At 37.7% G+C, this 72,089-nt stretch overlaps 4 protein-coding genes across 7 annotated transcripts; 3 read left to right on the top strand and 1 right to left on the bottom strand.

Annotated features, from left to right (window-relative positions):
• Positions 1 to 28,942: 28,942 nt before the first annotated feature.
• On the top strand, positions 28,943 to 35,386 carry LOC107807691 (DEAD-box ATP-dependent RNA helicase 20). Of its 3 annotated transcripts, none has more exons than XR_012708632.1 (10): positions 28,943 to 29,261; positions 29,437 to 30,083; positions 30,164 to 30,340; positions 30,440 to 30,601; positions 30,689 to 30,843; positions 31,909 to 32,001; positions 32,159 to 32,244; positions 32,332 to 34,557; positions 34,698 to 34,931; positions 35,045 to 35,386. XR_012708632.1 is itself a non-coding variant. In XM_016632126.2 (10 exons), exons 1-10 carry the CDS (start codon positions 29,200 to 29,202, stop codon positions 35,137 to 35,139), a joined length of 1,938 nt encoding a protein of 645 aa, XP_016487612.1. In that variant the 5' UTR covers positions 28,943 to 29,199; the 3' UTR covers positions 35,140 to 35,386. The 3 variants fall into 3 exon arrangements, 1 of the variants encoding a protein (XP_016487612.1); XR_012708633.1 differs by having other exon boundaries at positions 32,332 to 34,571; XM_016632126.2 differs by having other exon boundaries at positions 32,332 to 32,558.
• Positions 35,387 to 41,182: 5,796 nt separating this feature from the next.
• Positions 41,183 to 41,912, top strand: LOC107807693 (large ribosomal subunit protein uL15x-like). Its single transcript, XM_016632128.2, has one exon. It carries the CDS (start codon positions 41,263 to 41,265, stop codon positions 41,707 to 41,709), a length of 447 nt encoding a protein of 148 aa, XP_016487614.1. The 5' UTR covers positions 41,183 to 41,262; the 3' UTR covers positions 41,710 to 41,912.
• A 16,481-nt stretch (positions 41,913 to 58,393) lies between these two features.
• LOC107807692 (uncharacterized) lies at positions 58,394 to 63,304 on the top strand. 2 transcript variants are annotated; one of them, XM_075251721.1, is made up of 2 exons: positions 58,394 to 60,570; positions 62,591 to 63,304. In XM_075251721.1, the coding sequence occupies exon 1, from the start codon at positions 58,708 to 58,710 to the stop codon at positions 60,511 to 60,513; it is 1,806 nt and encodes a 601-aa protein (XP_075107822.1). In that variant the 5' UTR covers positions 58,394 to 58,707; the 3' UTR covers positions 60,514 to 60,570; positions 62,591 to 63,304. The 2 variants fall into 2 exon arrangements, with proteins under 2 accessions (XP_075107822.1, XP_075107823.1); XM_075251722.1 differs by lacking the exon at positions 62,591 to 63,304 and adding an exon at positions 61,369 to 62,421.
• A 733-nt stretch (positions 63,305 to 64,037) lies between these two features.
• On the bottom strand, positions 64,038 to 65,934 carry LOC107807690 (transcription factor MYB102). Its single transcript, XM_075251720.1, has 4 exons — positions 65,757 to 65,934; positions 65,445 to 65,645; positions 65,032 to 65,161; positions 64,038 to 64,960 (listed from the first exon to the last, which is right to left on the bottom strand). The coding sequence occupies exons 2-4, from the start codon at positions 65,575 to 65,577 to the stop codon at positions 64,135 to 64,137; spliced, it is 1,089 nt and encodes a 362-aa protein (XP_075107821.1). The 5' UTR covers positions 65,578 to 65,645; positions 65,757 to 65,934; the 3' UTR covers positions 64,038 to 64,134.
• Between the last annotated feature and the right edge of the window lie 6,155 nt (positions 65,935 to 72,089).

Here is a 72,089-nt window from a genome sequence, read left to right as displayed (position 1 = left end):
TTAGTGTTGTTTGATGCAGTTTGAGGGCTCGACTACATTCGTATAGTTTTTTAGGATTGGTTGGTATGTTTGGTCGAGGTCCCGAGGGCCTCGGGTGAGTTTCGGGTGGTTAACGAATTGAGTCTGGGACTTATGCAATTGCTGGAGCAGTTGCACCTGGTGTAATTGCACCTGCGCACTTTAGGTCGTAGGTGCGGCACCGAAGAAGCCCCCATGGAGCCACAGAAGCGGTTTTGACCCTGTCCAGCTAGAACCACAGGTGCGGCCATAGATCCGCAGAAGCGGACGCGCAGAAGCGGAAGAGAAGCGCGGATACGGGCTTGCCATCCAGTTTGTGAGATTGGATATTTCTGAGCCAAGTCGAGTATTGGCTTGTGTGGTCTCTCGTTCTTCTCTTTATGATCGTATCAGGGAGCGTCAGTATGATGACCCCCACCTGCTTGTCCCTAAGGACACGGTCCAGCACGGTAATGCTAAGGAGGTCATTATTGGAGATTATGGTGCATTGAGGATGCAGGGCAGGCTATGTGTGCCCAATGTAGATGGTTTGCGTGAGTTGATTCTCCATAAGGAACACAGTTCGCGGTACTCTATTCATCCAGGTGCCGCAAAGATGTATCGGGACTTGAAACAACATTATTGATGGAGGATAATGAAGAAGAACATAGTAGAGTATATGGCTCGATGTTTGAATTGCCAGCAAGTAAAATATGAGCACCAGCGACCAGGTGGATTGCTTCAGAAGTTAGAGATTCCGGAGTGGAAATGGGAGCGGATTATTATGGATTTCATTGTTGGACTCCCACGGACTCAGCGAAGGTTTGATGCAGTTTGGGTGATTGTGGATAGGCTGACCAAATCGGCTCATTTCATTTCTATGATGACTACCTATTCTTCCGAGCAGCTAGCTCGAATCTACATCCGTGAGATCGTCAGGATTCATGGCGTACAGGTATCTATTATCTTTAACTGGGTTCGTAGTTTACATCACGGTTCTGGAGAGCCGTACAGCATGAGTTGGGTACTCGGGTTGAGTTGAGCACAGCTTTTCACCCTCAGATGGACGGGCAGTCCGAGCGCACTATTCAGATATTAGAGGATATGCTATGTGCGTATGTGATAGATTTTGGGGGTACTTGGGACCAGTTCTTGTCACTTGCGGAGTTTGCTTACAACAACAGTTATCAGTCCAGCATTCAGATGGCACTGTATGAGGCTTTGTACGGTAGGCAGTGTCGGTCCCCAATGGGTTGGTTCAAGCCCAGCGAGGCCAGATTATTGGGTACGGACTTGGTTCACGATGCCTTGGAAAAGGTGAAGGTGATTCAGGATAGGCTTCGCACAGCCAAGTCCAGACAGAAGAGTTATGCGGATCGGAAGGTTTGCGATGTAGCATTCATGATTTTAGAGCGAGTCTTTCTCCGGGTTTTGCCTATGAAGGGCGTTATGAGGTTTGGAAAGAAGGGCAAGCTGAGCCCAAGGTTCATTGGTCCATTTGAGGTATTGCGGCGAGTTGGGGAGGTTACTTATGAGCTTGCCCTGCCTCCAAGTCTAGCAGGATTTCATCCGGTATTCGATGTTTCTATGCTCTGAAAGTATCATGGCGATCCGTCTCATGTGTTGGATTTCAGCTCAATCCAGTTGGACAAGGATCTATCTTATGTTGAGGAGCCAGTGGCTATTTTAGAGAGGCAGGTCAGAAAGCTAAGGTCAAAGAACATTTCTTCTGTGAAGGTACAATGGAGGGGACATCCGGTCGAGGAGGCGACTTGGGAGACCAAGCATGTTATGCGCAGCCGTTACCCCTACCTTTTCACCACTCAGGTATGTCTTTATGCTCGTTCGAGGACGAACCATTATTTTTAGAGGGTAAGGAGGTAACAACTCGGTCGGTCATTTTGAGAGTAATAGCCCCGATCCCCTATTTACTGCTTCTCCCATATCTTTTTCTGCTATTGTGACTTGTCGGGAGGTTTCATTTTGGTTTTTGGAGTAATTTGGGACACTTAGTCCCTAGACGAAAGCTTAAGTCTTAGGATTTTGACCGTAGTCGGAATTGTGTAAAGACGACTCCGTAATGGGATTTTGTCGGTTCTGTTAGCTCCGTTGGGTGATTTTGAACTTAGGAGCGTGTCTGGATTGTGCTTTGGAGGTCCGTAGCTTATTTAGGCTTGAAATGGCGAAAGTCGAATTATTGGAGATTTAGACTGGTAGTGAAAATTTAGATATCGGAGTCGGATTCAGATTCCGGAAGTTGGAGTAGGTCCGTAATGTCGAATAAGACTTGTGTGCAAAATTTGGGGTCAATCGGACGTGGTTTGATTGGTTTCGGCATCGGTTATCGAATTTGGAAGTTTCAAATTCTTTAAGTTTGAATCGGAGGATGATTCATGATTTTAGCGTTGTTTGATGCAGTTTGAGGGCTCGACTACATTCGTATAGTTTTTTAGGATTGGTTGGTATGTTTGGTCGAGGTCCCGAGGGCCTCGGGTGAGTTTCGGGTGGTTAACGAATTGAGTTTGGGACTTATGCAATTGCTGGAGCAGTTGCACCTGGTGTAATTGCACCTGCGCACTTTAGGTCGTAGGTGCGGCACCGAAGAAGCGCCCATGGAGCCACAGAAGCGGTTTTGACCCTGTCCAGCTAGAACCAAAGGTGCGGCCATAGATCCGCAGAAGCAGACGCGCAGAAGCGGAAGAGAAGTGTAGATACGGGCTAGCCATCCAGTTTGTGAGATTGGATATTTCTGAGCCAAGTCGAGTATTGGCTTGTGTGGTCTCTCGTTCTTCTCTTTATGATCGTATCAGGGAGCGTCAGAATGATGACCCCCACCTGCTTGTCCCTAAGGACACGGTCCAGCACGATGATGCTAAGGAGGTCACTATTGGAGATGATGGTGCATTGAGGATGCAGGGCAGGCTATGTGTGCCCAATGTAGATGGTTTGCGTGAGTTGATTCTACATAAGGCACACAGTTCGCGGAACTCTATTCATCCAGGTGCTGCAAAGATGTATCGCTACTTGAAACAGCATTACTGGTGGAGGATAATGAAGAAGAACATAGTAGAGTATGTGGCTCGATGTTTGAATTGCCAGCAAGTAAAATATGAGCACTAGCGACCAGGTGGATTGCTTCAGAAGTTAGAGATTCCGGAGTGGAAATGGGAGTGAATTATTATGGATTTCGTTGTTGGACTCCCACGGACTCAGCGGAGGTTTGATGCAGTTTGGGTGATTGTGGATAGGCTGACAAAGTCGGCTCATTTCATTTCTATGATGACTACCTATTCTTCCGAGCAGCTAGCTCGAATCTACATCCGTGAGATCGTCAGGCTTCATGGCGTACAGGTATCTATTATCTTTAACTGGGTTCGTAGTTTACATCACGGTTCTGGAGAGCCGCACAGCATGAGTTGGGTACTTAGGTTGAGTTGAGCAAAGCTTTTCACCCTCAGATGGACGGGCAGTCCGAGTGCACTATTCAGATATTAGAGGATATGCTCTGTGCGTGTGTGATAGATTTTGGGGGTGCTTGGGACCAGTTCTTGTCACTTAGGGAGTTTGCTTACAACAATAGTTATCAGTCCAGCATTCAGATGGCACTGTATGAGGCTTTGTACGGTAGGCAGTGTCGGTCCCCAATGGGTTGGTTCAAGCCCAGCGAGGCCAGATTATTGGGTACGGACTTGGTTCAGGATTGGAAAAGGTGAAGGTGATTCAGGATAGGCTTCGCACAGCCCAGTCCAGACAGAAGAGTTATGCGGATCGGAAGGTTCGCGATGTTGCATTCATGATTGTAGAGCGAGTCTTTCTCCAAGTTTTGCCTATGAAGGGCGTTATGAGGTTTGGAAAGAAGGGCAAGCTGAGCCCAAGGTTCATTGGTCCATTTGAGGTATCGCGGCGAGTTGGGGAGGTTACTTATGAGCTTGCCCTGCCTCCAAGTCTAGCAGGATTTCATCCGGTATTCGATGTTTCTATGCTTCGAAAGTATCATGGCGATCCGTCTCAAGTGTTGGATTTCAGCTCAATCCAGTTGGACAAGGATCTATCTTATGTTGAGGAGCCAGTGGCTATTTTAGGGAGGCAGGTCAGAAAGCTAAGGTCAAAGAACATTTCTTCTATGAAGGTTCAATGGAGGGAACAGCCGGTCGAGGAGGCGACTTGGGAGACCGAGCATGTTATGCGCAGCCGTTACCCCTACCTTTTCACCACTCAGGTATGTCTTTATGCTCGTTCGAGGATGAACCATTGTTTTTAGAGGGGAAGGAGGTAACAACTCAGTCAGTCATTTTGAGAGTAATAGCCCCGATCCCCTATTTACTTCTTCTCCCATATCTTTTTCTGCTATTGTGACTTGCCGGGAGGTTTCATTTTGGTGTTTGAAGTAATTTGGGACACTTAGTCCCTAAACGAAAGCTTAAGTCTTAGGATTTTGACCGTAGTCGGAACTGTGTAAAGACGACTCTGGAATGGAATTTTTTCGGTTCTATTAGCTCCGTTGGGTGATTTTGAACTTAGGAGCGTGTTTGGATTGTGTTTTGGAGGTCCGTAGCTTATTTAGGCTTGAAATGGCAAAAGTCGAATTGTTGGAGATTTAGACTGGTAGTGAAAATTTAGATATCGGGGTCGGATTCAGATTTCGGAAGTTGGAGTAGGTCTGTAATGTCGAATAAGACTTGTGTGCAAATTTTGGGATCAATCGGACGTGGTTTGATTGGTTTCAGCATCGGTTATCGAATTTGGAGGTTTCAAATTCTTTAAGTTTGAATCGGAGGATGATTCATGATTTTAGCGTTGTTTGATGCAGTTTGAGGGCTCGACTACATTCGTATAGTTTTTTAGGATTGGTTGGTATGTTTGGTCGAGGTCCCGAGGGCCTCGGGTGAGTTTCGGGTGCTTAACGGATTGAGTTTGGGACTTATGCAATTGCTGGAGCAGTTGCACCTGGTGTAATTGCACTTGCGCACTTTAGGTCGTAGGTGCGGCACCGAAGAATCGCCTATGGAACCACAGAAGCGGTTTTGACCCTGTCCAACTAGAACCACAGATGCGGCCATAGATTCGCAGAAGCGGACGTGCAGAAGCGGAAGAGAAGCGCAGATACGGGCTAGCCATCCAGTTTGTGAGATTGGATATTTCTAAGCCAAGTCAAGTATTGGCTTGTGTGGAATTTCGTTCTTCTCTTTATGATCGTATCAGGGAGCGTCAGTATGATGACCCCCACCTGCTTGTCCCTAAGGACACGGTCCAGCACGGTGATGCTAAGGAGGTCACTATTGGAGATGATGGTGCATTGAGGATGCAGGGCGGGCTATGTGTGCCAAATGTAGATAGTTTGTGTGAGTTGATTCTCCAGGAGGCTCACAGTTTGTGGTACTCTATTCATCTGGGTGCCGCAAAGATGTATCGGGACTTGAAACAGCATTACTGGTGGAGGAGAATGAAGAAGAACATAGTAGAGTATGTGGCTTGATGTTTGAATTGCCAGCAGGTAAAATATGAGCATCAGTGACTAGGTGGATTGCTTCAGAAGTTAGATATTCCGGAGTGGAAATGGGAGCGGATCACTATGGATTTTGTTGTTGGACTCCCACGGACTCAACGGAGGTTTGATGCAGTTTGGGTGATTGTGGATAGGCTTCGCACAGCCCAGTCCATACATAAGAGTTGTGCGGATCGTAAGATTCGCGATGTAGCATTCATGATTGAAGAGCGAGTCTTTCTCCGGGTTTTGCCTATGAAGGACATTATGAGGTTTGGAAGAAAGGGCAAGCTGAGAACAAGGTTCATTGGTCCATTTGAGGTGTTGCGGCGAGTTGGGGAGGTTGCTTATGAGCTTACCCTGCCTCCAAGTCTAGCAGGAGTTCATCCGGTATTCGATGTTTCTATGCTCCGAAAGTATCACGCCGATCCGTCTCATGTGTTGGATTTCAGCTCAGTCAAGTTGGACAAGGATCTATCTTATGTTGAGGAGCCAGTGGCTATTTTAGACAGGAAGGTCAGTAACCTAAGGTCAAAGAACATTTATTCTGTGAAGGTTCAATGGAGGGGATAACCGGTCGAGGAGGCGACTTGGGAGACCAAGAATGTTATGCACAACCGTTACCCCCACCTTTTCACCACTTTAGGTATGTCTTTATGCTCATTCGAGGACGAACGATTGTTTTTAGAGGGGAAGGATGTAACAACTCGGCCGGTCATTTTGAGAGTAATACACTCGATCCCCTATTTACTGCTTCTCCCATATCTTTTTCTGCTATTGTGACTTGCCGGGAGGTTTCATTTTGGTTTTTGGAGTGATTTGGGACACTTAGTCCCTAAATGAAAGCTTAAGTCTTAGGATTTTGACCGTAGTTGGAACTGTGTAAAGACGACTCTGGAATGGAATTTCGTCGGTTCCATTAGCTCCGTTGGGTTATTTTGGACTTAGGAGCGTGTCTGGATTGTGCTTTGGAGGTCCGTAGCTCATTTAGGCTTGAAATGGCGAAAGTCGAATTGTTGGAGATTTAGACCAGTAGTGAAAATTTTGATATCGGGGTCGGATTCAGATTTTGAAAGTTGGAGTAGGTCTGTAATGTCGAATAAGACTTGTGTGCAATATTTGTGGTCAATCGGACTTGGTTTGATTAGTTTCGGCATCGGTTGTCGAATTTGGAGGTTTCAAATTCTGTAAGTTTGAATCGGACGATGATTCATGATTTTAGCGTTGTTTGATGCAGTTTGAGGGCTCGACTACATTCGTATAGTGTTTTAGGATTGGTTGGTATGTTTGGTCGAGGTCCCGGGGGCCTCAGGTGAGTTTCGAGTACTTAACGGATTGAGTTTGGGACTTATGCAATTGCAGGAGCAGCTGCACCTGGTGTAATCGCACCTGCGCACTTTGGGCCGCATGTGCGGCACCGAAGAAGCGGCCATGGAGCCGCAGAAGCGGTTTTGGCCCTGTCCAGCTGGGACCGCAGGTGCGGCCATAGATCCGCAGAAGCGGACGTGCAGATGCGGACTCAGTCCCCCTTAAGTGATTTTCGCACCAGCGATGGAATTTCCGCAGGTGCGAGATGTCTGGACAGAACACTTAAATGTAAGTGTTCACGATTTTTGATTATTTTCAACATTTTGAGCTCGGGTTTGGCGATTTCTTGAGAGCATTTTTGAGGGGTCTCTCTTGAGGTAAGTCCCTTGTACTTATTTTTTATCAATAATCTTGCTTCCCCATGTATTTTCCCACCTAGTTAGTGTGTATTTAAGGTGGAAATTTGGAATTTGAGACTAGGGCTTTGGAAGTTTGATTTGTGGATTTGGAGGACCATTTGTTGTCGAATTTTAGTAAATTTGATATGGTTAGACTCGTGAGTGAACGGGTTTTCGTATTTTATGACTTTTACCCAATTCCGAGAAGTGGGTCCCACGGGCGATTTTTGAGTTAATTTTGGAATTTTCGTTAAAGTGTTGATTTCGTTAATTAGATAAGACTATTATTGTTGTATTTATGATATGTAATTATGTTTGGCTAGATTTGGGCTATTCGAAGTCGGATAATCGAGGAAAGGTCATTCTTACGGATTGATTGAGCTTGACTCAAGGTAAATGGCTTGCTTAACTTTGTGTGGGGGAAATCCCCTTAAGATTTGGAACTATTGTGATATGCGAGCGCCGTGTACGTGAGGTGACGAGTACGTACACGTGCTAGTTGTGGAAAACCCCGATTTTCTTACCGAGCAGCAATCATGTTTTCCTTTTATTTTGAGTTATACCATTTTATGAGTATTAATCTATTTTCATTCTTAATTGAGTTATTCCCATTTGCGTAGCTATCCTGTTTAGTCTAATACAGCATGTCCACATGTCTTAATTGCCTATGTGAACTCTGTGCAGCATACTTAGTGAATTTCCTGCTTCTTCCTTGACTAGTACTTAGTCTAAATCGTAAGATTTCGTGATGTAGTTGCATTTCTATTGTTTGCGCAGCATATTTACTTTGGGACTACGGAACGGTATTCTGAGAGATCTCATTGTCTTGCATATTTACTTTGGGACTACGAAATGGTATTCCGGGAGATCCCTCTTCACATTTACTTTGGGACTACGAAACGGTATTCCAGGAGATCCCCCTGCACATTTACATTTGGGACTACGAGACGGTATCTCGGGAGATCCCCTGTTGTGTTCTGTGTACTGAGTTGTTACCTTCTATGATTTTATTGTTGTTAAATTTCAGCCTTTATTTTATTGCGGTATTACACTCTATATTGTTTTATTATATATTTACCAGTAGGACCCTGACCTTACCTCATCACTACTCGACCGAGGTTAGACTTGGCACTTACTGGGTACCGATTGTGGTGTACTCATGTTACTCTTTGCACATATTGTTTGTGTGCAGATCCAGGTGCACCTTATCAGCCGCACTATCAGTGAGTCGGGGCAGCTTTGGAGACTTCAAGATATATCTGCCGTGTCCGTAGACCTCGGAGTCCCCTTCTACTCTTTCTCATGTCCATTATCTTCTGTATTTTTCCTTCTGTAGTTTGTGATTCACGATGTTCCGAGTTTTGGGATTTGTTGTGTATTTTTGAATAGTTGGTTAAATTTATAATTTTATTTCATTATTTCGAAAAATGTTAGGCTTACCTAGTTGTAGAGACTAGGTGCCGTCACGACGTCACACGGAGGGGAAATTGGGTTGTGACATCAACTTTAAACACTTAGCAATTTTATTGTATCAACTAAAACTTAAACTGTTAGCTCCCCGGCAACGGCGCCAAAATTGATGACGTCCAAAACACATCTCGATAAGAGATATGTTACGGTCGTATGCAATATAATTTACCCAACTATGAATCGGGGTCGAATCCCACAGAGAGCTATGAAACGTTCTAGTTGACTCAATTACTAAATAATCTAAGTTGAACAAAGAGGGGCAAATATACTTGGAATTTTATGGCTATTAACTAATGAATTAGATTCGACTAACTAACAACAAACTAAACTAGAAGTCGAGAATAACTTAAGAAAGTTGTAGGTGATAAAAAGGCCTAAGGTAGAGAATCCCCCAATTGTCGGGCTAGCTCTGAGTGAAATCCTGAAACTTAGTTTGACATTATTTTATCAACCTTGGACCTAAAGTTGTTCGCTAGAGTTTTCCAATTATTAACGACACCATTCTTGAACTATTTTTCCCAAAATAGTCAAGATAATAAACTCGTCCAATTATGGGTCATAGTCTCTAATGTACACTGCTCCTGGCTACTATCCATACTATTAACTTATTGAGCACTAAAAGCTTCAACTATTTGACTCACTTGAGCCTCCAAGTTTCGAATAGTTGCCTCTTACCTTTGTATCTGCAGTTGTGTCTCATTATTATTTCCCACAAGGTACCTTAGCATGTCCTTGATCTCCTTCAAGTCATCATCCCTAGGTCTTTTGTTCCTATTCACTTCACAAAACAAAGTAGAACTATCATAGTAAGAGGTTGGGGGAGGATAATAAATAGAAGCACAACCATGAAAGTGACCATTTTGACCACCACACACATTCCACAAATAAGATTGAGTTGGTGCACGTAACTCGCTCTCAAGAACATTTTGAAAATTTTGCCACGGGTGGTTTCCTTCACAATATGTATACGGATCAAAAGTAAAATTACCAACACCTAAACTTCCATAATTCCAAGACGTCATGTTTCTCAGATCAACAAGTAAAATAAAATAAAATTAAAAAACATAAAACAAAAAAAAAAGTTCAAACGTGAAACCTTGTAATATGTACATGTACAACTACACCGTTAGTTCCCCAGCAACGACGCCAAAATTTGCTCCGGGTAAGTATAGGTAAGTATTCCAGCCTGTTACGCGACCCGGGTTCGATCCTTGGCAACGGCGCCAAATTTTGATCACGCCCAACTCTAGTCCTAAAAAGGATAAGCGGTTGCTGCAAATAAAATCCGGTCCAAAAGTCTGGAGTTGCACAGAGATCTAAGGTTTCACCATAACTGTTCAATATCACTAAAAAGAAAAGTTCAAACAATTTCAAAGTTATAAATATTAAGATTCTTATGTCTAACTAATTAACTAACAAATTAAAGTAGTAAATTAATAAATATGGATACTAAGGGTTAGAGACAAAATTGGAAAAGCCTAGAGTTATGATTTTCCCAATTATCGGAATTCTTCCCGCTACGTCTCCTACAATTTCGCCTAAGTTTTCTCTACTGATCATGAGCACTCGACTTATCGTAATTCTCTCTCGAGCAACTACAATAATTTACTAGTCATATTCTCTCGAATTACGCTAGCTCGCACTTTTTTACTGCCTAGTATGATCACGTCAAAGCTTCGTTATCTCTAATCCCGCTTTTAAACCCACCGGAGAGACGTTGTTCGACAATAACCTAAATATGCACGCTTTATCAAGCAATACATAATAAATAGGCACAGTCAATTGATGGTCATTCAATCAATAGCAATAAACACGTAGTTGAACAAGTAGGGATATTCAAAGGCAAAATTATATTAAAACGTAACAAGAATTCATCGTTCAATAGGTTCCATCAAACCCTAGATGAGAAAGTTTAGCTACTCACAACCATACTAACAATCATGATATTAATTAAAAGCATTAAAATACAGATTAAGGAAGAACAGAAGAGAAAACTCTGTGATTCGTTGCTTCCAAGTGTTCCGTAGCCTTTTGCCTCTCCAATAGTGTCATCCCCCCCTAAAAACTAAGTTTAGGATGTATTTATAAGGTAGGGTTGAGGTCTACACGTCCAAAAATTGTGAGGAAATAAAAGTGGCTCGGATAGCATCGTCGGCGCGAGACACTGTCTGGGGCACCAATATTTCTGCGCGAGGCACTGTCTATGGCGCCAATGTTTTTGCATGAGGCAATGTCTATGGCGCCAATATTTCTGCGCAAGGCACTATCTGGGGCGCCAATGACAGTGCCCTGGACAATGCCTTGCACTGTCTATGGCCATGACTTTTCATTGCCTTGCACGTCTTCTTTTATTGCTCCATTTTGTAGCTCTGAGGTACCATTTCGTGCAACTTTTCTCCAATTCATGTCCAAGCATTCCTACACGTGAAATAAGCTCTATTAAGCGCAATTGTCGCACAAATTAACATCTAAACAACAAGCAAGTAGGGTAAATAACGTCAAAATATATGGAATTATAGCACTACATCAACACTCCCACACTTAAATGTTGCTCGCCCTCGAGTCAACCAACAAAACACTTCCTCTTCAAGGACCCAACAAGCCACACATTTACAACACACTACACCTATGACCATGGTTGATAGCAACAATTAAGCTTTAGCATATGCTGTCAAAATACACTTCCCGTACTTATGCCCAATTTTAAAACATCTAACACAGGAACAACATGATTATAACAATCCTAGCCTCGAAAACTAACTCAATGTCACAATGCACCCGAGGCTGGAATACTTAATCTAACAGAGAGGTCTAATAATGCTACCTATCCTTTGTGAAACCATGTGCCATCACAACAAAATAAAGAGTAAGCAGTCCACACATCCAAATCACATGATTGAATATATTTTAAGGACTCACACATATGAAGAAAATCACTCACTCTCTCAAAGAAGTCACATGCACGCAAAAGGTACCATAGGCTTGCCCATTATGTAAACATCTACTAATGTAGGCCCGCTCAATCCGAAATCAACTAGGACTTTATTACGGTTGTAATGTGGGATAAGGAACGGGTAGGATATATTTAGGATATAGTGGCTAACCCTCCTAAGCACTTTAACACATCACGTATTCAACTTTAAGCGCAAAATTCCTTCAATCCACTTCAATCATCACAAGATAGCTCACCCCATAATATTTTTTCTTCTTCTTTACGCACTGCTTCAGATCACATCCACTAGCAAAAATAAGAAACCTTTATTTATGTCACGACCCAAAAAACCTCCCACCACAGGCGTCGTGATGGCACTTAGTCTCTAAGACTAGGTAAGCCGATTAAAATTATATTTCGAGCCATTTTTTATTAACTTATAATTATAACACAAGTGTCAAAACCAAAAGCGGAAACAAATATAACAACCTCCCAAGATTGGTAATATTGAGTCATGAACTCTAACAGAATATATGGTATGATCTCAAGGATCGAATATACAATATTGTTCGAATAAGAGTTGACAATACAATATAACGGAAAGACTCCAAGGGACTACGACGACCAATTAACTCTACCTTGAATCCTTTCGATCAACACACTAACTCTGCCCGAGTATGATATCTCTAATACCTAGCTCTGCACAAAAATGTGCAGAAGTGTAGTATGAGTACACCACAATCGGTACCCAGTAAGTATCAAGACTAACCTCGGTGGAGTAATGACGAGGTACAGTCAAGACACTCACTAGTCAAATAACCTGTGTAATATAGCATTAAAAAATAATAGAACAACGAATAGCAGTGTTGGCAACAATTATCAACTTTTGACATAAAAAACAAGGTAACAGGAACACCATAAATATTGCTCAAACGAATAATAAACACAAGTACAGCCAATTAATCAAGTCTTTCAAATATAAATCATTCACATATAATTATTTAGAATAAATACCCTCCAAATATATTTCTTCAAATAAATATCCTTCGAATATAAAACTCTTTCACATAAATATCTTATATCATAATCATAAATACGGGTCCCAGCCCCCTTTCATATTCTCATGGCACCTCGTGCCCATGTCTATATCACATCTGCACGGACAACTCACGTGCCCAAAATATCAATATATAAAAAATCGTACGATCAATTTATTTTCAATAAAGTAAGGTTAAAATCTTTAGATCAAGTAAGAAATCAACAAAGAAATAAGTTTATTTTAGAAATCGTTTGAGTGAAGAAAAATGACATCTCAATTAAAATAAAGCATCAGATAAGCTACTGATTTGGATGTAAAACTTATTAAATTAATACATAATAGTAATTTTCTTTTATTTAAAACAACTCAATCATTGAAAATAAGTACAACCCAGAAATACAAATCCTCAGAGTCTCGTACGAAAAAGCCAAAGCCAACACAATACAACAAGAAATCCAAAACGCTTAATATTAAGTCAAATAATACATCACGGAGAACACAAAAATTTACAAATTGCGGGAAAATAAAATAACCAAAGGCAAGTGCAGCCATAGAGAAATATCAACAAAGGGCACTCCCGATGTACCGCCTCGTAGTCCCAAATTATAAATAAATTCACAATCTTTCCTTATATCACCGCGGGAGCCTTCAAATTTAGTTATAAAAATTATTTTTCCCGAAGTAGCATCCCGCGTTTTAGCCACCCTTATCACACCACATAGCTTCTAGTAGTTTCCCCTACTAGCCACGCATATCAAGTCCCCCTTATCTCGCCACATGAGTTTCAACACCCAGACCTTATACCACCGCATGCGTATCAATATCACAATATATCACAATTCGCACCTCAAGTTCCCGATTATCACAGCCTAACACAACTTGCACCTCAAGTGCTCAAATATCACAACATATTATAAAATTGTACATCAAGTGCTCAAATATCAAAACATATCAGAAATTATACATCAAGTGCTCAAATATTACAACATATCACAAATCGCACATTAAGTGCTCAAATATTACAACATATCACAAATTGCACATCAAGTGCTCAAATATTACAACATATCAAAAATTGCACATCAAGTGCTCAAATATTACAGCTTGCCACAGAAATCAATAATACATTATTTTCCACAATAAGGATCCCATGGCTCGACCATAATGTGCACAAAATCTTAACAAAATATTCGGGAGTGAACAACTCAACAAAATAATATTTCACAATTTAACACTTTGCCTCGGTATGATTTACGGCTTTTATAACTCAATACCAATTTCAACAACATGAACTGAAAAGTAATTCATCAAGGAACAATGCCTTCTTTAATACAATTTTTTGGCAAATAGATTAATGCCTCATTTTAAAATTTATTTAATAAATTATTTGCAAATGAATAATCCATAATGAAATTATCTCCAGAAAATATCAACTCGACAAAAACACGGGATTCATACAAAATCAAGGTGACAATCACACCAAATCATCATATAAAAACAAATTCAACAAACAAGGATTTAGGCATGACAAATAGAGGATTTAATAAGTGCCAATAATTTCCAATTTAGTACATAAGGGCGTCTAAGAATTTTACCGATATAATTTGCACATATAAACCAAGTACGTACTCGTCACCTCGCGTACATGGTTTTCAATTACACAGTTTTTCACATAAGACTCAATTCCTAAGGGGTAATTTCCCCCAGGGGGGAAAGGCAAGATACTTACCTTTTTGAAGTTAAGCTAATATTCCAAAATCGCCTTCTTGCTTGAATTGACATCTGGACAGCCCAAATCTAACCAAATTAATTGTATAACTTCATTAAAATTCATCGGAAACAAATTCCGGCTAATAAAACATCAACTTAAAATTTTACATTAACAAATCTACCAAAAGTCAACGCTGGGCCTGCATCTTGGAACTCGATAGATTTTTCACGAAATCCGAACACCCATTCAGATACTAGTCCAACCATACCAATTTTATCAAATTCCGATAACGAATCGTCCTCCAAATCTATATTTTTCGTTTTTGAAAGGTTTTACAATTTTATCCAATTTCCAACTCAATTCACGAATTAAATGATGAAGATAACAATGGATTCGTGTAATATAGCCAAACCCGAGTTAGAATCACTTACCCCAATGAATTCTTTGAAAATCCCCTAAAACATCGCCACAAACCGAGCTCCCAAAGTCCAAAAATAAAAAATAAGATGAAACCCTCGTTCATATAGTACAAAATCTGACCCCCATTGTGCTGACCGCACATTTATTTGTGCGGTCGTACATCCCAGGTTCTGCACTACCAGGCTTCAGTAAATTGACCATAACTTTATCTACAAATGTCTAAATGATGATTGGTTTACCTTACTGGAAACTAGATTCAAAGGTTACAACTTTTGTTTTTGAATCATCTCCAAATTCCTTGTAGATTAAAAGATATAAGCCTCCGAAGTCGGACCAGCGAACCAGCGAAATTACCTTTCTGCAGCCACGAGAAGAATTCTGTCGAACCGCATAATTTCAACTGCGGTCCGCACATCTTCAAATGCAGTCTGCACAATTCCTACTGATACAGCACTTTGGGAGAGCACTTCTGCACTCTAAAATAGGGTTGTTAAAAATCGAACCGAAACCATTAACCGAACCGATGGCTTATTGGCTTATTGGTATCGGATTATCGGGGTAATGGATGGAGAACATATTGAGATTTTATAATTAACGGATTAACGGTTTGGGGGCGGATTACTCAATTTTCTTATTGGGTAAACCGTAAACCCGTTAAGAATTTTTATATTTACACTTTTACCCCTATGTATATAAAGTACCATTATTTATCTCTCTTTCGTTCCCATTGTTATTTGTATATTACTATTCTTTTTCCAACTTCTTGATTCAATTACAGGTGGCTGCCCAGTTTTATATGAATATTGATTTTCCCCACACGTTGTACCTTTATCTATTTGCATATTACATAATCGAATTACAACTTCTAGCTAAGTTAAGCGTCAGAGCTTTGAGGGCGAAGGTTGAAGATTTTTCCCTTTGATTGATTATGAACGAATGTCCTTTTGAACGTTTGACTGATTACTTAACGAATGTGCTTTTCTGGTTTTACAAATTTGGTCAATATGTGTAATGACAGTATGTGTAGTCTTGGTATTGATTGAATGATTGTTCAAAAAATAATTATTTGGTTTAGCTAATAAGCCGCCCGATAACCGCCCAATAATTTTTAATCCGATATCAATACGCCCATTGTCTTATTGGATGGCTAGCGGATTACTACATTTATAATCTGATAACCGTTAAGCCGAACTGTTAAGTGTAATTATCCGTCTGATCCGCCCGATAAGCACCCCTACTCTAAAATGTGCCCTTCGCACTTCAACTGTCCCATAACATCTTCAGAGTGCCGAAATGCCCGGACTCGCTCAAAACTCACCCCGGAACTCATTCGAGCCACTCGGGACCCTGTACGAATGTACCAACAAGTCCTAAAACATGATAGGAACTTAGTCGAGCCCTCAAATCACATCAAAAACACAAATCGCACTCCAATTCAAGCCTAATGAAAAACTAACAATTTCCAACTTCTACCTTCAATATCGAAACCTATCAAATCAAGTCCGATTGACCTCAAATTTTGCACACGTGTCATAAATGACATAATGGAGGTATTCAAATTTTCAGAATCGGATTCCGGCCCCAATATCAAAAAGTCAACTCCCCGGTCAAACTTCCAAACTTAAATTTCTATTTTAGCCATTTCAAGCTTAATTTAGCTACGGGCTTCCAAATAATTTTCCGGACACGCTCCTAATTCCAAAATCACCATACAGAGCTATTGGAATCATCAAAACTCTATTTCAGGATCGTTTGCTCAAAAGTCAACTTTCCGATTAACTCTTTTCTTTTAAGCTTCTCAAATAAGAATTGTTCTTCCAATTTGATCCTTAATCATCCGAAAATCAAGCTCGACCACACACGCAAGTAATAATACGTATTACGAAGTTGCTCGAGACCTTAAGTCGATGAATGGGGCGTTAATTCTTAAAATGACAAGTCAGATCGTTATAATTTATTTATTTAATCTTTTTTTCTCTCTTTTTCTTTCTTTTCTTTTTGTATTTTTGCCTTGCCGCTAGTGGAGTTTTATTAAAATACAAGTGCACATTTCTTCCTTCTATTGGTTCCACTCAAAAGCTACTCCAAGTTTCCTCATTACTTCTTTTAGCGCTCTCTTTACAATTCAAGTGCTTTAAGAGGTATTAAGGATCAAAATAATTCAATTAAGAACAAAAGGGAATAGGCATGTAATGCGGGTGCCAAAAGAAAGACTTATAGGCTCAAAAGGGTAACTAAGGATGATTTTATTTGTGATAAGCAACAAAATTCAAAAAGATCAAAGAAAGCCTAACATCACTTTTCAAACCGAGCAACACCTAGGATTTCGTTTCAATTTACATTCCGGGCAAGTTCTAGACTCAAATGCACTAACATGGACTATACAATGAACTCACTTCACATATGGCACATGACTCACTAAGGACGGTCCCATTTGGACTCTCAATCAAATAAGTATTCACACAGCCAAGAGATATATTAAGCATGAAGCACAAATTGAACACAAGTCAAGCAACCGAGACATATGAGTCATACCACATGCTATTCATTTTTTTCAATGCATCACCCTATATTTAAAATCAAGGGAAGGTGAAACACATGCCAAAACCTAAATATGCAACCATAAAACAAGTCAAAAGGTGCGAATCACATCATTTATTCTCCTTTATTTCCTACATACTACTCTAAAAGAAACTACTATCCGGCTCAAGTTACATCCCATGGAAAATAAACGAGGCACGAAAAAAAACCACGGGGGATTATTTTTCTATTTTCTGTTTTTTTTTTGTATTTTTTGTTTAGACTTAAATCCCTCAAGAAAACTATCTAGGAGATCCATTGTTGAGAAAAGTCCAAAAAAGCAAGTTCTAAAAATAATTATCAATTAAACTAATACAACTAAAATAGCATAGAAAGTCACCCAGACAATCTGCTCACCCCGCACTTAAAATTGTGCATTGTCCCCAATGCACAACATAAACAATAAGAGGGTAAAAGAAACTCCCTGGTAGGCCAAAGGCCAAAGCACTAGAAGCTCATGGGGTACTCAGACTTCTCCTAGGTATTTTTCTTTGTGTGGGCACCCCACACTTAGTTCTAACCATCTGGCTTATTGTTGCATCATTCCAATAGCTATGCTTCCCATGCTCCTAAAAAATCAAAAATGACACTACAAAAATAATACAATAAGAAAATAATTATAAAAAACTAAAAATAAAAGAAAGCAATAAAGTTTGGTTGCCATCCAACAAGCGCCTGATTTAACGTCACGGCATGACGTGAAACCCTTTCTGCCTCCACCTCGAGCTTATGAATTGGACCCCAAGTTTTGATTAGAACTTATGATTATGCTCCTGGGGAGGTTCAAATTCTTGTGAGCCAAAAATTAAGTAAACTCCCATGCACCTTTTTGGCTCAGCCGAGGAGTGTCACCTTGCTTAGATGGCCTTGAAAATATCAAAATATAAGGCTCACCTACCTCTTCCCCTGACTCTTTATTATGATCATAAAGATCCATTCTCATTTCACCATTCGAACATAATGTAGAGAAGTATTTGGAATAAGGTCCGACACGCTCAAATACCTGAACTTCATGATTTTCAGTCTCCTCGACACAAATTATACTAGAGTCAACTAAATTTGTATCCTCAATATCCTTACTTGACTCTACTATCATTTCTTAACCATTGACATCATCAAATTCTAGCTGGTTAGAGTGTTGGTATTCTACTCTGGACCCCTCCATTGGCACCTCAATTTTTGTCTCTAATGTACACTGCTCCTGGCTACTATCCATACTATTAACTTGTTGAGCATTAAAAGCTTCAACTATTTTACTCACTTGAGCTTCCAAGTTGCGAATAGTTGCCTCTTGCCTTTGTATCTGCAGTTGTGTCTCATTATTATTTCCCACAAGGTACCTTAGAATGTCATTGATCTCCTTCAGGTCATCATCCCTAGGTCCTTTGTTCATATTCACTTCACAAGAAAAAGTAAAACTATCATAGTAAGGAATTGGGGGAGGATAAGAAATATAAGCACAACCATGAAAGTGAGCATTTTGACCACCACACACATTCTACAAATAAGATTGAGTTGGTGCACATAACTCGCTCTCAAGAATATTTTGAAAATTTTGCTACGGGTGGTTTCCTTCACAATATGTATACGGATCAAAAGTAAAATTACCAACACCTAAACTTCCATAATTCCAAGATGTCATGTTTCTCAAATCAACAAGTAAAATAAAATAAAATTTAAAAACATAAAACAAAACAAAACAAAAGTTCAAACTTGAAACCTAGTAATATGTACAGCTGCAACTACACCGTTAGTTCCCCAGCAACGGCGCCAAAATTTGATCCGGGTAAGTATAGTGGTAAGTATTCCCGCCTGTCACGCTGGTGACCCGGGTTCGATCCCCTGCAATGGTGCCAAAAATTGATAACGCCCAACTCTAGTCCTAAAAAGGATAAGCGGTCGCTGCAAATATAATCCGGTCCAAAAGTCTGGAGTCGAACAGAGAACTAAGGTTTCACTATAAGTATTCAATATCACTAAAAAGACAAGTTCGAACAATTTCAAGGTTATAAATATTAAGATTCTTATGTCTAACTAATTAACTAACAAATTAAAGTAGTAAATTATTAAATATAGATACTAAAGGTTGGAGACAAAATTGGAAAAGCCTAGAGTTATGATTTTTCCAATTATCGGAATCATTCCCCCTACGTCTCCTACAATTTCGCCTAAGTTTTCTCTACTGAACATGAGAATTCGACTTATCGTAATTCTCTCTCGAGCAACTACAATAATTTACTAGTCATATTCTCTCGAATTACGCTAGCTGACACTTTTTTATTGCCCACTATGATCACGTCAAAGCTTCATTATCTCTGTCACGGCCCAAAATCTAACTCGTCGTGATGGCGCCTATCATGGTACTAGGCAAGCCGACACATTACCAAAACAATTCGATATTTCATTTTAAGATATAATTTCAAAGTTATTCATTATTAAACCTTCACAAAGGAGTTCAACTCAAAATAAAAATGCGGAAAAGAAAGTCCGACATCGGGGTGTCACTAAGTCATGAGCATTTAAACCAGACTAACATCAAGGTTTTCAACGTTCCACTAATACCAAAATAGAAAGAAAAGATAATAATTGAGGAGAAATCAAGGGTTGCGGATACCGGAAGCTACCTCGTAAGTCTCCAGACAACCCAAAGCACACAGTCTTAATAATCTCTGCGAACATGCTCACCTGAATCTGCACACAAGGTGCAGGGAGTAATGTGAGCGCTTCCAACTCAGTAAGTAATAGAAATAAATAAGGAACTGAGAAGCAGTGACGAGCTATACAATATAGTTCATTTCGAAAGTTTTCAGTAAAGAGTGAATCTTCCATGTAAAACAGATATGAATCTTCCACAAATTTCACAACAACAGATAACAACTAAGTGCAATAATAAATAAAAGCAAGTACAGCCTCTCAAGGCAGCAGTCACTCAACCCATCTCAATAGCTCACAGTCTCGGCTCTCAGCCCTCAATACACACTCTCAATAGGTACCTGCGCTCACTAGGGGTGTTCAGACTCATGAGGGGCTCCTACAGTCCAGGCGCTATAATCTGCACGGACAACTCACGTGATGCACGGACAACTCACGTGCCATAGTATAAATATCTGAATCCGCACAGACAACTCATGTGCTGCACGGACAACTCACGTGCTATAGTATAATATAAGGATCTGCATGGACAACTCACATGTTGCACGGACAACTCACGTGCTATAGTATAATATAAGGATCTGCTCGGACAACTCATGTGTTGCACAGACAACTCACGTGCTATAGTATAATATCTCACAAATACGCCCTCGGCCATACTCAGTCATGAACCTCTCTAGTCTCATAGCTCTCAATAAATAAAGGGAAAACAACCCAAATCAAAGTGTTACAGTATATCATAGGGGAAAAAATAACACAGATTGAGGTAAACATGTACAAGAATCACTATGACTGAATATAACTACCATGAGCAGGAATATAGCCTAAGCATGATTTCTAACATGAAAGGCAGTCAATATCTAGTAGACACGAATGTATATAAACACAAATAAAGGCTATTAGACTTCACAGTCTCCCGGGACGGACCAAGTCTCAATCCCTCACGGCGTACACCCACACGCCCGTCACCTAGAATGGGTGCCACCTCCAAACAATCACATTATATCAAACTCCGGGTTTTATACCCTAAGACCAGATTTAAAACTGTTACTTACCTCAACAGTGTAGAACTCCTACTCCGGAATGCTCTTTCCTCTCGAACCGGCCTCCAAATGACCTGAATCTAGCAACGAGCAATAAAATACGATCAATATGAGGTAAAGGAATGAATCCCACAAGGAAAATACTAATTTATAGGCCAAATCCCGAAATTTACTCAAACCTGGCCCCCGGGCCCACGTCTCGAAATCCGACAAAAGTTACAAAACCTGAAAGCACATTCACTCCCGAGTCTGTCCATACTAAATTCATCAAAATCCGACCTCATTTGGTCCCTCAAATTCCTAAACTACTCTCTCTAAAATCCCAAGCCCTAGCCCCTTATTTCACTCCAAAAATCCTACTAATTAGGTGAGAAATCAACGAGAAAGCACCATAGCTAAGGATAATTATGGAACTTACCTCAGTGAAAACCCTTGAATCTCCCTTCAAAATCACTCCAAAAGCTCCAAAAACCGACTTGAAAATGGTGAAAATGAACCAAAATTCGCGAAGTGTTCTATTTATAGTTTCTGCCCAGGTCTTTCACACCTGCGGCTAAATATGCACACCTACGGTGCCGCATCTGCACAAGAACATCCGCACCTGCGAAAAATCATTAAAAAACCCCAAATTCGCACCTGCGCTCCATATCCGCATCTGCAACCACGCAGGTGCGGAAAAGACCTCGCACCTGCGGCTGCTGCCTGACCTCCTCACTTCCGCTTCTGTGGGTACCTATCTGCATCTGCAGACTTGCAGATGCAACCTCTCCTACGCACTTGCGGACCCAGCCTACCTCAACATTGTCTGCACCTGTGAACTCACACATGCGCATGCGACCTCGCACCTGCGTCCCCCTTCTGCAGGTGCGGAAAACACCAGCAGCTTCAGAAACCAGCATACCAGCTATCTCCCAACACCAATAATTGATCTGTTAACCACCCGAAACAAATCCGAGGCCCTCGGGACCTCAATCAACCATACCAACAAGTCATATATCAACATACTAACTTAGTCGAACCTTCGAAACACTTAAAACAACATCAAAACACCAAATTACCCTCGGATTCAAGCCTAAGAACTTCTAAACTTCCAAATTCGACAACAGATGCCGAAACCAACCAAACCATGTTCGAATTACCTCAAATTTTACACACACATCACAAATGACACTAAGAACCTACTTCAACTTCCGAAAATCCATTTCGACCCCGATATCAAATTTTCCACTGCCGACCGAAATTGCCAAATTTTCAACTTTCGCCAATTCAAGCCTAATTCGACTACGGACCTCCAAATCACATTCCGGGCGCGCTCTTAAGTCCAAAATCACCTAACAGAGCTAACAGAATCATCAAAATTCGAATTTGAGACCATTTACACATAAGTCAATATCTGATTGATATTTCCAACTTAAGCTTATCCTAAAGAGACCAAATGTCTCAATTCACTCCGAAACAATTTCGGACCCGAACCAACTAACCCGGTATAACACAATATAGTTGAATTACATAAAAAGAAGTAGAAATAGGAGAAATGGGGCTATAACTCTCGAAACGATCGGTCGGGTCATTACAATCTATAATCCCGCTTTTAAACTCACCGTATTGATCTCTCATATACCTTGAGAGTGACGTTGTTCGACAACAACCTAAATATTCACTCTTTCTCAAGCAATACATAATAAATAGGCACATTCAATTGATGGTCATTCAGTCAACAACAATAAACATGTAGTTGAAGAAGTAGGGATATTCAAAGGCAAAATTATATTAAAACGTAACAAGAATTCATCGTTCAATAGGTTCCATCAAACCCTAGATGAGAAAGTTTAGCCACCCATTACCATACTAACAATTATGATAATAATTGAAAGCATTAAAATATAGATTAAGGAAGAACAAAAGAGAAAACTTTGTGATTCGTTCCTTCCAAGTGTTCCGTAGCCTTTTACCTCTCCAATAGTGTCCTTCCCCCCTAAAAACTAAGTTTAAGATGTATTTATAAGGTAGGGTTGAGGTCTACATGTCCAAAAGAGGATGAGGAACTCCTTGGTCCCGAAATACCTTATCTTAGTGTAATTGGTGCACTTCTGTATCTTGCTAATGCTACAAGGCCTGACATAGCATTTTCTGTTAATTTACTAGCAAGATATAGCACTTCTCCTATACAGAGACATTGGAACGAGATTAAGCATATATTGCGATATTTAAAGGGGGAACTTGATATGGGTTTATTTTATTCTAACAAAGGTAGTGCAGATCTTGTTGGTTATGCATATGCAGGTTATTTATCTGATCCACATAAAGCTCGATCTCAAACCTGGTACATGTTTACATGTGGAGGTATTGTCATATCATGACGCTCCACAAAGCAATCTATTGTTGCTACTTCTTCAAATCATGCTTAGATAATAGTTATTCATAAAGCAAGTAGGGAATGCGTGTGGTTGAGATCAGTGATTCATTTTATTCAAGAAAAATATGGTTTGGAATGTAATAAAAGATCCACAATTTTATACGAAGACAATAATGCATGCATAGCCCAATTAAAGGAAGGTTTTATAAAAGAAGATAGAATGAAGCACATTTCACCAAAATTATTCTACACATATGATCTTCAGAAAAGTGATGACATTGATGTGCAACAAATCCGTTCAAGTGACAATCCAGCAAATTTATTCACTAAATTTTTGCCAACTTCAACTTTAGAGAAGACGGTATACAAGATTGGAATGCGGAGACTCAAATATTTGAAACAAGGTTTTTATTAGGGGGAGTAAAATACGCGTTATACTATTTTTCCCTTACTAAGGTTTTTCCCACATGATTTTCCTTGTAAGGTTTTTAATGAGATAACTAGTTATGCGTATTACTAAGTATGTGTACTCTTTTTCATTCACTAGGATTTTTTTCCCACAGGATTTTTCCTAGTAAGGTATTAATGAGGCACATTATCTTTTAATGAACATCCAAGGGGGAGTGTTATAAATATATTATATTATGGATGTTCATTTAGTACTCCGTTGAAAATAAGCTTCCTGAAGAAGTTTATTTATATAAGACTTCGCCATAAATATGTTTATATATTTGGTACTCTATTGGAAATAAGTCTCCTGAAGAAGCTTATCCTTTCGGTACCCCGTTATGAATAAACATTACTCCCGGTATAAGATTATCTATATCTGATATAATGAGCTTATCCTTTTGGTACTCCGTTATGGATAAATATTACCCCTGGTAGAAGATTATTTATATCTGGTATAATGAGCTTATCCTTTAGGTACTCCGTTATGAATAACATTACCCCCAGTAGAAGATTATCTATATCTGGTATAATGAGTTTATCCTTTTGGTACTCCGTTATGGATAAACATTACCCCTGGTAGAAGATTATCTATATATGGTACAAAGTTATCCTTTCGGTACTCCGTTATGGATAAACATTACCCCTGGTAGAAGATTATCTATGTCTGGTACAGTGGCAGCTTACACAGCAGCTTGTAGAAGCAGCTTGCAGAAGTAGCTTACACAGCAGCTTGCAGAAGCAGCTTACATAGCAACTTGTTTTCTTCTATAAATAAAGGAGATTTCAGTTCATTATGTACATAAGTTTGAAGTTTGAATAATATATCAGTTTCTCTCTATACTTGTCTTTACTTTATAGTCTTTATTTTATAATAAATTTTACTTTTTAACAATGCTTTAGACTTATCTTGTGTTAACTTACTACCATTCTAATATACTCTTAAGAATATATTGGTTATACAAAGTACAATTAACAAATCATCGGAGGCTTGTTAAACCCTATTCTTCCACGAGCTCCTCGACGCCTACCTTGGCAGCTCCATTACAGGACTATAACGACCCGACTGGTCGTTTTGAGTATTATAGCCTTGTTCCTCCGTTCACTACTCAATTTATGCTTTATAGTTATTGTATGACTTATCGGGTTAGTTAGTTCAAGTCCGGAGAGAATTCGGAGTGAAATGAGACACTTAGTCTCATAATAGAAAACTTAAGTTAGAAAAATTGACCGGAGGTGGACTTATATATAAACGACCTTGGATTTGAATTTTGATGATTTCAATAGCTCCGTATAGTGATTTTGGACTTAGGAGTGTGTCCGAAAAATTATTTGGAGGTCGGTAGAGAAATTTGGCTTGAAATGGCGAAAGTTGAATTTTTGGGAAGTTTGACCGGGGGTTGACTTTTTGATATCGCGGTCAAAATCTGATTCTGAAAATTTTTATAGCTCCGTTATGTCATTTATGACTTGTGTAAAAAAAATCGAGGCCAATCAGACTTGATTTGATAGGTTTCGGCATCGAATGTAGAAGTTGGAAATTCTTAAGTTTTATTAAGCTTGAATTGGGGTATGATTTGTGATTTTAGCGTTATTTGATGTGATTTGAGGTTTCGACTAAGTCCGTATGATATTTTAGGATTTGTTGGTATGATTTGACGGGTCCCGAGGGGCTTGGTTGTATTTTTTTGGATCATTGGTTGAGAGACTAGTAAAGTTAAGAAATTTGGAAGTTTGACCATGGCCAATATCGGGTTAAGACGATCTCTTTTCAGTGTTTTGAGTGCGCGAGCAGGTCCGTAGCATATTTTATGATTGAAATTCATATATGATTTGTGTCTGGGAGGTTCTGGATGAGTTTCAGAGTGGTTTCGAATCATTTCGGAGAAGTTTGAGTTTGCTGTTTTCTGGTGAGGTATTGTTCATTCGCAATTGCGAACAATTTATGGCAATTGCGAAAAATACTGTTCATTCGCAACTACGATCCATTTATGGCAATTGCGAAAACACTGTTCATTTGCAAATGTGAAGTTTTTGTCCGCAAATGCGAAGTTTTTGTCCGCAAATGCGAACCTGGATAGAATATTTAAGATCTTCCCATTTTTCATTTTTACCAATTTGGAGCTCGGATTGAGGCGATTTTGGGGAGATTTTCATAGAAAATATCGGGGTAAGTGTTCTTAACTCAAATTTGGATAGATTACCCGAATCCATCACAGTTTTTATCATTTAATTGGTGAATTAAGTTGGAAAAGTTTTAAAATCATCTTCGATAAATTTGAGGGCCAAATTGTTATCGGAATTTAGTAATTTTGGTATGGTTAGACTCGTGATTGAATGGGCGTTCATATTTTGTAGCTTTCGCCGGATTCCGAGACATGGGCCCCACATCGATTTTTAAGCTAAATTTCGGATATTTATGAAAAATTAGCATTTTCTTATGGAATTAATTCCAATAAATTTTATTGACTGAATCAAATTAATTGTGACTAGATTCGAGTCGTTCGAAAGTTGATACACGCAAAATAAAATTTCTGGAGCATTGTTTAGCTTGCTCGACATTGGATTTGGCTTGTTCGAGGTAAGTAACTCTTCTAATCTTGGAGTTGAGGGTATGAACCCTGAATATACATATTATGTGAATTGTTTGGAGGTGACGGGCGTGTGGGCGTGCACCATAGAAATTGTGACGTAATTGTTCCGTGGAATTTTTGTAGTCAAATAATCTTGGCATTTTCCATGCAGTTTTATGTGTTAAAGAAATTGAGCGGAGAATCATATTAAAAATCATGTTGATGCTATGTACCAGTATTATTGGGACTCACATAGGTCCTATTGCTACGAATTATTTGTTTTAGATTGAAAATTCATACTCAGTCATGTTCATTTCATTACATATCATATCTCAATCTCTGTTGTTATTTATTGATACATTATATTATCATTTTCGGGCTATTTTCATGATATTGTGAGCCCATGAGAGAGGGACTAGAGAGATTGATGACTGAGTGAGGCCGATGGCCTGATTGTGGGGATAATTACGGGATCAGGCTGCACGCCGCAGCAGGCCAGATTAGCTTATTATAGCACGTGAATTGTCCGTGCGGATACAGATATTGATATTATAGCACATGAGTTATCCGTGCAGATTATAGCGCTTGGGCTGAAGGAGCCCCTCCGGAGTGCGAGTGCCGAATGCCGAGTGCGAGTGCCTAGCGATTGGGTGGACTGAGTGACTGTGAGGACTGAGTGACTGGGAGGATTGAGTGAAATGATACTCTGAGAGTATGCATATGATTTTATCACTGAGTTGCATTGACATGCACACATGACATACAAGCATAGAGATGTATTTTTCTCATGTTGTACATCATCATATCATTCATGATTTCTCACACATGTTGGAAGATGGGCATAGTGATGCATTTGTTTTACACAGGTTATCTGGAAAGAAAATGAAACATCTAATTTATTATTGAAAGGATTTTTGGGAAAATTATTGTTTTTAAATTTATTCATATTTTTGGCAACTTCAGTAAACGATTTAGCTGAGCATTTTATCTATGAGTTACTTCTTGTATTATTGCTTTACGTTGTTATGGACTGTTGTGGACTATGGATTTTGGACCCGACCTGGGTAAAAGCTCGTCATTACTTTCAACCTAAGGTTAGGTTTGTTACTTATTGAGTACATGTGGTCGGTTGTACTCATACTACACTTCTGCACCTTACGTGCAGATATTGGCTGCTGATGTTACTGTGTTCGTTAGGAGCTGGATCTGAAGATGTACCTGCGTTCCGGTTGTAGCTGCCTCTTGTTCATGGTAGCCTCAGATTCATAAAACTCTGTTTATGTACTTTTCAAACAGATGATGTATTTACTTCATACCAGTTTTGTAAACTCTATTATTAGAAGCTCATAATTTGTACTACCAGTTCTCGGAGAATGTATAAGGTTAAGATAATTATTTACTTAAATTGATTTATTAATTATTATTGAAATTGGTTAGTGGTTAAGTGACTTACCTAGTGGGTGAGTTAGGTGTCATCACGACTAGTCGGATTTTGGATGGACACAACGGTCTCTTCTTTAAATAGTTTTTCTAGTAATGTTTTGGCTTGTAACGCACCCTATAAATGTGTGCAACTAGTAAACTCTAATATGAATAGCTTAGTTACTTTGATGCGTACATTGCATCCTGCTCCCTGTACTCTGCCCACTTTTAGTTTCTTAATATTAATATTAATATAAGTACTTCCTTTATGACCAAAAAAAAAAAATTAACAATGTGCAGGTTTAAGTGACAGATCTGAGAAGTAAAGGGTTGCACTGTCGTTTTATAGTTTTTCTACCAAATATTTATAATTTTATATTTTTTGAAAACATTCAATTAAACATAATGGTTTCTAAAAAATAAAATGTTGTCATACTTACGACCCGTTTGACCATAGATTTTGCCAAAATAAATTAGGGTTTTATTTGGCAAACATACGTTTGGTCATAGATTTTACCTACATTTTGACAAAATCTCAAATCCCAAAACCAGCTCAATAGCCGGTTTTGGGCCAAAATATCATTATTACATTTTAAAAAAATTATCCCAAACTTTTGTATTTTATAAAATAGTTCACCATTTATTATTTTGTAACAATGTTGTTTCGTCTTTTCGATAACCTGATAATGTATCATGTAGTTCATTATAAAAATGATAATTTTATATTAAATTTATTTATGTTCATGACTATGGTTTGCGATAATATAATGAATGTTATTGATAATGGTATTGTTGGGTATTTGTGATAATTTTTAGAACTTGTGGATATAAGTCATGTTTCATTTTTTTCCAAAATAAATTTGGGAAATATGTTTTAAAAACTGATGTCCAAATACATTTTTCATCTTTAAACCACACTTCACTCAAATCAGATTTTTCGGAACAAATTTGAAAATCTATGGTCAAACGCTAGCTTAGAAAAAGCAGTAAAATTATTAATTTCAAATTTTCATTTAATTACTGAAGTATTTGTTAAAAAAATTGCCGGAAAATTAATCAAAACCCTTTCTCTTTTTCGTTTTCATATGCTTTCTGGACACAATACGTACAACACGAGAAGGAACTAAGGAATCTCAAGAAAATACTACAATAAAAAAGAAAAAAGGCACTCCAGTAGAATAAAACTATTACCGACTTCAATAAATATTGAGAAAATATCTCCTACGCTACTGGTATTACATTTGTGAGACAGAAATACATAAATAAAGGTTAAACAGAAAACAGAGAGGAGGGAAAGAGGAAAATCCAGTTTCTTTGCCTCCCATTCATCTTTCAAATCCGTAAACCCTAATTCTCTTTTGCGACCATGAGCTACTCTAATTACGACTCCAGATACGGTGACTCAAGCTCCTATCGCCAGCGTCGCAGGTACATGTTTATTTGAAGATTCTTGTTATTATTGTTGTCACATACACTTCGTGGTTTATACGTAGGAGCATTATGTTTCTACATAAACTATACAAGCATAGATAACTCTGTTGGCAATAAAGTTTGAATCTTGTGATTGGGTATTCACTATTTGCTTGTGTTTCTCCGATTGCAGTGACCTAGTGGGTCCACCTCATATATATTCTCGGCCTATGCCTGGTGGAGCTGCGGCTAGCTACGGTCGTGGTGGGCCCCTTCCTTATGGCGGTCCTCAAGCACCGCCTATGGACGCTGGTGCTAGAGGGGGTAGTGGTATGGGTGGATCTGGACCTGTTGCCGGCGGGTCCAATGGGTATCCACCTTTTGAAGGTGGTTTTTCAAGAGGGTCTGGTATGGGCCGGGACAGTGGCTTTGGAGGTGACAGAGTGACTAATGGTGGTATGGGAGACCGGCCTGGGCGATTTGGTGCGGGGTCAAACAACACTGGAAGTAGGAGTGGTGGGAGAGGAGGTAGGGATTTTGATGGAGGCTACAGTGGTGGACGTGGAGGTGGAAGGTTTAGTTCGGATAGAGGCCGTGGTAGTAGTGGTGGGAGAGGAGGTAGGCATGGGAGCTCGCGAGATGATCTAGACAACCTTACTCTTCCAAAGGTAGACTTTGGAAACCTGGTACCCTTCGAGAAGAATTTTTATGTTGAACATCACTCTGTGAGGGCAATGGCTGAAGAGGATGTTGCTCTTTATCGTGCACGGCGTGAGATTACTGTTGAAGGCCATGATGTCCCTAGGCCAATTCAGATGTTCCATGAGGCCAACTTTCCTGGTATTACTTCTGGAGACCTAAATGTATTCATGATTTTAGCTAAATCTTTTGAAATTTGTCTGATTGAATTAGTGTACTAGATTATTGCCTCGAGGTTATTTCAAGATTAGGATTTGTTGAGCCAACACCTATCCAATCACAAGGATGGCCAATGGCTTTAAAGGGCAGAGATTTAATAGGGATTGCTGAAACTGGTTCTGGGAAGACTTTGGCATATCTATTGCCGGCTTTGGTCCATGTCCGCGCACAACGGTTGGGTTAGTATCGTGTTTCCTGTTTGTTTTTGATTGTTTAGACTGGCTTGCTGCTTTTTATTGACTGCCTCCATTTTGATCTTTTCTCCCTCACAAATCCAGCACATGGTGATGGCCCAATCGTGCTAGTATTAGCACCTACGAGAGAATTGGCTGTTCAGATTCAAAAAGAAGCTGTCAAATTTGGATCGCGTGCCAACATAAGTAGTACTTGCATTTATGGTGGTGCCCCAAAAGGACCTCAAATCCGTGATCTTAAAAGAGGTTTTCGGTTTCTTTGTTTGTTACTAACTTGTTTGTTTTGAATCCTTTTTTGCCGAACTGGTTTTAAAACACGAAACTTCATATCAGGAGTTGAAATTGTGATTGCAACCCCTGGTCGGTTAATAGATATGCTGGAAGCTCAACATACAAACTTGAAAAGAGTGACTTATCTCGTGCTGGACGAGGCTGATCGAATGCTGGATATGGGGTTTGAGCCTCAAATCAGGAAAATAATATCCCAGGCATGCATAGTCTTTTCGATCTTTTTTCCTTCATGATTTTAGTTGCACAACAATCTGTAATTTCGTTCAATATCATTTTGGGCCCTCATCTGTGTTAATACTTCATCATGTTCGTTCACTGTAGTGAAAAGTCAGGATATTATTTTGGGCCATCCTCCAGTCAGGCCGCTACAATTACTCAATTTGCATTATTTATCATGCAAACTGCAATCAGATGAGTGCAGTGGTTTATCTTTTTACTCATTTTTTGCATTACTCAATTTATGATTATCTTTTTGTTTGACTTGGTCTGCGGTGGTTTATCATTTTTCTGGGGTTGGGATATTAACCCTTTGAGCCATTATATAAAGAGGAAACTGAATTTTTTGCTCAAATTCTTCATAATGCGCTTCAGTTTGTAAATCTTACTAACCATGAATAATATGTGAGAGACAGAGGTTTCTTGACTGAGGTTCTTACATACTTTTTTTGGTAATGGAGACACACAACACGTTCATGTAACTTTTCTTTTCCAAGTCTTTGAAGAGGTTTTAATAGTATACTATCAATGCAAAGGAATTTAGAGGTATTTTGATGGAAGTAGTCAGTGCTGCCGTTTTGCTTTAAATTTGGCAACAATTCCATCGTTTTCTTCCCGGACATTGCCTGGTTGATGGGCTGACCTCAGATGGCTTCTGGTCTTCTCATCCAACTTAATGCAGGATTTAACCGTACATGGCATGCGGAACTTCTGCATTTTCTATGGCTATGTGGTGAAAGATGGATCTTTCATAAGGATATGTTTGTTTCTCCCTTTTTGTTTGACTGTGCACTAATTTGGTTCTGCTGTTTCTCAAACCCTCTAATTATCTCTGTGTTTGTTCAAAATGGGTGGAAAATGTATTCTCTATTTCTTAAATTCGAATCAGAAAGAAATAGCCTCAAATTTCTCGTGCTGTGTGATCATGTATTTTGTCTTGGTGGTATTCTGTTTCGTTATTGGTTGTGCTCGAATTATTGCATGGCAAAGTCCTCTAGGTGAAGCTTAGAGTCTGAGGTTGAAAATATTTCTTCATGATGCTACAGATTAGACCAGATAGACAAACCTTGTATTGGAGTGCGACTTGGCCCAAAGAGGTTGAAACCCTGGCTAGGCAGTTTCTACGCAATCCCTATAAGGTAAGTAGTGACACTATATTCTTTTTGATAAAGTAAGTAGTGATGCCATATTATAATGCATTGACTTTATAGTGTGTTAACATACATGTGCATCACAAGTAACATCACTGTTTTTAAAGATGTTTTGCAATGTGTTTAAACATGCTTAACTTGTCAGGTCATCATTGGGTCTCCAGACTTGAAAGCAAATCAATCTATAAGGCAAATCGTTGAAGTTGTCACAGATTTAGAGAAGTATAGAAGGTGTGATTTAATAGCCACCCACATGTTATTCGATGATTTCCGTCTTCAAACTTGATTGCTCATGGTCATGGTTGTATGATTTCACAGGTTGATTGGGCTTTTGAAAGAAATGATGGATGGAAGCAGAATCCTAATATTTGTAGAAACAAAGAAAGGATGTGATCAAGTGACAAGACAGTTGAGAATGGATGGATGGCCAGCTTTATCCATCCATGGCGATAAAAGCCAGGATGAGAGGGATTGGGTCCTGGCTGAATTCAAAAATGGCAGAAGTCCCATAATGATTGCTACTGATGTTGCTGCACGTGGTCTTGGTAGGATCAATAATGTTTAGGATTACGATTTTTTAGTCTGTCCATTTAGGTCTTTCACACTAGAGGAAACGAGTCTCCGGCTGCTGTCAACTTTCCTGGGTAAGTACTCTGTGGTTTGGGTACATAGGTTTGGGACGCACCTAGGGGCGCGTTAACCACAATAACAGAAAAACAATGTTTTTGTTCACGTGAACAGGAGAGTATAGGATTTCTCGGAACTGTCAATATCAGAACAATTAGTTGAATCTTGGTAGAAGTCAATATCAGAACAATTAGTTGAATTTTGGTAGAAGTTTAGTGGTAGCTTAGGTAAATGAGCGTAGGTAAACACGTCACACTTTAGGTCCTAAAGTTACAGTTAAACAAAATACTGCACTTTGGGTTGGCTGAAATTTTGGTAGGGTTTTTGGTTTCATCTGGTGTTCGAGTAAGTCGAACGCTAATTGCAGTCTCTCAAATTGTCCAAACATATTTCAGTTAATGAGTTTTATCTCTTGATAAAATATTAAATGCAGAAACTTAATAGTAAACCCTTGCAACGTATTATGTGACCAACTCTTCAGTAATCTTAAAAAATTGGAGGATCTTTAAGTAGGAGAAGCTGCTCTTAAAGTGAGCACTATGATGATGTAATAATGTAGGGGAATTTGAATGTTTTCACACACTTCTAAAGGAGATGAATCCCTCGTAGGGCTATAAGAATGTCCCCAATGTAAAAATTTTGGTTTAGTAGCATGCCATGAGCTTTCCTTTTCTGGTCTGTGTTGGACAGTTTGGTAACAAGGAAACTAGAGGTCGGACATTAATATGAACTATCCGAATACATTTTTCAAGTTGGAATATATTGGAAAATTATAGTACTGAAAGAGGTTTGCAATCAAGTGTCAATGATAAGATTGCCTTGATTTACGGTTGTTAATAAAAGCTAAAGTTTTTAAATAGGGGTCAATCAGTTTGAGGCAACCTGGGTCTAAAAGTAGGTTATAAAAGCTGTATGGAGGGAGTCCTATTCTCATTAGTGGAGTTTCTTTATGCGGCCTTCTTAGTTTGTCATACAATTTCAAGTGATGTTTAATGTCTTATGGCATAGCATCCTTATCGAAAAGTGTTTAATGTCTGTCGACAAAGCATCACACAAAAAATTTATAGCTTGTGTTCTTCTGATTTGCCCCTACTTATCCTCGGAATAGGAAACCTGTGAGATCTCTTTTTAAAAAAAAGAGAACTGATGATGACGCGAAGGTCGCATCGCTTCATTTCCTTAGTAAAATTAGGTGTACAGTTTCTTTTACATATGTGGGCTTACTGGGATTTTTTACATTGTAGTTAGTGGAAATTGAAATTTTAATTCATAATACAGGCACTTGTGAGTATTACACTCGTCGCCCCATCCTTAGAGCACACAAGCTAATTGCATGGCTGATTGTGTTTCTATGTGCACTTGGAAAGTTGTTGGGTGGTAATGATACTATAGGAACCCAGTATTATTGCAGCACCCTGCACCCTACCCACTCAGTGGAGCATTTGAGTATTCAAGCTGAATGAATGGTCAATTGTTCTTTTATACATTAGAAAGTTTGGTGGTGGGTATAAAGGGGATACGTGGGCTCGTCGAGCTGAATTGATGTTGGTTTTTAAAAATATTGCCAACTGCCTTTGTGAAAAATATGTATTAGAAGGATAATGGGAACTGGTATAGTGAAAATTAGGTGTCAAATGAAGGTGTTAAACTTCATGGTGCAGTTAGTGAAGATCCATTTGTTATATTTTAGGAATTTTAAGCTTAGGGAGGCAGGTTTTGTTGAGTTTCCTCTACTTTTTCCACAAAGGGTATGACTCAAGTCATTTTGTCTAAAGTAAAGTTGAGGTTAACGTTGCCCATCCACAGTTATGGAGCTGTTTGTCCTGACAGCCCGGTAGACTCATGCAAGATTATCGTGTCACTGGATTTGATTTTGGAAGTTGTGGTGGAGCTGCTCCTTATCCCTGCCAGGTTAAGGTGGGCACATTTATGTAAGGAATGTGTTATATCTTACATATGATCACTTGGATCTCAGTACTGCAGGGATAAGGTTGCAAGTTATGTTGTACTTTCTCAACAGTTGGGTGTAACTGGAGTTATTGTTTCATTTGATGCAGATGTTAAGGACATAAAGTGTGTTATCAACTATGATTTCCCTTCAAGTCTTGAGGATTATATTCATAGGATTGGCAGAACTGGGCGTGCAGGTGCCACCGGAACTGCATTTACATTTTTCACCCATGCAAATGCCAAGTATACCCGACAGCTTATTAAGATCCTTCAGCAGGCAGGGCAAATTGTTCCACCTCAACTTTCTGCATTGGCAGGGTCTACTGGTCCTAGCACTGGAGGTTTGTGTTTAAATACTCAACTTCTAAGTCTATTTTGTATATTAGTCCAACTTGTGAACACAATAATAAAGATAAGTACTCTATTTATTTGGATTTTGCTTTTCTTGCTGCAGGGAGCAATTTCCGGTCTAGAGGACGAGGTGGCTTTGGAAACCGGGACCAGAAGTCTGGATCCAACGTAATTCCTCTTGGTAGAAGGCCTTGGTAGTTTCTGTGCCTACTCCAATTGAGGATGCTATATACATATAAGGACTATGTATACTAGTTTCTAAAAACCATAGGTCTTGGGTTACTGTATTCTGTTCAGTTTATTGTTCTTGCTAGCTGATTGATTTAGTTAATTAATGGGGAGAAGCTAACCTGTTTCCTTTAGTCTTTGTTGAATTGGTTCATTATGTAGACATGTTTTAGGAATTTTGTGATTCAAATGGAGTTATAGTAGTTTTTTGCAGAAAGAGTAATATTATGCTGTTAGGTGTTCCTTCCAAATTCTTTTGAACTAGAAGTGACGTGTCAAGTATGGGATTTTCTCCTAGCCTTAAAAATCAATATTTACTTTATAACACAAGTGCATAGTTGTTCTTGTTACTTAAAGTTGGAAGCGAACCTCAGTAATATGTACCAAATATCATAACCTAAAATCAGCAAACAAGTAGATAGTATAACATGTACGTGTCAACTGGACAGCAATCTGCTACGCAAAATCAAATCAACTAGAATACTTTTTAAACTCGGTAAGTCGATTATATTCCTAATGTAATGAAAAACACAATGAAACTTCAACAAAATCCGTATTTATTACTGTGCTAACATAGAAGAATATTTTGCTTAATAGCTTCTTTAAGGCTACATGCACTGGTCGATTACTATATAAGTAGTATAAATCTTAGTATTTCACATACTATAATAGTTTAGTTTATTTTAGTTTTCGGCTGAAATTGGACAGTCTAGAAGAGTAATAGAAAATTCTAATTCAGAAGAGAAACTCAAATTCAGAAGAAAACACATAGCAGTGGAAAATATAAAAGAAAATGGCATGGTATGACAACACATAAAGAGAAGGGGGTTTTACCTTCCTATACTACATATCAAACTTTATTACCCTCCCTAATCAAGTTTTAACTTAGTTACATGGACATATACAATTTATCAATTATATACAAATTAGTTTTAAATGAGTATCCATTTATATTAGGAACTACTGTAGTATCTATGAACGTGCATAGCACGTTAATAATAGCACGTGATGGTTTAAATATTTATTTATATGACGGAACAACAAAATTTAATTAATGAGAGAAATTTTATGTATAATAATACAACAATCATCTAAATACCGAAAAATATTACAACTGATTACATGAGCATAATACGTAAATTCAAAATGAGAGGACATCATCAGAACTTACCCAAATGATCAATTTAGTCACGTTAGTTAGATAATTATGTATTAAAGTTAAAAGTATTTAATGTGATGGTATCTTACCGAACAATTCTTTGTAGACGATATTATTTTTGTGTATGCTTTCCTTCTAATGCATTGGTTGCTCTGCCATAACCAGAACTTTTGTTGATATTGATATCCCTCTTGAAAGTATAACATATAGTTGTTCGTGCAAGAAAATTTATTGCGGTAAATATAGTCCAATATTTAGGATGTTTGTTCTTGTGTTTTATTTATTATAATTGCAAAACATAAACATACTTAAAATTATTCACGCAAATTTAAAAGGATATTCTTTAGTTTCGGAGGATGAAAGTTGAATTCGGGGATAAACATATACTTAGAAGCACATTAGCTAGTATCATAATCTTGCATGTATGACGTTATTGTCAAAACTTCTATATATCATATGTGTGCCATTACATTAGTTATTCGGCATATCTAAGTTTTTCAGTAGTATGATGGGCATATTTTTCTTTATATGATGGAATATCAATTTAATTTAGTATATTATATATACGGTAAACTAACATACGTAAGTAATAATAAACTTGACAACAAACATGTATGGTAGAAGGCCATGTGGTATTAAAGTATTTAAGTATTATTTTTTTGTTTATATCATAAAATTTGTTATCAACATTTTATTTAGTTGATCAACATATTTATTTATGCTAGTTAAGATAGCTTTTAAATTTCTATCATGCAATTTGCAAATTGCGTTTTAATTTAATGATGGAAATATTTCCCTTATTAAATGTACTACTATTACCATTGGGGTTGATAACCAAGTGTTCTGGAAGAACCAATTCATCTTTATTGGATGCTCTTTTTTTGTTTCCGACACAAAGAAAGAAGTCACTGAATATTGGATATGTTCTTACTCTATATTTCTTAGCATATGAATCTTTTTCATTTGAGGCCATAATTATAATTTTGGCAAGCTAGCTTTTAAAGTCTCTACTTTCGTTGATTTTGGAACTACCAGTGGTACTTGACATAAATCACCTCCCAAACTATTAATTTTCCATCAAACGGTTAATTGATATCCAATATATCTCCAGAACTCTAGGCAATTGTTTTGATCATTTGATACTTAGCCATAAACGCTTTATCCCATGTTATCAATTTTGCTTTCATTATAAATTTAGTATTATTACTCTACTTTGATATATTTGTGATGGTTATTTCAGTTGTTTGAAGATATATCAGGCATAACAACTCGAACCTCCAGAGAAATATTTTCTTAGAGATGCAATGCTGATAAAGGGGATGAAAAGCAAAGAGATGTTTGTATTAACAGAGAATACAGAAGAAGCAAATAAAGCAGACGCATAACCGATTAGATTAGCAATAGCCTTAATAATACGTATAATCCGATCCAAAAATCCAAAATATTTATCCGATTCAAACTTTAAAATTCGATTCGATATTAATTCGGATTGCATTTTGTAGAATCCGAAGTCCGAAATGTGCTAAATCCGATCCGATCTATGCACAACCCTAGTATCATGCCCCTTGATCTGACATTTACAAGTAATGCATGACATAAAAATATTATTTCAATTCCATCGGAGACATCTATAAAGGATAATCTCGCTATACTGAAGTCGACTATTTATAATATAGTATTGAAAGCTTGTTCTTGTTCAGGATATAACTTTGATTGTGCTTGCTCAAACACTTATATGGCATTTTGATTCTTAATACTATACTAACATTTTTTACTTTGTGTTCTAATTTTTTAAATCTCTAACGCTATTTTTATGGAATAAATTTATGTACCCTAAGTTTTTTTAACTTGAAAAATAATTTTACTCATATGATGATAAAAAAAATAATTGAATTAGATTCTCTTGATAAATAATTAATTGAAAGGGTTAATTATTTGGTCTTAACATAAAAAATAATTTATTTTATGTTGATCCAGATCTTAATATTAGTTCATATCTTATTTTGAATATTTAATCTTAATTATAATTTTATTCACCATAAATTTTAGTTTCAAAGAGTAAAAAGATCGATCTACATTTCAGTTTTAGATCTTTAAGTTTGTAGAATCATTACTAGTATTGACTCTTACCAACCATATTTCTTTCTTTTTCTCACATATTTTTATTTTCTTAGTTGTTTAATAATTGGGTATATTTTTCAATATTACACGAAAAAATTGATAAATATTTTTTTATTTGAGTAGGAAAATAATTTAAATATAAATATAAAAATATGCTATCGTGGGATATTTTATTTTATCAATTTTAACGTTTTGTGCATTCCATTTAACATTACTTTTAATTTTTCTTGGTATTGAATATTATGGAGTGGTAACGTATTGCCAATACAGAGGATTCTTATGAAATTGATTTTATTAAACCTTCGTACATATTTTTAATAAGAATTTAATAGATAAAGTTTTATAATGTTAAAATCTTAAATATTAAAAAAAAATTAACATACAAGGTATTGCAGTCCAGAAAATAGGTTATTGTATTTATGTCATTTCCCTATGAGTTCTTCTAATTAATATTTTAGGACTATTTTGGTCTATCAATATTTTATTCGAACTTTTATAATAATATATATAGGCTCTCCTTTTTCTAAATGGATTTGAACAATATAATGCATTCTCAAATTAAATTAGTAATAGGATATTATAATACGTTTTCAAATTAAATTAGTAATAGAAATTTTAAGAAGTACCAAACGTATTCCTAAATTATTAGATTTACATGCTAACATGTAGTATTATATATTTATGCACGAAAGTAATTACTCTAATAGAATTCCTAAAGGTAATCATGTAGGATTCCTAACATGTAGTATATGTCCTAAAACTAATAGAATTATAAAGCTAATGTCTAGAATTCCGGTTATGTCCTTTTATTGTGAGTTATTATGCTTAATATTATAAGGTTATTTTTGTAACCCGACATTATATTCATGCTTTTATAATAATATAGACTGTATAAGGAATCAGTTATTTCTCATCAATGTTCTCTCTCCTGCTCTCTCTCTCTCTCTCTCTCTCTCTCTCTCTCTCTCTCTCCCTCTCTCTCTCTCCGCCTCTCTATCTCTCATTCTCTATTCTTTTCCCAAATTTTCTTCCTCTGATATTCTCTATTTTTTATCCTTTCATGTTGTATATATTTTTAATGGAATTTATCAATAGATTTCAATCGTTTTACTATAGAGTTTTAACTTAGCAATTTCCTTTCATGTTGCACAATTGGTGTCCAAATTAAAATTGTCAATCAATAAATTTTGAAGGTGTTTGACTCTCCACCATTGACAGCCATTAAAAAGTTTTAAAGCTTTGAATTCGAATTTGGGTTTTCAAAAATCATTATTTGTTTGAATTGGGTGTTGTTGCAACCATCAAGGGAAACGACTTAGAAGATGACGAAATCGAGTCGGTTTTGCTGAAAAGGTTCGGAGAAACCTTGATCTAAAGAACAATTGGGAATATTATTTGGAGTTTATATCTCAATTTTGAGGGTGTTTGGTGAAGACTAGACTTGATTTTGGTTGAATTTCAGATTGAAACTCGAAGAAGAAGAAGAACACATGACATACAATATACTTACGAAATTTGTAATAAATTTGTTTTATAATTGTATGTAACTTGTATTCTGTTGTAGTTATATATTTTTTTATTTGAATATTGTATGAAAGTTGAAAAATAAATGTATAATGTATGAATCGTTGTATAAAATTTGTATTTAAGTTGTCAATACTATCTTTTTACATAAAGTTGTTGATATGTATCAAAATTGTATTAAGAGAGAAAGTTTTGATTGGAATTTTAAAGAGGAAGAAGCACACACCACATACAAAATATATACAAATCAGATACAAAATATACAAAAGACATATTATATAAAATTTGTATGAAAAATGTATTTAAGTTGTATGATATTGTAGATATATTTTAACTGGTAAAAATAATGTATGAAAATTGTAAATAAGTGTATACTATGTAATTAGATGTATGAAATTTATTTTTAGTATGTATGAAAGTTGTAGATAAGTTATAAATAAGTTGTATATTATATAATTAGTTAAATAAAATTTATTTTTAGTTTATATGCTATTGTAGATGCATCAAATTTACATTAAATTGGTATGTTATTGTACTATACATTATTTTTTTTCTGACAATCAATTGATTAATAAACTATCGAATAGAATATCTGACTAGAACAAAGAAGTTGAACGATGAAAGGAAATTGCTAATCGTTTTATATAATGAAAACGGTATAGTACATACTTGAATTCGATTTTTTTTTTTGGTTCCCAAATCTCAACAGAATTGCTGTGCTAATGCGTCAGTGAATCAAGAAAACGGTGTGCTAAATAGATAAAGAAGAACATACACAGTTAAGAAGTTGTGACTGGAGCAAGTTTCATATGTTTTTGGATGAGTTTGTGTTTAGCTTAAAATAGGTAATCCACAATTGGAATGAATCTAATTGAAAGAGAAGAGAGAAAAAAAGGAAAAGAGTGTAACTTAATCCTCTAATTTAAGGAACTAATAATGAATTTTATATAAATTGTAAACAAACTTTATTTATGGAGGATAATTTTCAAAATTGGGACAATTTTAGTAATAACTTTTCATATAGTGTATAGGAAAGAAAAAATCCCGCAATATTTTAGACGCGCGTCTGAGGGCATGACAACACATAAAGAGAATTGACAATATATTAGTCTCACGTCTGAGAGCAGTAGGCCCAAGCCCAAACTAGCTAAATCTTCGCTAGGCCCAAGCCCAGAAAATTTCTTCCATCTATAAATATCTGAAACCCTAAAGTCGCCACACTCCTCTAGGGCTCTTTACCTAGTTCCCCATTCCCTTTTCCCCTTACCTCTTTCGCAGCCGACGCAGAAATGACGACGCGATTCAAGAAGAACAGGAAGAAGCGGGGCCACGTCAGCGCCGGACACGGGCGTGTCGGTAAGCACAGGAAGCATCCAGGTGGTCGTGGTAACGCCGGAGGTATGCACCATCACCGTATCCTTTTCGACAAGTACCATCCTGGTTACTTCGGAAAGGTCGGTATGCGTTACTTCCACAAGCTTCGCAACAAGTTCCATTGTCCAACAATCAACATCGACAATCTCTGGTCACTTGTTCCTCAAGAGGTGAAGGACAAGGCTAAGAGCAGCAACGCCACTGCTCCTTTCATTGATGTTACCCAGTACGGTTACTTCAAGGTTTTGGGTAAAGGTGTTTTGCCCCAAAACCAAGCTGTGGTCGTCAAGGCTAAGCTCATTTCAAAGAATGCTGAGAAGAAGATTAAGGAGGCTGGTGGTGCTGTTGTGCTCACTGCTTAGGTTTGCTTATTCTTATTAGTTTTTTATGTTATTCATATGGCCGGATCTCGACTAGTTTGGGATTAAGGCGTAGTAGTTACTTTCAGTTTTGGTTTTTATTATTAATGGATGTTTAAACTTTATATTACTGGGTTTTTGTCTTGAAATACATTCGGATATTGCTATGCTTTTTCTCTGGCTCAATTGGATAAGATATTACCTTACGGATCGCGTGCCATGCTGTGTAGTGTCATGTTATGCTCGTTTTGTGGTTTTATGCCTATTGCCATATCGCTTATTTATTTTGGATTGCCATGTTAATGTGGTTTGTGTGCTTTTTGTGACTACTGATTACTGATTGTTCATGTTAGATGCTTAAAATAGCATAATGAAGGTGGTGTCAATGTTTGGATCTGAATAATATCGGTTAGGCAGGTTGTTAGTTTGGAAATTGGCAAGTTTTATGACCAATTTTTCTTTTGGCAAACAAGAATAATTAAGTATGTGCGGTACTTAATTGCCTGTAGGGTTGTAGTCAAGTTTAATCCGGCCTAAATGGTGTTGATTAAGAAGTGTAACTATGGTGCTTGCTCTAGTGAAGTGTCAGTTGGGAAAAAATATGTAGAGTTCATTTCGTTGGTTGAAGAAAGCAGAACTGGTATGAGCCTGTAACTGAGTTTTGTGATAATGCTTTGGTGATAATCATTTTGTATGCTGTAAAAGCCTTGTTGGTTGCAACACAATTTCTGTTGCTCATTCTTAGCCTGCGGCTAATTTTCTTCTGGTATTCATTCTTGGTATGGATGATACTAGAATTCCGTTAGCTCCTTTGTTATACCAAGAGTACTTGAGGTAGTTAATTGAGGAATGACTTTGGGAAATAAAATTACAATTTACAAAGCGCAGATCTATTTTGTATAATCTTTTCATTGATACCAAGTGCAATTGTGGCAATTGAATTGTTGCTTTCCTTTTTGGTAAATGAGAACATAATATGCTAGATTAGACATCATAACCTGCTCAATCTGTTATCGAGCTGTGCTTTTGTGTCCTCTTCCATTCCCATGTCTCTGGAAAAGGTCCAATGACCATGCAATCAATGTCTTCATTCCATGCCTTTAAACGTCTAATTTTGGTGTCTTGCCTACACTTGTTAAAGGTCTCTATTTGTATGAAGTGCACAAGGGCCGGCGTCTTGTAAGACATTGAAATCTATATATGAAATGTGATGGCTGATTGAATTGTACTAGGTTTTGAGAATATTAAGATTATGCTGTATTAGTGCACTCAAGATAAGTGGTCAATGAACTGCGTAAGGCATTGAGAGTTTAATGTTCAAATTCACCAGTAGAAATAAAAATGGCAGGAGATTTATAGCCTGTTTGGCTAAGCTTTTTTTTGGGGGGAAAAGTGCTTTTCCCCCAGTGTGCACCAGTAAGGCTTTGAGAGTTTAATGTTCAAATTCACCAGTGTGCACTCAAGATAAGTAGTCAATGAACTGCGTAAGGCTTTGCGCAAGTCTTTTTTTCCCCCTCAAAAGCACTTTCCCCCCTAACTTGAGGTGTTTGGCCAATTTTTTTTTTTTTTTTTGGAAAAAAAGTATTTTTGGGAAGAAGCAGGAGCAGTTTTTGAGAAACAGAAAAAAAATAGCTTCTTCTCAAAAGTAAAAGCAGTTTTGACTTTTCTTCTTGCCAAAAATACCCTTGACAAAATATTGTATATACCAAAATAACTGTTAAACCTAATACTTAAGATATTAATGTATAATATTTATAATTTTTAGGATAGCTTTCTAATATATAGTGACTTTAGGGTGAGTGCTTTTATATTTGTTGAATGATTTTTAATATATTTAACTTATATTAAAAGTTTAACTTATATTAAAAGAATTAAGTACTTTTAAATTTTATTTTCATGTTTTACTTAAATAAAATGAAAAGATTTAATTATCGCCTGTAATAACAAATTTTTAAGATTATTTATTTACTTGTAATATTAACTATTAAGTAAACTTATTCATGTCCTTAATCTTAATTTGATACTTAAAAGCATTTTTTGAAAAACTTGGTTAACCATAAAATATTGCTCAAAAGTGCTTTTCAGATTGATTAGCCAAATGTATTTTTTTTTAAAAATACTTTTTTTGAAAAAATCACTTTTCAAAATAAGTTGATTTCTCCGGCTTGGCCAAACAAGCTATGTTGTGATGTTTAGTGCAATTTTTGTTATTTTATAAAATTAGTCTGTTAGCATGATCTATCCTTTAAATTTAATTTGGCCAAGTTTATTTTTGGGCCAAAAGTGCTTTTGGCCAAAAATTGAGGTGCTTGGCCAAACTTTTGGAAGGAAAAAATGCTTTTGAGGAAAAGCATAATCAGTGTTTGAGAAGCAGAAAAAAAAAGAAGCTTTTCTTCAAAATCATTTTCGAGAAAAATACACTTAGAAACAGTTTTCAAAAACTTGGTCAAATACTAATTACTGCAAGTATTTTTCAAATTAATTAGCCAAACACAAACTGGCTCTCACTAAAAGTATTTTTTTAAAAAGTACTTTTGAGAAAACTACTTTTTAAAATAAGCTGATTTTAAAAGTTTGGCTAAATAGGCTATTAGTTTATAAAAAGGAGGATGATCATCGGCTGTGGTAATATTGAGGATGATCCTTAGTAGTGCAAAAATTTATCCGCACACGGTGCGGTTGAAGCATTTACCTATGACGTATGAATGCACTAGAATTTTTCTTTATAATAGATCTTAGGGAAGGGTAAACTCGGCAAATGATCAACAGTTAACCATCTTCGTAGATTAGATAGTGTTGAGTTTCCTCATTATTTGACCGCTGCTTCATTAAATCACCATTGCTACATCAACATACTTGCACCTTCAAACCCCCATCACCCATACAGTTGCGTTGTTTTAGTAAGTATCTTTTAGCCTACTGTTCTCTTTGGAGGAGAGTTGTTTATGTTAATAATTTCTACTGACCAAAGAAACTATGAAAGTTTTAAACATAATCAGATGACTTATTGAATTTTATAGATCTGAAAAAAAACTGTACCTCTTGATAATCCAAAAGACATTTTTTGTTTGGTAAATAAACAATTTTATTACCAATACAGAATATTTACAGCTCAACACAAAAAATCTTCCGTACGTCAAACACTAGTTTACAGAGAGAAAGAGCATCAGCTAATAGATGACTACATAATCCTACCAGACCATTTAAGATAAAAGTTAAGATCTTAGCTAGTTTTGGTTCCATACTACACCTTAATATAACCTCCTGGATAACCATCTTCACTAAAATCTGAGACGGTATCTGTTTGCCAGTGAAAACTCTTGCATTCCTCTCTTGCCATATATAATAGACTGCTACAGCTAAAGTGATTCTGCAGATGTTTGCTGTAGCTGACTTCCCATTACAATGCTCCACAACCCATTGAAGTTCTTGCCACTCTAGCACTTGTCGATCCAAAAGACTAAATTGACTTTACCTCTATGAAATTGCTGGGTCGTTCAATAATTCGGTATTGATGATAGAAGGTAAGAATGTTTAGAGTCTATAGTTGAGACATTTTTACACCAAGTTGAAGGGAAGATATAATTTTCATAGACTTGGCGAAGGATACAGAATCTATAGTTTACACATTTTTAGACTAAATTGAAAGGGAGATATAATTTTCATAAGCTTGGCAAAGGACTCCGACTGGCCACTTAATATTTAGGACCCTGGTTCGGGGCTCGGTCTGGGCCCGATGCTTCTAAGGGATCAGTCCAAAGCAACTGGGCCATTAACCTCTAGAAGTGGGCCGATCCCTGGACGTGAGGCTAAATTTCATTTTTCAAACACAATATATGCAAACAATTGCAGAAATATGACACTTTTTTGAGTAGTCTTTAACTTTTGACCTCTACTTATCTCATGGACAAAACTTTAAGGTCAAAAATTAAAAGTGTTGCCCATAGGGTAACCGAGGGGCAACACTTATTAAACTTGAAATTCTGTCCTATTGGATAATGGAGAACGTAAATTTAAGACCATCCACTTTGAGGGCTATTTGTGCACTTTACCCCAATCTATGGGTTGGTGAGGTATTAGCTACTGGATCAAGCAAGACCAATCTCTGGAAGAAAGTGACATAATTCTCTGGTGAGTTCTTTTATACCATATCTCATATCTGTTGGACAAAACCAACATCTGAAGTCCAAATGTTACAAATCTTGGCTTGTTATTGTGACAGATAGTTCTTTTCGAAAATGCTGGATACGTTAGAGAATTGCCTGCTTAAAGAGATATTATCCAACTTCAATAATACATTGAGCACTTACTGAGAAAAGGTAAATTTAGCAGCATAACTTTTTGATTCATCTATTATGAAGATTCATATGTCTGCATTCGTATATGATGTTTGCTTTATAAAAAAACTGCGAAACCGAAATAAAAACACTCTTTCAATACTGTTTTTACATAAATATTATCCACTTTAGTCTTTGTTTTCACTAATGTCGTACCCTATGAGCATTTTCACAGGCCAAGTCTACTCTAATAGTAATATTTGACATTTTATTAAATTCGTTTATGGTCAATGACGTCCAGCTAACGTGATTAAGGGTGTGTTGTGGTACGAAGGAAAATATTTTTCATGAAAAATATTTTCATGAAAATTAAGTTTTTTTTTTTTTTTTCCCCAACCAAACCTCTTCTTCTCATAGCTAGAATGGACAAGCCATTCCTACGGATTGACATAAATAATTATGAAACATACATCAGAGGAGGGTTTTTCCTATTACAATTGAAAGCTTTCAAAAATAAGGACTAAGTTCAATGCTTAGTACCACCAAAAGGATTCATTCAGCCGGGGACGAATATGAAGGCGTTCTTTCGCACCCGAATTCTAAAGTTTGGACGACTCCTTGCATCATTCTCCAATGTGGCTATAATCTTCCTTGGTAAGCTTATAGCGTCATTGAAGAAAGCATTGATCTTATCATGTTCAACAAGATTGGCTAGAAGGTCAGCTGGAATATTTCCTTCCCTGAATATTTGATTAAATTGGAAGGAACCATCAGCTAACATAGAATGAATATCATCAATAACATCCTTGATCTCCCAAGAGGTGCATATGTCCTTTTTGATCATTTTGATCAAAATCAAAGAGCCAGATTCAATTTCTAGAGTTTGAAGCCATGATCGATGCACCATCTCAATCCCATTTTAATAGCTTGTGCCTCTGCATAATTGTTGGTGATAGCACCTAGATATGAAGAGAAAGCCATGATCAATTGGCCGAGGTGATCTCTTAGAATTCCCCCACACCCAGCACTACCGAGATTTCCTTTGGAACAACCATCCACATTGAGCTTGAAAACCCCATCAATTGGCTTATCCCAACTTACTGGAGTGATGGCCAATTGAGGTTTGAGTCTTTCTACCAGATAACAAATACTAGGAAATGAAGAGCAAAAGTTTCGTGAAGAAAATTGGGTGGAGAGAATCAACTGCATTAGGTAGGTGATTTGATGAATGATGCTATTGGGAGATCTTCTGAAGCCTTCAAATTTATAGGTGTATCTATATTTCTAAATTTTCTAGCATATCACAGAAAGAAGACATTGCATGATCAGTTCATGAACCTTGTTTAGAGATTTAAGAAGCCACCACCTCATGAGTTTTGTTCTTATGTTGTCTGTATTAGGCATTGACAGTCCACAAGCATCTTGAAAATACTTCCATACTAACCCAACAGGCTGCCCTTGACTGAATAAGTAGTTAACATCTTCCTCCTTAACATTATAGCAACAATAGCATTTTGATGGACCATGCACCCCAAATCTAGTTAGAGAATCATCTGTAGTCAGCATGCCATTCAATAGTCTGAGCATGTGAAAAGACACTTTGAATGGTAATATTTTGTGCCAAATCTTAGACAGTGTCAGTGATGAGTAGGGGTGGGCATATTTCGGTCAGAACAGAAGAAACCGACCGAACCGTACCGAACCGAAAATATTTTTATTTCGGTTATTCAGTTTTTTCGGTCGGTTTCGATTTAAAATTTTAAAATTTCAATTTTTCGGTTCGGTTTTCGGTTATTAATTTATTTAGTTTGGTTAACCGAAAAATCGAATTATTAGCATATAGGTTCTTTAAGTTATATATAGGCTAAGCCCATAGGTAATACATTAATACTATTAGGTCCAATCCATCAAAGACCCAACCCAATTAAGTAAGTACATCAGCTTCCCAATCTTAAAGACTTTCACTCTATTAAAACTTCCATAGCATCTATGATAGTATACCGGGAGGATTTCACACAGAGTTTTAATTTACACTATGTTTGAATTTTATGATCCATAATAGTGTGCAAAGTTTAGTCTATTTTTTTTTAATAAACACAGTATTTCCAAGAAGTCCGAAGTTTTGAAAAAAATAACAAATTCGCTAGTCCTATTATTACATAGAAGGAGCCCAATATGATAATGTTCAAATCGAAAACCGATTCAAAATAAACTGAACCGAAATTAGAAAACCTAACTAAACCGAACTTATTTCAGTTCGGTTTTGGTTACTACTTTTACAAAATCGAAAACTAAATAACCGAACCGAATTTTCTCAAACAGAACCGAACCGACCGAACGCCCACCCCTAGTGATGAGCCTTTGGATTTCTTGAGAGTACTCCAAGCTGACTTGGAAGATAAAACTCCCGTGTGATCAAGAGTCCAAATAGGTTGGTCTTGCTTATCAGTAGAAAACTTAATGGAAAGAATGTGTGGAATTAGATTTGCAGGCAGATTAGCATGTAGCTTATCCAAGTTCCACTGGCTATTAGAAAAGAATTCAATTACTCTTACATTTTTAGACTTGTTATTATGATGAATCACATTCGCTAAGGCACCTTTATTAGACCAGTTATCCCACCAAAAGGACAAGTTACCCTTTCCAACTTTCCATAAGATATGTTGTTCACAATCTTTTTTGGCATCCATAAGTCTTCTTCAAATGTGCGATTGATTGTAATTTTTCTTTTTCGCAACTGAGTGAACTCTTTTACAATACTTAGCTTCCAAAAATACGGAGAGGAGAGACTTCTGGGTTCTAAAATTCTACTATGCTTTAGCAGCGAATGTAGTGCAAATGTCATGCAATGATCTGAATCCAACACCCCCCTCATTTTTAGGAAAACAAAGATTTTTTCAAGAAAACCAGTGATATTGCCTCTTGCTATCAAATGAACTCCAGAAGAAACTAGCAAGAGCTTTATCAATATGATTAAGAATAGTCTTTGGGGGATAGACCACATAGATGATATGCAAATGCATAGAATGCAAGACAGACCTAATGAGAATAGCTTTTCCACCCACTGACAATAATTTTCCTAACCATCCCTGAGTTCTATTGACTATCTTAGAAACCATGGAACCAAAATAACACACTTTCTTTCTCCTAAGGAATATAGGACACCCTAAGTACTTGAAGGGAAATAAGGAATGGGAAAAATCAGTCAGTATTTTGATATCCTTAACAACATGAACATGAGTTTTAGGAGAAACCAAAAAGGTTGATTTCTTTTTGTTCACCATTTGACCAGAAACTTGTTCATAAGTATCCAAGTTTTTCATCATCATAACAATTAAGAGGAGATCTCCAGATGAAAAAAGAATAGTGTCATCAGCAAATCTGAGGTGATTAATAAGAGGACTGCCCCTATGCAGGGAATAAGGAATGAAATTGTCCTGTTATAACTGGTCCATTAAGTTGGATAGTAATTCAACCCCTATAACAAATAAAGAAGGTGACAAAGGGTCACCTTGCTTTAGCCCCCTAGAGGATTTGAAAAAGCCGTACCTAACTCCATTTATAATAATGGAATACCAGTTGTTGGAGACCACTCTAGCAATCATATCAATCCAAATCTCGCAGAATCCCAATTGTCTCATAACATGGCAAAAAAAGTCCCAAGGTACTCTGTCAAAGGCCTTGGCCATATCTAGTTTGAAGACCACATTGCCATTCACATTAGGCATGTTAATATTGTGAACCATCTCTTGAGTGAGCATAACATTGTCTGAAATAGATCTACCCTTGACAAATTCCGTTTGATTAGGAGAAATAATCTTGTTCATGATAAGAGCTAACCTACTATTAAGCAACTTAGAAATAATTTTCGAAGTGAAATTGCTTAAACTAATAGGTCTAAAATCCGTGAATTCCCGTGGGTTGTCTATTTTAGGGATCAAGACCAGATTGGTGTGTGTAAAAGACCTAGGGAGCTGATTACCACAAAAGAAATTCAGAATAATCATGTAAAGGTCAGACGAGATTATGTTCCAATACTGGTGAAAAAACTTTCCAGATATACCATCTGGACCGGGGGAACTAGTACTACTCATGGAGAATACAATATGTTTGAGCTCCTCCATAGTAGGTATATCTCCTAGCATCCTGTTATCTTCCTCATCAACCAATCTAGGAAGTCTCCTAAGAATTGAGAAATCCCTGCAAGTGGTTTCTTGGGAGAATTGGTGCTCAAAGAACTATATAGCTTCAGTAGCTATATCCTCACTATTCTCCGGCCATGAGCCATCTTGCTTTCTAATTCTTGTCAATCGGAGTTTCTTCCTTCTGGAGTTAATTACTGAGTGGAAGAACATGGTGTTGTTGTCTCCATCTGTGTACCACTTTAATTCGGACTTTTGTCTCCAACAAGATTCCTCATTGTTGATGTGCCTAATTAGCTGGGCATTCATATTTTTATATTCCATTATGTTAGACTCCGAGTTGTCAATCAAGCAATTTTGTTCTAACTCCTCAAGCTTAGACTGTAGCTCTTTGGTCTTGTAAAAGATATTGCCAATAATATTTTTTAGACCAATAAGAGAGCCTTTTGCAAACATTTTTAAGCTTGAGGTGAAATTTCCACATGGGACCTCCCTCCACTTGAATTTGCCAAGCATCTGCAACTACTTGCATGAATCCATGTTGTTCAGTCCAAAAATCCAAAAATCTGAAGTATTTTTTGGGTTCAGTTTAAGGATTAGAGGTGGAAATAAGCAATGGCGAATGGTCAGAGCCAGTTCTAACAAGATGTTCAACAGAGGTTTCTGCAAAAGCTTGGATCCATTCAGAGTTGGCAAGAGCTCTGTCTAGTCTTGCCCAAATTCTCCTTCTAGGTGCCCATCCATTACACCATGTGAAAGGAGAGCCAGAATAGCCCAAATCAATTAGTCCACTGTCCAAGATGCAGTTGATAAATGCCATACTCTTGGATATGTTATGAGCAACACCTCATTTTTTCTCTTCTTAGTCAGTAATGGAATTAAAATCCCCTACTACCATCCAAGGAGAGGTGTTCCCTTTAGCAAAGTTCTTAATACTACCCCATAACTCTTCCCTTAAATGAACGTGGCACTTAGCATATACTATTGTAATGTACATGCTGTCCCCATTATTGTTGATTGAGCAAGTAACATGTTGATCTAGATCTTCAATAACAGTGCAATTAATAGCCATATCACTAAAGAGCCAGATTTTATTATTAGAGTTGGCATGAGCAAAATCGAAACCCAACCTTCTTCTAAATCTATCCAACTTAGATCTTCTACAAAAAGGTTCCATAACTGCAATGAAGCTAAGGTTATGAGCTCTTTTGAGTTGCATTAATCTGTCAAAGGCACCCTGTGATTTGATGCCTCTAATATTCCATATTAGCGACTTAATTATTAAAAAGATGGTGATAATTCATCATTGTTCTGTGAATATTTCACAGAAGGAATACCTTTGCCTCTTCTTCCTCTTCTGTCACCTCTAGTTGATAGTCCACCCCTCCTAGATTCGAGCCCCCCTAGGAGACAAATTATGTTTGTCAGAGATATTCCCAAATGCTTGATCTATTTCATTCGTGGTTGTGTGTTGAGAAGCAAAAACTTCAGCTAGTTTGGTGACATTGTCATCACTATGAACTGAAAAGTTATCTGAACTATCATCACTGGATGGCGCTTGATCTTCAATGCTTTCATATTCATCTTCAGTATCACTGACTATTTCATTCTCATACTCACCAATTCCCGATTCTTCACGGGATGCAACAAATAGAGAATCAACAGCGATTTCACTTTCGTAGTCCGTTTCATCATTGGCATCAGTAAAAGGTTGTCCAACTTCTGGATTGTCACGACCCAAACTAACCCTTGTCGTGATGGCGCCTATCGTGAAACTAGGCAAGCCGACTCATTTCCAAAACAAACCGATATTTTCATTTCAAAGATAATTCCAATGTTATTTAACATAAAAACCTTCGTAAAGGAATTCCAATCAAAATAAAAGTGCAGAAGGAAAAGCCCGACATCGGGGTGTCACTAGTCATGAGCATCTACTACAATCTGTCTAACAATATCAAGGCTAACTCAGCTTGTAAAGTAGCTAAAGACAACTAGAGGAAGATAAGAGCAGGGGCGACGATCGCCAAACAGTTACCTTGCTATCTCTAAGAAAATCTGCAACCATAACAATCAATAACCGCTACCATGTCCAGCTACACCTGAATCTGCACACAAGGTGCATGGAGTAACGTGAGTACGCCAACTCAGTAAGTAACAACAATAAATAAAAACTGAGCAGTAGTGACGAGCAATAAAGCATCTAACATTCATATCGGAAAATCTCAGTAAAATACCACATGCTTTTAAAATCAGGGTTTGAATCAAAACATCTCGTTTAACCCAGTTCTAGTAAAAATCATTTAAAGATATTTTTCAACAGTTTTCAGATAGATAAAAAAAACAAAGGTGAGCAAAAATGATGAAAACATAAACAGTCCCTCGGGCAAAATATCACTCATATACAGCCCCTCGGGCAAACCTCACAGTTATTCGTGCCACTCGGGCATACCTCACAATTACTCTTGCCACTCGTGCATACCTCACAATCACTCATGCCTCCCAGTCACTCAGCACTCGACATTCGCACTCAGTAGGTACCTGCGCTCACTGGGGGTGTATACGGACTCCGGAGGGGCTCCTTCAGCCCAAGCGCTATAATCTGCACGGACAGCTCACGTGCTGCACGGACAACTCACGTGCTATAATAATAAAGTATGCTGCAGGCGGGCAACCCCGATCCACACTCATCCTCGCAATTAGGCCCTCGGCCGATATCAACATGCTGCGGCGTGCAGCCCGATCCCATAAATATCCTCACAAATCAGGCCCTCGGCCTCATTCAGTCATAAACCTCTCAAGCCACTCACGCATTTCAGTACAACATGGCATTCGACCCAAAACATTTATATGCATCAAAATAGAGTCATAAAACTGAGTTATGCGGTAAACAAGTATAAATATGACCGAGTATAGATTTTCAATCGAAAACAATGAGAGATTAGTAAGAAAAAGCCCCTAAGGGTCCAAACAGCACTGACGCAAGGCCCAAACATGGCATTCAGCCCAATTTACAGAAACTCTTTCTAAAACATATAAGTATCATATAGTTTCAACAAAGTATGTAACTTTACAGTTGCTATGGGACGTACCAAGTCACAATCCCCAACAGTGCATGCCCACATGCTTGTCACCTAGCATGTGCGTCACTAAAATAGTAGAATGATACAAAATCCGGGGTTTTGTACACTCAGGACTAGATTTACAATCGTTACTTACCTCAAACCGGTCAAATCTCTACCCCGCAACGCTCTTGCCTCTGGACTCGGCCTCCAAATGCTCCGAATCTATTCACAATCAGTAAATACCATCAATGCGCGCTAATGGAATAAATTCCACAAGAAAAGCTACAAAATTAGACCAAAATCCGAAATTGGCTCAAACCCGGCCCCCGGGCCCACATCTCAAAATCTAACAAAATTCACAAAACTAGAAAGCTCATTCACTCACGAACCTAGCCATACCAAATCCATCAAAATCCGACATCGTTTGGTCCTTCAAATCCTTAAATTACTCTCCAAAAATTTCAAGCCCTAACCCCTCGTTTTGACTAATTACAATGATTAAACAACGGAAAATCACCATATATACGAGTATTAGGGCTCAAGCAACTTACCTCACTGATAGCCCTTGAATCACCCTTCAAAAATCCCTCCAAAAGCTCCAAAAACCGACTTGGAAATGGTGGAAATGAACCAAATTCGCGAAGGGCTATATTTATGGTTTCTTCCCAGGTTTTTCGCACATGCGGAAACTTTCACGCTTCTGCGCCACCGCACTTGTGAAAAAATCCATCGCAGGTGCGGAACTCACTTAGGAGCCCAGCTTCCGCATCTGCGGCCCAAAACCCCGCGCCTGCGAAGGCGCACCTGCGCGTTTCCTCCGCTTCTGCGAAGCCTGTCCAGCATCCCCCTTTCCGTATCTGCGCCCCAGGTTTCGCACCTGCGAGCTCGCAGATGCGACCTCCAACTCGCACCTGTGCAACCTGCCTAGCCCAGCATTGCCCGCACCTTCGCACTCCCCACGCGCACCAGCGGCCTCGCACCTGCAACTCTTTCTTCCGCAGGTGCGAAAATAGCAGTAGCAGCAGCTTCAGCTGCATTTTCTAACTTTGACAAATCTATTAACCACCCGGAATCACCCCGAGGCCCTTGGGACCTCAACCAAAAATACCAACAAGTCATATATCAACATACCAACTTAGTCGAACCTTCGAATCACTCAAAACAACATCAAATCATCCAATTACCCTCGGATTCAAGTCTAAGAACTTCTAAATTTCCAAATTCGACAACCGATGCCGAAACCAACCAAACCACGTCCGAATGACCTCAAATTTTTCACACACATCACAAATGACAATACAAACCCACTCCAACTTTCGGAATTCTATTCCGACCCCGATAACAAATTTTCCACTGCCGACCGAAATCGCCAAATTTCCAATTTTGCCAATTCAAGCCTAATTCTACCACGGACCTCCAAATCACATTCCGGACGCACTTCTATGTCCAAAATCGCCTAACGGAGCTAACATAATCATCAGAATTCAAATCCGAGATCGTTTACATATAGGTCAACATCCGGTTGACTTTTCCAACTTAAATTTCTACTTAAGAGACTAAGTATCTCAATTCACTCCGAAACCACTCCGGTCCCAAATCAACTAATCCGATATAACATAATATAGCTGAATAACATAAAAAAAAGTAGAAATGGGGGAAACAGGGCTATAACTCTCGAAACGACTGGCCGGGTCGTTACATGGATTATTAGGGTTGTGGTCCGGTGAAGGATTTGGTGGTTCTTGGGATGGATGATTCTCCTTAGAGGCTTCAACGCATAGAGGTTGAGTGTTATCTAGTTGAGGAGGTGCCTGTTGAGCATATTTTGGGAATTTAACAATTGTGGTGGATTGACTTTGGTTTTTGATAGGGCTGGGGATAATTGTTATGTTTATTGTTGATTGAGGAAGTTGTGATCAGAAGGGTGGTCAATGTGTTTACGAATAGATGATTGAGGCTGTGAGTTTATAGTTTGTGGGAGGCGTGACTTTGGAATAGACTCTAGTTGATTGACATTTCCTTGTGGAGCCTGTTTTGGTTCATTGAGTTGGGTATTGGAAGAAATGGGTTGGGATGAATTCTGATGAGCTCTCCACTGGACCTTCTTCTTCTTTCCTCTCTTTTTATTTAACATCTGTTGTGTTTGAGCCACATGTTCATACTGTTTAGCTTTACTCTGATGTTGTGTTAACAAGTTGTTGGTTTGCTGGTGAGTATGCATGTTTTCAGTCTGTATAGCCTGATTATCTTGTCCTTTTTCCACCTGTTCTGTTAAAATATTGCTTTGGAGGTTGCCATTTTGATCCTTTTGCAGAGATTGCCCATTGCAAACACTCCTATTAGTAGCATGCTGACCATTTCTTCTAGAGTTTCTTTGAACTTTCCATTCATCGTTATCCACTTCTTTGCTGGAGATATCGTGAGCCTTAAATTCTTCATCTCTCTTTTTGTTTCTATAAGAATTTTGATCATGTCCTTGCATAGAACAATATGGGCAGTATGAAGGAGCTCCCTCATTAACGATATCTAGCCAATAACCATCCTCAGCATTAGTGACTAGCCTATTGAATCCCACCCAAATTTGATCTTGCTTAGGTTTTAGCAAATCAATTTCGACTTTCAGCTTTTCCTCATTACCTCTATACTTCGAATAAGTAGCCATGTCTAGAGCCATAGCAGTTCCGACGGAGCTAACCATCATAGATAATATATCCCATCTGAACAAATGCCATGGTAGTTGATGAATCAAAATCCAGACAGGAGCTATGGTTGTTTCATTTTCAGGGACAAAATCAGGAGTGCACTTAATTATCTTCATAATATAAGGACCAAGGGTAATGAAGGGCTTGCAATAGATATGATAGAAATCAGCTTCATTAGAAAAATCGATGTACACATGGGTGGGGTCATAATAGGCAATCTTGACAGTACCTTTCAAAGGTACATGACTGATGAATAATTTCCTGACTTCCTCCATGTTTGGCTTTCCTTTAAGAAACTTCCCAACAATAGTAAGCTTACAATCCTCAGCTAGATTAACAAAGTAATCCTCAGCAGTAAAATAAACTGCTGGCTTACCCATGTGAGTTCCATGCTTAATATCAACAGGTTGTTTCCCCACAGAGATGCTAGCAAGAGTTGCAGAGATAGAAGAGGCAAATGAAGGTTTGGAAATAGAGGCAGGTGGCCATGATGGAGCCTTTTGATTGATTGTGGCTGTGGGGGTGTGGGTTACTGTTTGGAGTGTTCTGCTCAGTCTGGTGAAAATTAAAACTAGTATTTTGCATGACATTGTTAGCACAACTAGCTCTATGAGGTGGGTCAAAATTAGAAGAAACTTTTATAGACCGGGGTAGCGATGTGGTGCTCTGAACCGGAAGAGATGCCCTTTGGTCTTGTAAAGTGCAAAGATCCGTTGGGAGATTTGTCTGTGCTAGAGCATTGAAAATTCTAGTGTGATTCTCCTTATTTTTGAGATCTATGGTAGTATTATAATGTTGAGATACAGAAGATAGGTGATTATTGGCCTGATTTTGGGTGTTGATCGGTGGTGGAGTGTTAAGGGGAGAAGTAACTCTTGTGCTAGGTGGGGTGGATTGAGTGGTTGTCAAGTGCTCATTGGTTGATTGTGGTGGTGGATCTGGTGGTGCAGGGGGCGGGGGCTGTGGGACCATTGGTGGTCCATTGGGATCTCTTGAATGCATTTAGAGAGAGGCCAGAGAAAACTTTTAGAGAGAGTGGAAAACCTTGTTTGGTTGGTGAATGAAAAATTTTTTCCGGAAAATATTTTCTAGTGTTTGATCAGTGAATAGAAAATATTTTTTATGCTATTCTCCTCACTCCTCTTCCCCCAAGTCCCCACGTTTCCTTGCTCCCGCACCCCCCCTCAATACCCAACGTTTTCAGAACTTTATTTTCTTCAAGAAATTAATTATTCTTCTAAAAATTCATACAAACCCAAATGAACTAATGTGTTGCTTTACTTTTTTTTACACAAAAATAACGTTGAAATTTGTGTTCCATAATTAAAAAAAAAATACTTTTTTTTTGGTTAAAAAAGAAAGTACTCTTTCTACAACATGAAAATAAAGTACTCATTTTATTAAAATAAAAGAAAATACTTTTTCTATATCATGAAAAGAAAATACTCATTTTGTTGAAATGAAAGAATTTTTTACTACGTCATTCTGTTGAAATAAAGAAAATACTTTCTACATTATGAAAAGAAAATACTTTTTTTGTTAAAATAAAAAAAATTACTTTTTTATATCATGAAAAGAAAATACTCATTTGTTGAAATGAAGAAAAAAATTATATCTATAACATGAAAAGAAAGTATTATTAATAATATTTTTATTTAGGACGGGGGCGGGGTGAGGGGGTGATGGGTGGTGTATGGTAGGGGCGGGGGCGGGGGTGGGTAGGTGAGGGTGGGTTGGTGGGGTTGGAGAATAGGGTGGGTAAGATCGAATTTTTTTTTTTTTGAAAATATTTTTCCTTCTCTTAATAGGAAAAATATTTTCCTCCAATTAGAGAAAAATAAGTTAATAAGAAAAATATTTTTTAAAACATTTAATCCAACCAAACATGAGAAAAGTTTTCTAGGTACCAAACACATCCTAAGTTTGTGTCGTTTTCGTAAAGGGGTTGACGAAGACTCGTGTTTTCGATTTTCCGTGATAGTTTGGTACAACAAGACAAGTAAATGAGTTGTTAAAAATTGAAAGAATAAATCAAGTGCAAGTGGCTACGTAATAACAAAAGTTCCTTGATATTACTCGAGCATTTCAATGTAGCTTCACACTAGTATAATAAAAGCTCCTCAGCGGTCTTTTACCCAAATAAAAATACAAAAAACCAAGCACGTAAGCTATATTTAGTTAGAGAGTTGTGGCCAATCAAACGTATGTAGTATCAGTCTAGCAAAGAATTTTCTGAAGTAAACTAGACGGAACGTATTAAAAATTTATTATGGCATCCTTTTTCTTTGAATTATGAAAGTGTTCAGCTCATTGTGGTGTGAATAAGAGGGCTTGACGGGTTCAGTTGTCAATTGCTACGACTCATTTTTAATTAGAGACAAATATATTAGTAGCAAAAATTTATTAGTAATACATAATTTTTATATAATAATTAATAATTAATAATTAATAAATTAGTGTTGCTTCAGCTAAAATACGCGTGTCGATAAGTTTTCTTTTGTTTCTCTCTTTGACTCATTCTTCTTTCTATCATTATTTGGTCATTACTTCATTGCCACAGGAATTTTTCCTAAAGCGATATTATCCCATACTAAACTTTATCGTAGTACCTATTTAATTTATTGACCCATTGACTCTTGTGGAAATATGATTCACCCACTGTACTATGAAATCGATTAAACAATTCCCAGAAATGTTAAATTAAGCTGTTTTAAAGAAGGTATGTCAGCTGGTCTCCCAATTAAAATTCTGCTGCTGTTAGATTTTTATTCCTCTTCTCCTTCGAACCCACTTTACCAATTCGAAGAAGTCAATATTGATGGCGGAAGAAGAGAAATCAGTGCAAGAGGAGCTTTCACTTCCAATTCTACTTGCTGACAGAGTAATTAAATCAGCCCAAGAAGCTGAATCATCCAAAGTGGAATGTGCGGAACTGGCTCGCCACGCTACTCAGCTCAGCCAATTCCTCCGAGCCACAGTTCGCCTTACCAGTTCATCCCAATCCCAGTCCCTTTACGATCGGCCCATCCGCCGTATAACTTCTGAAGTTACCAAAACTCTGGACCGGTCCCTTACTCTTGTTCGCAAGTGTCGTCACAAGCCCAATCTCCTCCGCCATGTACTCGCCATCACTTCTACTGCAGACTTCCGGAAAGTCTCTGCCCTTCTAGAAAATTCCACGGCCGACGTCTCGTGGCTGCTCTCCATTTTCGACCCGGATGCGGGCCCCGCTCTTTCCCTTCCCCCTATTGCCAGCAACGATCCTATTATGGCTTGGGTTTGGTCTTACATCGCTACTGTTCAAATGGGTAATCTCCAGTACCGTATTGACGCTGCTCAGGAATTAGCTAACTTAGCTCGCGATAATGACCGCAACAAGAAAATGATTGTTGAAGAAAACGGAATTCCTCCTTTGCTGAAGCTGCTCAAGGAAACCACTTCAGCAGAAGCACAAATTGCTGCAGCAACTGCTTTGTACAACTTGGCTGACGATGAGGAAAGAGTGCGGGCGATAGCGAATGATCTCGGTGTTCAAATTGTTGTAAAGGTGCTTGCGGAAGCGCCCATGAGAGTTCAAATTCACGTTGCGAATTTGGTCTCAAGAATGGCTGATTTGGACGCGTACGCGCAGGAAGAATTTGGGAGAGAGAATATAACTAGGCCGTTGGTGACCCTTTTAGGAATGGATGTAGTTTTGGATGATAACAGGGAATCGCAGCCACATAAGACTCCTAGTTTACATTCTTTAGTTCAAATAAATAAGGAGATGGCTCGGAATAATTTTAGTTTTCATTCTAATTCAATGGATGGGAGTAGTAGGGGTGGACATTATGGTAATAAGAAAGAGAAAGATAGAGAATTGGAGCCCCCTGAGGTGAAAGCTAGGCTTAAGATAAGCTGTGCAATGGCACTGTGGAAATTGGCTAAAGGTAGTTTGTTAAATAGCAGGAAGATTACTGAGATTAAGGCTTTGCTTTGTTTTGCAAAGATTATTGAGAAGGAGAAGGGGGATTTGCAGATTAATTGTCTGATGACAGTGATGGAATTGGCTGCAGTGGCCGAGTCTAATGCTGAACTTAGACGAGTGGCGTTCAAGCCTACATCACCTGCTGGAAAGGCGGTTATTGATCAGCTATTGAGGGTGATAAATGAGGAAACCAGCGCTCCATTGGTGATTCCGGCTATTAAGGCAATTGGGTTGTTGGCTAGGACATTTCCTGCAAAGGACACACGAATCATTGAGCATATAGTGGCTAAACTTGGGCATAGAAATACTGATGTAGCTGTGGAAGCATGTATTGCTTTGGAGAAATTCGCATGTCCGGACAATTTTAATCGCATGGAGCATTCCAAGGCAATTGTTGAATTTGATGGAGTACCAAAGTTGATGAATTTGCTGAGGAGCAATGACCGAGGACAGGTACACGAGCTTCTATTGCTCTGCTACCTTGCTTTACATGTTGGTAATAGTAAGGCCCTTGAGCAAGCAAGAGCATTAAGCTTCCTTGAGGGAGCTGCTCGTCATGTAGTTTCCCAGCGTCCTGATTTGAAGGAGTTGTTTGCCAAAGCGATCCACCATCTTGCACTTTATCAAGCTGGAGGTCATACACATAGACAAGTTTAATGTTTCATCGTTGGGATTCCTATCCAACCAGAATGTCCATGTTTCTCGAATAATCAGGTTTGAAGCACTGTCCCGACAAAAGTCCTATTTATTATTCCTGCAGAATTTTCAGCTTCAACATTTGAAGATTGCTATGTGAAACTGATGTGCATTGGCAGCATTGTACAGATCAGGAATTATCAAACTTACACAAATGTTACATTGTTTATCTAAAGGTTGTCTACAGTCTTGAAGGTCACTTAGGTTAACTTGCTGATTCTGCTTTACTAAGATATTAGAAGAACCAAAATAAATCTTGATTGCTAACAAAAACAGTTCTTTTTGTACTTGGTCTGAGAAAGGGAATCACAGTTCTAGAATAAATCTAAGCCGTTCAATATCATCATTCTAGTGCTCTAATTATCTCCAGGCCAAATATGTAAAGTATCTGGCAGATGTTAATATATTTTTGGCCATCAGCTTTCTTTTGCCATCACATTTTTAAGTTCGTATTGCAGAGTCCTATTTTTACGTGAAATAACTTCTTGCATGTATCATCTCAATACTTGGTAAGCTATTTTTAGAGGATGTAACAATGGACACTTCATCGTAAGGGTGCAACCCATTCGTTTATAACATTTAGATTAGACATTTAGTAGTTTGATTAGTATATGTATGAGTCAACACTATTTGTCTCTCCTGGGAAAATAACACAAGAACAGTTGTAGAATAAATGAAAAATTAGTTAATAATCAATGTTATACTCGGAATATTCGAGACCGGTTAGATCCATTGTGAAATTTTAACTTTATGCATCTATCCTGTTGTGAATCATTCTTTGGAAGGGGAATTGATTTGTCGCACGACGTATACCAGGTTTCCTGCTTCTTCACATATCTTCATGGTTTCAAATCCTAGGGTTGCATTGCTGCAGAGAGAGCGTTGATTCTATGTGATAAATGATAGTAATTGACATCTATTTGGAAGAAGTGTATTATCAGAATAAGGGTGTCAACAGCATGCAGAATCAAAGCTATTTTGTGCGGCGTAATATTTTTTACCACTTTTTGAAGCAAGATTATATATGCAGTAAAGCATACCTATTAATATTGGTCAATTATGCAACTTAGGGTGTGACGTAATGGTCAATGAAGTGGGTGAGAACCATGAGGTCTCAGGTTCAAATCCTAATGGAGCTTAAAATACTAGGTGATTTCTTTCCATTTGTCTAAGCCTTGGTGGACATAGTTACCCGGGTGGACTTCTTAATCAGCAACATGCTTGTTTAACCAGCAGCACTCCCTATAATTTTTTTTTGTGTGGGTAAATACAATTTTTGATTACCAAGTGCAAGAATTACCGCATAATAAAAAAATAACTGTAGCAGCAACACAGTTTCAGTTAACATACTGGCTACATGACCATCCTAACTTCCCGTCCTTGGCTTAAGATTACACTGGATAAAAATTCAAGGATCTCAACTTCAGTTCTAGACTTGGCTTTAGCCTTTAGGTTCCCTCTTCCTGGATAACCGTCTTGATCAGCATATCAGCACTTCTAGTTTTTTTTTTTATATTCATAAAACAAACAATATTATTACTCAACTAAACTAGTCAACTGAAAATACAAGTTACAGGCCTTGTACAACATCCATGTCGGAAAACTAATTTCCCGAAAGGCCCCTCGAATTAGAGAGAGAACTAAACGAGTAGTACCAACTACCAGAAGTCCACATTCTATCATAGATGGGAGCAACATGTGCCTTACACATTTGAATTTGCCATATTTGTGTGCATACAATACAAGTCGATCTATGGACGAAATAAGGATTAAATATGGTCCATTGAGAGGATCGGCAGCAATGTCCAACTTTTGCACAAAACAAACTTGTGGCACGAAAATAGCCTATTTGTGCAAATCACCCATCCCATCACACCCCCCCCCCCCAAATATAATGTGTTAAGGTCTATTCTAACTGATAGTACGCTATATTTATGCAATTTAGACACTATTTATACTCTAATTTAGCCGCACTTTATTGATATTTGAATGCTAAAAGATAACAAAATGCTCTAATTAAGAATTTTATGCTTTGCAGGGGCCACTTCGAGCTAGGAGGAAGCTAAAGAGTGTTTTGGAGTCAATATGGAGTGTGGAAGCCCAATCGAAGGTTAGCCCGGTCGAAAAGGAGCGAGAAAAGCAAGCGGGGAGGTCCCCTCCAGGTGCGCGGCCGCGGAGTTGACCGCGAATTTGCCACTTCGAGCTAGGAGGAAGCTCAAGAGTGTTTTGGAGTCAATATGGAGTGTGGAAATCCAATCGAAGGTTAGCCCGGTCGAAAAGAAGCGAGAAAAGCAAGCGGGGAGGTCCCCTCCAGGTGCGCGGCCGCGGAGTTGACCGCGAATTGGACCGCGCACTGGAGGCAGAACACTGGCTGAAATCCACGGCCTGATCCGCGGTAGAATCCGCGGCCGCGGACGGGCGGACAGAGGCCAACAACTCAGGGGCAATTACGTAATTTCTAAGGCGACTAACCTAAACCTATATGAAGCCTAATTCGCCCAGAAGAGAGCGAGAGCTGTTTTTAAGAGTTTTTGGAGGCAAGAACAAGGGAGAGAAGACGGAGAATTTCCTAAGAGTTTTCATCTTCTTCTTCTTCTTACTTCCATTGTTGATTATGAATTGCTATAGTGAATTTTTATCCATTAGTATGGGTAGCTAAACCCATCATTTAGGGTTGATGGAACCAATTGTTGGATGAAGTTTTGACTATGTTTAGATATAATTGAGCCGTTTTTATTCTATGATTGTTCAACTATGTGTTGTGTTGTGATTAATTGAAAGAGCCTTTGATTAATCGTGTCTAGTTACCTTGTGTTGCTTGAGAAAGAACACTTGGTTAGATTGTTGTTGAACAACACCACTTTCGGGTAAGTTAAAAGATTAATTACTTGAAATTAAAAGCGGGGGTTAGAGATAACGAAGCTTTGGTGGGATAATTCTGAGTTGCATAAATTGTTAACTAGAGTAGTTCGAGAGAATGCTTCTAGTAAATTATCGTAATTGATCGAGAGATAATTACGGTAACCCGGAACTCATAATGCTCATAGAGTATTACGGCGAGATTATAGCTAATGTGTCAGGAATTAGTCCGGCAATTGGGGAAATCAATAGCCCTAGATCTTTTTACCTTTGAATTCAACCTTATTCTTGATTATTGCTAATTTTATTGTCATTTTTCATTAGATAAATTAATTCCACCTTTGCTCTACTAAAAATCTTGCATCCGGAAATTATCTGAGCTTATCATTAGCATTGTTAAAGGTTGTAGTAAATAGGTTAATTCCATGTGTGATTCGACTCCGGACTTAAATCGGATTATATTTGCAGCGACCGCTTAATCTTTTTTACAAGGCATAGTTGGGCGTTATCACTAACTTTATTTGCAAATTGAACCTTTGGTCTGGGAAATCTTCTGTTCACGCTTACAATCCGCACGAGCGCAGTTACTATTAAAACGGACTAGAAAATACTCATTACAGATCCTATGTTTATAACACCTTTGTATATTTATCTGATATATAGGAAAGAAGAAAGTGGGAAAGCAAGGGAAAAAAAAGGATAATAACAAATCGAGTTTACAGTTTAAATTTGCTGGAAGACATCTAGAGTCGACCCACTAAACTCTTCAGTTAAGGAACTCAATGGATTACTCATGAAATCTCCTGAACTGTGACCATAGAGCTCTCTTTCTTGCCTCGGACTTGACTTCAATTCTTCATTCTTGATCCCAACGCATGGATACTGAAACAAAGATTCGATTTTGTTATCAACTTCCCATGACAAATCTTCACTATTTTCCAACATTCTTGTCATCCGAATTCCAGCTGTATTCTGATAGCTACATATATTTGAACTGTTACTTGAACTCAATCTTGAAGTTGAGCTGCTAGCAAAATCAGTTTCTGTCGTCTGTCCATGTTTTAATTTTGTTAAACTTGTCTCTGAACCAAACCCATAATTTGGATTTCCCTGGAATTCTCTCTGACGATTATCATTCGGCCTCATATTTTGCTGGTATTGAGCTAATATTTCTGAATTATACCCACTCGGATTCACATTGGCTTGGAATTCATGAATAAACAAAAGATCAAATACCTGTTTACTTACAAATTGGTCTTTTGAAGCTTCTGTTAATTGCCCATTTACCTCACTGTTAAAACTTCTATTACTCAAGTGAAATGGTTGGTCCACTAATTCAGCTGAAGGTAATTCAATAAGATGTGGTATCTGCAACATTGAGGTCTTATTTCTACAATTCTCTTCATCCTTTACTTGATTCTCACTTAGGGGCTTGTGAGTATTTGGATCAATCCCCTGCTTTATTAGTTTCTTCTTCAAACTCGAATTCCAGAAATTCTTTATCTCATTATCTGTTCTCCCTGGTAATTGGGCAGCAATTTGTGCCCACCTGTTATATAACTAAATTATTAATTAAGTACTAAACAAACCAAAAAGATAAAAAAGGAGAAGATGAATAACCTGTTTCCGAGAACTTGATGGAGACTAATGATCCTGTCCTCTTCATCCTGTGAAACCATTCCTCTTTTAAGATCAGGCCTTAAGTAATTTATCCATCTCAATCTGCAACTCTTTCCACATCTTTGCAGGCCTGCAGCATTTCACAGCATAAGGAAAATATCATTAATTGGCATAGAGCAGAAAAAGGAAATTTAAATATATAAAACAAAAGGGCAGCTCGGTACATAAAGCCTCCCGCAGGTTTCGGGATAAGGGCAGCACCCCAAGGGGTGTAATGTAGGCAGCCTACTCTGATGCAAGCATCAATCGCTGATTCCACGACTTGAACCCTATAGGTTACACAGAGACAACCTGTTGCTCTAGATAAAGGAAACTGAACAGAAAATAACAGTAAGAACGTTTATAATAATTACCAGCTAGCTTAGGGACAGAACTCCAGGATCCAACACCAAATTTGGTGATATAATTGCACAATTTCTCATCTTCTTCTGGTGACCATAATCCTTTCCTTAGCTTCTGCTTCACACAACAAGAATGGCGCCCCATTTATCTGACTGTTGCAGCCTTAGAGTATTTCTGCACCTAGCTTTCAACAGTGACTACTTGTCTTGTAGCTGAAAATTTCAGGTATGGAAGCGAGATTATAAAGTCATCAGCATTAATATTTGAGAAGAAAATATCAACGATAATCTATGATTCAAAAGAAGTCTACAGAAAAATCATACTTAGACCTCAAGCTAAGAGAGAGAGAGAGAGAGAGAGAGAGAGAGAGAGAGAGAGAGAGAGAGAGAGAGAGGTGAGGCAATCAAGTGGTTTTGAAGCAAATTTTTTTGCTGCTTTTGAAGTGGACTGGATTGATTTTTAAGATATCTCTAGATTCCAAGTATTTATACAAACTTGCAGAAAAGAAAAAAACCGAATAAATATATAAGATTAGAAAGGAGAAGTCTATAAACGTGCTATTAAGAGTAAGCATTTAAGTGTACTCAATTTTAGCCCTACATTCGCAATTATACAGTATGATTGAGTTTTAGTGTTAGTTGCATCATTTTCCTCACAAATAATCGTATAGACAGATGTTGCAATTTGATAATAAGCTAATGGGACCCTTCATTTACTAATAAGTATGAGTTTAATTTGTATTAGCTATATGCATATATCTCTATCTTGTAACCTCAAATTCAGCACCATCGTCATCAGAGATTGAACCATTTTTTTCTGGTTTTGTTTGTTAGTCACTGTCTTATAAAGATTGAATAGAAATAACTGAACAAGTTTGAAAGATTCGAACTATATTTTTGAACACTGTATCCAATTTCCAGGACCATTTCTCAGATAACCACAAAAGAAACAAAAGGTTATTTTTGGACAATGAAAGCATACTTCATCAATCGTCACACCCAAAATTTCTTCATGTGTTTATTTTTTAATATTTTGATATCTCTTTGTAAATTTTCTGACTCTATTACTGGTCACACCCACTTTGTTGAAAATAACCTTCATGTGCATTCGCTTCGAAAATAATTACTCATTCTTTTATGAATCATAAAATTACAAATTCTACGATACCCAAGGAAGGAAAATAGATAGTGCATTTTCAGTTTAGAATAAGTCTAATTGCAAATTTTAAGAATCAAAATCACAAGATTAGTTTTAATGAGCAAAATTTTATATCTTTATATCCAAAAAAAAAGAGAAGTTTTAACATGATCATTTGACTGAATTGTTCATTTAAACATGATCATTTCACTTATTAACCACCCACCCCCACCACCTTTTCCCCAAAAAAGAGCTCAATCTTTCAAAATCAATTGTCCGCTGATGAAGTAAAACATAATAAATTCACATGCTTCTTGAAAAGAAATAAGAAGCGGAAAAGACAAAATAATGGAAAAGAAAAGATAGTGAACAAAAGTGCTTCAGTCGAGTTTGAATTGCCGACATAGAGCTAAGAGTGACCTTAACCCTCTCTCAAAACCAAAGCACCCAGGCCCAACATACAAATTTGACTCTTACGAAAACTGAAAAAAGATTAAAACTTGGACAGGGGTTGCTTTTTTAAGATGAGAGGTTTAGTTTTGGATTTTACTTATAAAATGAACATTTTCTTGATGGGTAAGAACGGAGGAAATGAAAACTACGTATCAGAAATTTATTTGGAAATGTTCGTAGCGTATTGTTTTGCATGCAATGTCATTCTCCAACATATTATTTTTCAAGATTCGTTATCAGTACTTCAAAATACACGGCATACACATACCTCAGGAAAATTGTGTCATTTTCAAAAGTTTTCTCTATATTTTTAATGAGACAATACACAAGTGGCAGTATACATAATTTATGTAGTTTGTCCAGAATTTTCAATTACTTAATTTTTTCAAATAATGAAACGTAAATTGCTTTCACATCCAACTGTGTATGTTTCAATGAATAACTTCACCAAAATCATACGTGTTAATAGTTTCTAACATTATTGTTGTGGCCCTGCTTTTGGAATAATCGTTAGTATACTTTGTAAGTATTTTTATTTATAAAGAGTAGTGTTGCGACCAAACACACTCACGCAAGTATACGCGGTCGTCAAGTAATAAAGTGACTAAAAGTCGGATGTCGAACCCACGAGGACTTATGATTAGCTATTAACTAAATTAGCCTATCTCAATTATCTAAACAAGAATTAAATCTAAAAATATTTTATTCTAACTAATTAAATAAGAAAAATATAAATAATAAACTTTGAACAGAGAAAGAGCAGATTTTAATGATATCAATGTAATGAAAACGATCTAGGGTTATGGGCTATCTAACAATCCTATTGTATTCTTCAATTGAATTGACCGACTAATTTATCTAGCTTATTGGTTGACAGGGTTAATATTGCTCATAAGAATCTGTCGAGTTCTTACTCGCCTATTCAAGCTAACCTAACGCCTATATGTCTATGGAGTTAGAATCAACAAGAACGCATTTATAATTCCTGTAAATCAACCAAGCAAGGCAATTAGGTATATGTCTATCCTAACCACGAATCCGTTCCCCGATGCCCGAGTTCAAGAACTTGCCCTACTCAATCCTATATGCAATATAGAATTCCCACTTTCGAGTTCAATTCTAGATTCGTAGATAATATTCAATTGGTGATCAAGCAATTAAATAATTAAGCGCAAGATTGAATAAATAAACTAATATGATAAATCAAGAAGTCAAAATCAATATCCGAATAACAATAGTCATGAAAGAACCACAACCCTAGAACGTGAAGTTTAGCTCCATATAGACATGGTAGCCAAACAACAAATCATACAAAGAAACATAAAAATTACTAAGTTTGGTAGGAGAAAGATGAAACTTGATGAATTCCGGCCTCCACAGCTTTGTCGTGGCTTTTTCCCCCTTCCCAATATGTTAGATGATCTACAGGAGGCGTTTTTGGCTTATATATTGCGTACAAAAGTCGTGGGCCAAAGCTCTCCTATTCCTAGTCCAAATCGGCTTCAGGGATTGATGCTAAGGTGGATGCGACGCATCCACCTTGTCCTCCATTTCAATTTTTGCCTGCGAAGGTGGATGCGACGCATCCAGCTTCACTTCTACTTCCCAGTTTCGCACGCGATGGCGGACGCGATGGCCCAACTTCACTGCTAAGGTTGCATGCAGGATGATGTTTTCCTAGGTTGGATGCGACGCATCCAACCCTTCTTCCTCTAGCTAAACCACCTTTTCTTCATATTTTACACTCCGAACACCTTAAATCATCACACATAACTTAATTAGTCATCAAACCAATAATTACACCATGTTGGGTGTTTTAAAGATTAAATAACATCAAAAAGTGGTTAAAGCATGGGCAAAGTAACATCAACACACATCGAAATATGCCAAACATCACTACCCCACACTTAAACCTTTGTTCGTCCTCGAACAAACCATCCTATAGTAGACGAAACAAAATTAAGCTCTTATCATTCAAAGCACACTACATCTATGACCATGGTTATTTGCTACAATTAGGCTCTAGACTATGCATCAACACACTTCCCTTTTCTTAGGCCCTTCTTTAAACATATTCGAACAAAGACAACATGCTCATAACAATCCTAACCTCAAAAACCGACTCAATGTCACAATGCACTCATGGCTTGAACAACCAACATCATAGAGAAGTCTAATAACGTTACCTATCCCTCGTGAAACCATGTGCCCTCACAACAAAAGCAGAGAGAGTAAAATCAATCCACACATTCGAATCTCATGCTCACAAAGAAAATCGCTCACTCTCACAAAAGAAGTCGCATGCATGCAGTTGGTACCATAGGCTTGCCCTTAATGTAAATCTCTACTAATGTAAGCTCGCTCGATCTAAAATCAATTAGGACTTTTTCATGGTTGTAATGTGGGTTAAGGGACGGGTAGGATATATTTAAGGAATAGTGATTCACCCTCCTAAGCACTTTAACACATCATCAAATAACTTAAGCGCGAATTCTTCAACACCCTTTCAATTTCACCAATAATATCACTTCAAACAATATTTCCTCTTTCTTTAAGCACTACTTTAATTCATACCCACTAGCAAGAACAAGACAACAATTTATTCATTTATATTTTTCTTTGCTTTTTTTTTTTTTTTCACTTTCCGCTAGTGGTGTATTATTTTACAAAATAAGTGCACCCTTCTTTCTTTCATTGGTTCCACTCAAAAGTCACCTCACACTTAGTCCCTTCTTACTTCTTTTAGCGCTCATCTAACAATTAAAGTGCTTTAAGAGGTAAAAGGATCAAAACAATGTCAATTAAGAATAAAAAGGGTATAGGCTTGTAATGTGGGTACCAAATAAAAGGTCTACAGGCTCAAAAGGTTTAACTAGGGATAGATTTTATTTGTGATAAGCAATAAGCTCAAAAAGATCAAAGAAAGCCTAAAATCATTTTTCAAACCGAGCATCACCTAAAATTTCGCTTCAACTCACATACCGGGCAAGTTCTAGACACAAGTACACTACATGGACTACACAAAAACCTTACCACACATGGCACATGACTCATTAAGGACGGTCACATTCCGACTCTCAAACAATGCAAGTATTCACGGAGCAACGAGATATTAAGCATTAAACACAAGGTGAACACAAGTCAAGAAAATGAGAAATAGGCTGCAACAAAACATGCTATCCGTTTTAACAAGGCATCATCAATAGTTTCAGAGTGAGAAGGGAAGATATTACATATGTAAAAGCTTAAATATGCCAGTATCAACCAAGTCAAGGTCACCTAGGTTCATCATTCTTCCTCCTTTTATTCCCTACATTCCTACTCTACTCTAAAAAGAAGACAAAATTACCCGGTTCAAACTACATCCCATGGAAAAGAACCGAGGCACAAAGAAAAACCACAGGGGATTATTACTACCTAAAGAAAGCTAAAAGATATATTTTGGATTTTTGTTTAGACTTTAATCCCTCAAGAAAACTGTCTAGGAGATCAATCGTCGGGAAAAGTCCAATTTTTCTACTTTTTCATTTTTTTTTTCTTCACAAAAGCTACTACACTTAAGAATGAGTACTACAACTAAGCTAAAATAGCACAGAAACTTATCCAAACGATCTCCTCACCCCACACTTAAAATTTTGCAATGTCCTCAATGCACATTATAAATAATAAGAGGGTAAACGAGACTCCCTGGTAGGCCAACGGCCGAAGCAATAGCGGCTCACGAGGTACTCAGACTTCCCCCAGGCATCGTCCTTTGTGTGGGCACCCCACACTTAGTCCTCACCATCTAGCTCACTTTTGCACTCTTCTAATGGCTTTGCTTCCTATGCTCATAATCCTACAAAACAAAAATAAATACTACAAAATAATAAAAATAAAATAAAATAAAAAGTAAACAAAAATAAAAGAAAGCAGTAACGCTGGGTTGCCTCCCAACAAGCGCCTGATTTAACGTAGCGGCACGACGTGAACCACTTTTTGCCTCCACCTCGAACTTATGAATTGCGCCCCTAATTTGGCTTCCAGTTTTCTATTATGCTCCCGAGGCGGTGAGACACATTTAATTGGGCCAAGCAACCAATATCGCATTTTACACTTCTTGGCCTTCGGATGAGGTATGTAATTTTGTCTCTCTGGCACGACGAATTCAAGAATGTAAGCACCCCGTTCCTCATCCATTGGCTCCTCCAAAGGCTCAGATGACTCGATTTCCATGTCATCATCCAAGCACAATTTTGAAAAATGTATGGAATGAGGACCAATACACCCTAACTTTAGAATTGTATTACTCTTTACATCCTCATATGTACACACACTAGAGTCTTCATATATAATATTATCTACTTCCTCACATGACTCTAGAGTGCTTTCCTCGACATGGACATCATCAATACAAGTATGGACGAATGATTTACTCTCCCCTTTTAGCTCCTCAATTTGGCGTATAAGCTCCTTTTCAGCTTCACACAACTCAGAACTATTTTGTTGGGCGTTAGACGCATCAACCTTTGCAATTAATTTAGCTCCCAAGTCGTGAATATCAGTGCCAAAATTTTTAATCTCCTGTCCCAGTTCAGCTCTTCCTTCTATAAAGTGTCTCGTCCTATCAGTAATTTTCTCACGTTGAGCCTCATATATTTCTAACTTTTCAGCTTGTTCCACTAGCCATGTTTGGCTCAAAATCTTCACTTTTTCAAAATTTTCCTTTTCTTGAAACTCGCTCTCTTCATTCAATTCTTCCATATTGGCCTTCATTCTTGTGATTGCTGCCCTCATTCTTTTCATATCTTTTTTGAGTTCATCCTGTTGTTCTGCTACTTGCCTCAGAATATCCCTAATATATGCATCAGGCTCCATATCCTGCACTTCATTGCCCCTATCAAACTCAGAAATATCATTAGAAAGATCATAATAAGGGCTCAGAGAAGGATGAATAAAATTAGGACAACCATCCCAATGGCCATCTTGACCACCACACATATTACAAATATTCCACTCAAAGGATTGAGATTGTGCGCACAACTCGCTCCTGGGAACATTCTGACAATTTTTCCACCAGTGGGGTC

This window comes from Nicotiana tabacum, chromosome 4 (assembly GCF_000715075.1).
Source record: "Nicotiana tabacum cultivar K326 chromosome 4, ASM71507v2, whole genome shotgun sequence".
Classification (NCBI taxonomy): domain Eukaryota; kingdom Viridiplantae; phylum Streptophyta; class Magnoliopsida; order Solanales; family Solanaceae; genus Nicotiana; species Nicotiana tabacum.
This window is presented reverse-complemented; position numbering and strand designations above follow the sequence as displayed.

Coding starts and splice junctions, on each gene's coding strand:
- LOC107807690 (XM_075251720.1), bottom strand. CDS start 65,577: ATGGGGCGCCATTCTTGTTGTGTGAAGCAGAAGCTAAGGAAAGGATTA. Junction 65,162..65,444: donor TTCTGTCCCTAAGCTAGCTG/GTAATTATTATA, acceptor GAAATGCTGCAG/GCCTGCAAAGATGTGGAAAG. Junction 64,961..65,031: donor CATCAAGTTCTCGGAAACAG/GTTATTCATCTT, acceptor GTTATATAACAG/GTGGGCACAAATTGCTGCCC.
- LOC107807692 (XM_075251721.1), top strand. CDS start 58,708: ATGGCGGAAGAAGAGAAATCAGTGCAAGAGGAGCTTTCACTTCCAATT.
- LOC107807691 (XM_016632126.2), top strand. CDS start 29,200: ATGAGCTACTCTAATTACGACTCCAGATACGGTGACTCAAGCTCCTAT. Junction 30,084..30,163: donor CCATGAGGCCAACTTTCCTG/GTATTACTTCTG, acceptor TTAGTGTACTAG/ATTATTGCCTCGAGGTTATT. Junction 32,245..32,331: donor GATTTAGAGAAGTATAGAAG/GTGTGATTTAAT, acceptor ATGATTTCACAG/GTTGATTGGGCTTTTGAAAG.
- LOC107807693 (XM_016632128.2), top strand. CDS start 41,263: ATGACGACGCGATTCAAGAAGAACAGGAAGAAGCGGGGCCACGTCAGC.